The 69,268-nt window shown below is 33.3% G+C and overlaps 3 protein-coding genes and 1 long non-coding RNA gene across 5 annotated transcripts; 1 reads left to right on the top strand and 3 right to left on the bottom strand.

Moving 5' to 3' along the window:
• Window positions 1-20,085: 20,085 nt before the first annotated feature.
• On the bottom strand, window positions 20,086-32,934 carry LOC111701941 (uncharacterized). Its single transcript, XM_023473418.1, has 4 exons — window positions 32,437-32,934; window positions 27,224-27,443; window positions 22,795-23,002; window positions 20,086-22,249 (listed from the first exon to the last, which is right to left on the bottom strand). Exons 1-4 carry the CDS (start codon window positions 32,455-32,457, stop codon window positions 21,082-21,084), a joined length of 1,617 nt encoding a protein of 538 aa, XP_023329186.1. The 5' UTR covers window positions 32,458-32,934; the 3' UTR covers window positions 20,086-21,081.
• Window positions 32,935-40,515: 7,581 nt separating this feature from the next.
• LOC111701922 (uncharacterized) lies at window positions 40,516-42,640 on the bottom strand. 2 transcript variants are annotated; one of them, XR_002765306.1, is made up of 3 exons: window positions 42,305-42,640; window positions 40,786-42,024; window positions 40,516-40,729 (listed from the first exon to the last, which is right to left on the bottom strand). It is a non-coding gene; the product is annotated as an uncharacterized LOC111701922 (long non-coding RNA). The 2 variants fall into 2 exon arrangements; XR_002765305.1 differs by lacking the exon at window positions 42,305-42,640 and having other exon boundaries at window positions 40,786-42,065.
• Window positions 42,641-47,893: 5,253 nt separating this feature from the next.
• On the top strand, window positions 47,894-54,403 carry LOC111701923 (B9 domain-containing protein 1). Its single transcript, XM_023473397.1, has 6 exons — window positions 47,894-48,086; window positions 49,310-49,425; window positions 50,609-50,704; window positions 50,771-50,865; window positions 52,902-52,997; window positions 53,964-54,403. The coding sequence occupies exons 1-6, from the start codon at window positions 48,041-48,043 to the stop codon at window positions 54,256-54,258; spliced, it is 744 nt and encodes a 247-aa protein (XP_023329165.1). The 5' UTR covers window positions 47,894-48,040; the 3' UTR covers window positions 54,259-54,403.
• A 10,817-nt stretch (window positions 54,404-65,220) lies between these two features.
• LOC111701921 (hemocytin) lies at window positions 65,221-68,166 on the bottom strand (the record flags this gene model as incomplete). Its single annotated transcript, XM_023473396.1, is given in 5 exon segments — window positions 65,221-65,728; window positions 66,084-66,138; window positions 66,296-66,404; window positions 66,686-66,829; window positions 68,055-68,166. Coding segments are annotated over 5 exon segments (690 nt in total), but the record flags the coding sequence as incomplete, so codon positions are not given.
• Window positions 68,167-69,268: the final 1,102 nt, after the last annotated feature.

Here is a 69,268-nt window from a genome sequence, read left to right as displayed (position 1 = left end):
TTAAACCAGACCAGACACTGCAAATCCAGACATTTTCTAGAGATGTTAAACCAGACCAGACACTGCAAATCCAGACATCTTCTAGAGATATTTACTCCAGTATACTAGAATATATCATGGTGCTCCAGTTTACTAGAGTATATCCCAGTGCTCCAGTATACTAGAATATATCCTGGTGCTCCAGTATACCGGAAGATATTGTCTTGTCAAGTATGTATGCCCATATATAGAATCAGAAAGACATGAGCTCGACGCTATTAGCTCGGGGCAAATTGTACATCATACATATTGTAAAGGAAGACACAAAAAATATGGAAAGGTATCATATTGACATATAACTTGTTTTATACATCGATGGATTAATAAATGTCACAGGGTCCATATATATCATTCTTATCAAACGATAATTTAAAAATTTCAGTCTTTTTTATCAATATTTAACTATCATGCATACACACACTTATTCAGCTTCCATCACCCCCCCCCCCCCATTTACTAAACTTCCCTTTCCTTCTATTTCTTTGTTAAAACATTTATTTGAATTTCCGAGATTAAATAAATTGAATAATTATAATTACACTGCTCTACAGATTGTCGTATTTAAGGAATTTCCGGTAATTTTCAAGTGTCATTCTTTCTGGTAGAAATGCGTTTAGCTGATTCCCTGTTTATGATGAGATTATCCGAGTATTCATAAGTAAAATCCTCGGATCAGAACAATGCGTTTAGTTGATTCCCTGTTTATGATGAGATTATCCGAGTATTCATAAGTAAAATCCTCGGATCAGACCAATGCGTTTAGATGATTCCCTGTTTATGATGAGATTATCCGAGTATTCATAAGTAAAATCCTCGGATCAGAACAATGCGTTTAGTTGATTCCCTGTTTATGATGAGATTATCCGAGTATTCATAAGTAAAATCCTCGGATCAGAACAATGCGTTTAGTTGATTCCCTGTTTATGATGAGATTATCCGAGTATTCATAAGTAAAATCCTCGGATCAGACCAATGCGTTTAGCTGATTCCCTGTTTATGATGAGATTATCCGAGTATTCATAAGTAAAATCCTCGGATCAGACCAATGCGTTTAGCTGATTCCCTGTTTATGATGAGATTATCCTAGTATTCATAAGTAAAATCCTCGGATCAGAACAATGAGTTCTACTTGTTAAAACACTGATTTTTCATAGTTTGAAATAATCCTTTAAAATATTTTGTTAAAATATGATTAATATTTACAATAGATGTATGAAAATTACACAACTTTAAGGTTATATAACATGAGTGACGAAACAAGAAGTTTGATGGTGACTTCAAACATGAGTAAATCAGCAAAAAATCTCCATTTTGGAAAGCTCGGGCATGTTTAAGGGCCATTGAACATGCCAACACAACGTGAACAGTTTTTAACTTTCTTTGATCTGGATACTTTTACAATTTTTACACTCGTACTTTCTTTCTTTCGGGGCTTGTTTGTATCCTTTACAGAGTTTTTTCTGAACTTCAGACTTTTCTGTATTCCCTTCAGAAAGCAACCAACAAACACATGGCAAATGTATATTTCTCTATATATTTGGCTTGTCTTTCTGTCTTTTTTTTGTTTCCAATAAACTTCAGAACGGCTGAACCGATTGGGCCCAAAATTTTGATGACAACTTGCATGACTCTAGGGAAGAGTTATGGACGTTTGAAATGTTTACATTTATTATTTTTGAAAATGTACTTAAATGAATTTAAACATAAAATCTGCGAAAATCTACGTTGAAAAATGGAGACTTGAATAGCAACAGTTAAAAGCTAAGAAAAAAATCTAGAAAATCAAATTCTTAAATCCTTCACTCTATTATAAATCGATGTTTGATCAATAAAATACAATTCATTTTGATATTTAACAAACGTTCCACAATAAACAGACTCAAATTAAAAAGCTAACTATTTAATTATTTTCATGATCAGCAAGAACATATTTTATACAGACCTTGTTCACAACAGTAATTTAAAATTACATGATTCATTCGTTATTTGAGATTCCGAAACTACAAAACATTAGTTTATTTTAAACAGGTTTCCAACTTGATTGTTTAAGGTTAATAGATCAATAAAATTCTATATTTCTCTCATTTTAGCATAAAGAACTTGCAAACATTTATAGTAGTTTTGCAATAATTTAAACCAGACCAGACACTGCAAATCCAGACATCTTCTAGAGATATTTAACCAGACCAGACACTGCAAATCCATTCATTTTCTAGAGATGTTAAACCAGACCAGACACTGCAAATCCAGACATTTTCTAGAGATGTTAAACCAGACCAGACACTGCAAATCCAGATATTTTCTAGAGATGTTAAACCAGACCAGACACCGCAAATCCAGACATTTTCTAGAGATATTAGACCAGACCAGACACCGCAAATCCAGACATCTTCTAGAGATATTAAACCAGACCAGACACTGCAAATCCAGACATCTCCTAGAGATGATAAGCCAGACCAGACACTGCAAATCCAGACATCTTCTAGAGATATTTAACCAGACCAGACACTGCAAAATTCAGACATCTTCTAGAGATATTGAACCAGACCAGACACTGCAAAATCCAGACATCTTCTAGAGATTTAAAACCAGACCAGACACTGCAAATCCAGACATCTTCTAGAGATATTAAACCAAACCAGACAATGCAAATCCAGACATCTTCTAGAGATATTAAACCAAACCAGACACTGCAAATCCAGACATCTTCTAAAGATATTAAACCAGACCAGACACTGCAAATCTAGACATTTTCTAGAGATGTTAAACCAGACCAGACACTGCAAATCCAGACATCTTCTAGAGATATTAAACCTCTTACGTTGCCAAGACCTAACACTTAAACTCGAAATTTTTAAATTAACTAAACTTCTAAACCTGAACTCGATAAATACAAACTCTATTGTTCTGAACCTAAACCCTGAGAATATATAAACTCTATAGTTCTAAACCTAAACTCTAAGAATACATAAACTATACAGTTCTAAACCTAAACTCTAAGAATATATAACTCTATAGTTCTAAACCTAAACTCTGAGAATATATAAACTCTATTGTTCTAAACCTAAACTCTGAGAATATATAAACTCTATTGTTCTTAACCTATACTCTGAGAATATATAAACTCTTTTGTTCTAAACCTAAACTCTGAGAATATATAAACTTTATAGAATATATGAACTCCGGTAGTTCGAAACCTAAACTCTGAGAATATATAAACTCTATAGTTCTAAACCTAAACTCTGAGAATATATAAACTATACAGTTCTAAACCTAAACTCTGAGAATATATAAACTCTATAGTTCTAAACTTAATCTCTGAGAATATATAAACTCTATAATTCTAAACCTAAATCTTGAGAATATATAAACTCTATAGTTCTAAACCTAAATCTTGAGAATACATGAACTCCGGTAGTCTAAACCTAAACTCTGAGAATACATGAACTCCGGTAGTCTAAACCTAAACACTGAGAATATATAAACTCTGAGAATACATGAACTCCGGTAGTCTAAACCTAAACTCTGAGAATATATAAACTCTATAGAATATATGAACTCCGGTAGTTCGAAACCTAAACTCTGAGAATATGAACTCCGGTAGTTCGAAACCTAAACTCTGAAAATATATAAACTCTATAGAATACATGAACTCCGGTAGTTCGAAACCTAAACAATGAGAATATATGAACTCCGGTAGTTCGAAACCTAAACTCTGAGAATATATGAACTCCGGTAGTTCGAAACCTAAACTCTGAGAATATATGAACTCCGGTAGTTCGAAACCTAAACTCTGAGAATATATGAACTCCGGTAGTCTAAACCTAAACTCTGAGAATATATGAACTCCGGTAGTTCGAAACCTTAACTCTGAGAATATATGAACTCCGGTAGTCTAAACCTAAACTCTGAGAATATATAAACTCTATAGAATACATGAACTCCGGTAGTTCGAAACCTAAACTCTGAGAATATATAAACTCTATTGTTCTAAACCTAAACTCTGAGAATACATGAACTCCGGTAGTCTAAATCTAAACTCTGAGAATATATGAACTCCGGTAGTCTAAACCTAAACTCTGAGAATATATGAACTCCGGTAGTTCGAAACCTAAACACTGAGAAGGCTATTTAGATATATTAAGAAGTAATCTGTGTTTGTTTCTTTGATTTCCCGATTATAGCTCGTAAACCGATTTGCCTCAAATTTTGATTGGGGAGCCTGTTATAACCACGGGTATGTTCTGATGTTCTGAGCTTGTTTTAAAATTTTTACAGTTTAGAAGATTGACTTTTACTGGGAAACTTAGTTTCCAGGCAGAGCTGGGTTCTCAAGATTGTACAACTTAAAAGTTTTTATCTAAATTCTAAGTATGCATTTATAAAAACTCAAAAGTCTATAACTGTGAACGCTGTTAATTTCTATTTTTATATAGAAATATCTCGTTCTCCTTCGAATGATAAAATTTCATGACTGAATTACACATGTTTCGTGTCCAAATTAGTCCTTAGCAGGTCCAGGGTATTTTTAGAAACATTTTTATAGTTTGAAAGGTTATTCAATAAGTGTATTTGTATATCATATCAATCAACTTTAGGTTTTCTGTTGTGATGTAACGTAAAGGTTCTACAAAAAATTACTTGTTTAAAATTACTTTGTCTATTTGAACTTGTAACAGAATTCATAGTTAAAAATACCTATAAGATCTACTGAATCTGGTTGCAAAGATAGAAAGATTAGAGGGGAGTAAATAATGTTTTTGGAGCATCTAAAATGAAAAATCTTGAAACTAGAGCTTTCTATTTCTCCAGGTTTAGTTTGACATGTTGGGCCTGAAAACATCTTTTTAAATTCTCATCTGATGCATTTTCAGATAAACCGGCTAAGCCGGTCCTGGTCGGTAACTGCAAACAGCTGACCGTACTTTACACGTGGTACAGGTAAGTAACTTATAACAGCTGACTGTACTTTATACGTGGTACAGGTAGGGAACTATATAACAGCTGACTGTACTTTATACGTGGTACAGGTAGGGAACTTCTAACAGCTGACTGTATTCTACACGTTGTACAGGTATGGAACTTCTAACAGCTGACTGTATTCTACACGTTGTACAGGTAGGGAACTTCTAACAGCTGACTGTATTCTACACGTTGTACAGGTATGGAACTTCTAACAGCTGACTGTATTCTACACGTGGTACAGGTATGGAACTGCAAACAGCTGACCGTACTTTACACGTGGTACAGGTATGGAACTATATAACAGCTGACTGTATTTATACGTGGTACAGGAACTACTCAGCTGTGGTATGTTTTGTGTATTTATTAATTCGTTTTTTCATCATTTAACACTTTTTAGACATTAATTAGAATTAAATAAAATAAAACGAAAAAGAGATTGAGGCATAGAATAAAAATTGAGTACAAGAATAAGAGAATGAAAACAAAGATAATAATTAAAAATGAGGGTGAGAATGAGGATGAGAATGAGGATAAGAATAAGGATGAGGAAAAGAATGAGGATGAGGGAAAGAATGAGGATGAGGATAAGAATGAGAATGAGGATAAGAATGAGAATTAGGATAAGAATGAGAATGAGAATAAGAATGAGAATGAGGATAAGAATGAGAAAGAGGATAAGTATGAGAATGAGGATAAGATTGAGAATGAGAAAAAGAATGAGAATGGGGATAAAAATGAGAATGAGGATAAGAATGAGAATGAGGATAAGAATGAGTATGAGGATAAGTATGAGAATAAGGATAAGAATGAGAATGAGGATAATAATGAGAATGAGGATGACAATGAGAATGAGGATAAGGATGAGAATGAACAGGATTAGGCATAGTCTGGAACTGCTGGGGAACAAGGAACAGGGTTAGGTCTAGTTAGGAACTGCCTGGGGAACAAGGAACATGGTTAGGCATAGTCTGGGACTGTCTGGGGAACAAGGAACAGGGTTAGGTCTAGTCAGGAACTGCCTGGGGAACAAGAAACATGGTTAGGTCTTGTCAGGAACTGCCTAGGGAACAAGGAACAGGGTTAGGTCTAGTCAGGAACTGGATGGGGAACAAGAAACATGGTTAGGTCTAGTCAGGAACTGGATGGGGAACAAGGAACCTGGTTAGATATAGTTAGGAACTGGCTGGGAAAACAAGGAACAGGAAGAAAGATTAATCATTGAAACTGCATCCAAAGGGTTTCATGATTCAGCCATATATATACAATATAATATATATATATATATATATATATATGTATACAATATAAAATATATATATATATACAAAATAACTAATGTATATATTAATATATATATTCTGCTGCCTAGCATACCTCCACGCTCTCTACGCTATAAGCTATGCACGCTCTTTACGCTATTTACGCTCTGTCCGCTCGTAAAATCATACTGGAAACCAGGTGCAGCAGTTTCAAGGTTCTCTGGACTGTACACACTTATACTAACAAAACATCAAGATATCAGATTATCAAGCTAGTAGAAAGAAAATAAATATAATGGAAAGACAACCCTTCCCCGTCCATTTTCACACCAAACAATATCAGAGAAAAATAAAAGTAAAAGTAAAGATCAAAATAAAATTTTGATTTAGGAAATCAAATAAAGAATTAATATTTAACAGAATATTATAAATTGAATGTAACGAAGGGAACTAATTGATCACACTAAACAATATATTTCTAATCACTATATCTTTGCAACCTGATATTGAGCGTGAATCTTTGATATTTAAAACTTTTACTGTTAAATCGAGTAGAATTCATAGTTTGAAATGTCACAAGGTTACAAATATATAAGAATTCATTTCAGTTTGTGGCGATTAATCAGTTTCTTTGACCAGTAAAAAATGAAAAAGGGATAAACTGTTAACAAGACAAAATCAAAATGCTTAAAGAACTATAAATTACTAGGCTTTCAGGGCACATTAACTTTGTAAATCGTATTTTCGGATTATCCCCTGTGGTCATGTGAGTGGTCACAAAAAATTGGACCCGATCGTTCAGCCGTCCTGATGTTTATTGAATACAAACAGACAGACAAACAAGTCAAATAAATTTGTTTGTCTAAAAAAAGATGAAAAGAGAAAAAAGGATAAGTAAAGGGGAAAATAACCGGGTTAAAAATTGAAAATAAAATCTTGAATATTTTGAGTACAACGATTCATAGCAGGCGACCTCTATGCAATAAACGTGATTTGAATGAATCTAAGATATAAAAGGAAGTATAAGAGAGATTTAAATTATCTAGAGAATGCAAGGTATTTATGTCCTTGCAAAGTTAGTTTCCAACCGGTCAAATTCAGGTTTAGGTTCGGGCAACTGCTCTTAGCAACATTTAAGGTTTCAATATGCAGTATATTCTTGAACCTAGCTCTTCTATTTTCAGTGTTAAAACTCAAGATTGTGATGCATTTGCCCAAGGTTTAGGTTCTATATATTTCAGTTTTTCTCCTGTAAAAAGTTTGGATTCCAAAATACTTTATTTCAGCTTTTTATCAGGTCTCAGGTCAACTCAGGTCAAGTTTACTATTTTTCACCAGAATTTAGGGGTTAATTATACTTTTTCAATCATGGATCAGGGTTGGGTTTGCTTTTTATAGATCTCACATTTCAGCTTTATGGTCCATGTTCATACACCTTTTCAGGTTTTGCTTTTCCTTACATAGTTTACATAGTTCTTCTACAATAGTTTATAGGTTTATTAGACTAGGTTTAGGTTCTCCTATTAGACTAGGTTTAGGTTCTCCTACTAGACTAGGTTTAGGTTCTCCTATTAGACTAGGTTTAGGTTCTCCTATTAGACTAGGTTTAGGTTCTCCTATTAGACTAGCTAGACTAGGTTTAGGTTCTCCTACTAGACTAGGTTTAGGTTCTCCTATTAGACTAAGATTATGGTTCTCCTACTAAACTGGGTATGGGTTTTTCTAATAAAAAGGTTCTATTTCCATTCTATCGATCCCAGTGTATTTTTACTTTCTTTGTTAATGGTTCCAGGCTTTGTCCTGAATGGATATAAACAGGTAATCAGTTCTATTTATAGTTAGTCCCTGTTTGTATTGTTTATGCAATATAACGGGTATTTTTATATTTAAATAATTACATATTTCTTACTCTTTTAACGATTGGGGAAGTAATATTGATTTATTTTAAACCATTTTGATAAAGGAATTGAGTCTTTGCAACAAATCCCAATTTTCTAATACCTATATATCTACAACCAAATTATGTAAACCTTTGACATTTCAAACTTTGATTATTTGATATAACAGAAGTCATAGTTTGAAATATCTTAGGTCTACAACATTGGGATTTAAAAATCAGAGTTTGTGACCAAGACACAATTCCTTTATAACTAAATCAATATACTGTAGGTTTAAACACAATTGACTAACAATGTAAAAGTGGTAGGATCTTTTATGCTGCTCGTTCCTATTAAACCCAAGGAAAAATTTTAATTTTAAAAATTATGCGTCAAATGCAAATTTTAATATAAAAATAATTCTGTTCTCCTTATAAATTTATGATGATATTAAAAGGTTTTGTAAATATTGATACCAATAACATTGAAAATGGCTTAAAATTTTAATTCAAAGCTTGATAAATACTCGTTAATCATAAAATTTTAAATTCTATTTTTTCAAATTGATATTTTTTAAGTTTAAGAAACATTCAAATTGACAACATTTGAAGGTCTCAACAGAGATTATTTTTTCAAGTGTATAATTGAAATATCAAAAATACATATGTACACTCTGCAGGGTGTCCAAAATAATCTTTCTAGCTCTTAAACATTTTTGGTGGCTAACATATTTTCATAAGGCCCCTTTGAAACATGCCTAAGGTAAAAATACAAAGTTTTTTTCCTTCTATTTTGGAGGTGTAGTGTGAAATTTAGTTTTCTCATACAATCTCATTTATATGATCACATTCATAACACTTTCTAATAAAACCTATACAAATCCTGGTTTTGATTGACATTTAAAACTCTAGATTTTTTAACAACTAAACTTGTTTTGAAACTAATTGTTCTGAGAAATTTGATATAAATGTAAACAACTTAGAACTTCATGAAAACTTAAAACTTCATGAAAACTTAAAACTTCACAATAAAAAGCACTTATTCATGTTTGTGTTAATGAGAAGCCTATGTTATCTTACACAGCCGTGCATGTAACACACGCCTTCTTCTCAAAACATAAAAACTCCCTGTCCGGTCTTAAACACGTCTCCTAATAAACCAACCCGATGATGAAGCAGAAAACTCGTGTTGAGCCTCGCCCTCGCATATATTTCTCCAGGTTTATTATTTGATTTCACCGTTATTACGCATAGTTTTCTGCCTAGATTAACTCAACTACGCAAAATATAAAAAGCATGGTATACAGGGTGTCCCACATAATCAATTTGATCGTGTATAGCTTTGAAATTTGGATTACCGGGAGTAAACAAATTGAATAATTTTTCAAAATTATACCAAACTTTTATGAAAATTACCATCGATAAAATATATGGTTCTTGGAGTATTCTGTGCGTATTTTGGCGTCCAATTTCTAGGAGAGATAATCCAATATGATTTGGGACGTTCTGTATATTGTTTTAAGGCCGTTAAAAAATTATAATCCAAAATTACAATTTGTTTTATGTTTATTGAAAGATTTTTTGTCACGTTTTGTTTTACTTTTGATTATTCCATTTACTTAATTAAATTCTCTAATTTCTCTCCCTTTTGATGACTTTAATTGAGTTCTGCTTTTCTTCAACGTTTTCTTTAATTAAATCTAAAAATAAAGTTTTCAGTTTACAGTCTTTCTTTACTTTGTAACTTTTATATAAGAAAGGAATTCTAAAGATTTTTATTGGATTAAGATGGAAATATTTCAAGGCCTCGGAGCCTAAAATTTCAAACATTACATAATGATTGAGAAATTGTAAAACTGCAACGAGAAGAACTTTAGCCTATCGAAACTTATCAAGGACAGTTAGAACTATCCCAAAAATAAGTTTACACAAATAACTTAAAGACTTTGATAGAATCTATAAATGTTGATAAAATCTTTTAAAAACTTTTACAGAATCTTGTAAAACTATGATCGAAGATGGAATTCAATAGAATTCTAGAATCAAGAACAAATAATATTTTCCGGGACGAATCAAAAATAAACATTTTTTTCAATGTTAAGCTTCTGAGTTTTGTTGTTGTCTATTTTCAATAATTTTAAGACACTTTTTACATACATTTTTACATACATTTTTACATACATTTTTACATACATTTTTTACATAATTTTTTACATAAAATTTTTTTTGTTTAACTAGTTCTTTTCCAGTTCCTAATGTTTTTAATAAAACTTAAGAATTACGAAACTGTATTTTTTAATCAAAATTTCGAAAATGCATTTTTGAAGAAACTGTTTTCTACTTTAATAGTCTGTATTTTCGATGTAACACATAACAAAATATAGATTTTCTGTCATAAAAATATAAAAAGTCTATGTAGCGTGAATAATAAAAGAAGAAATTTTTCGGGTTGTTACTACCAAATCTCTGAATTATTTCTATTGTGAAGATTTGTTGAAATAATCTTGGGTTTAGTAAAACAAGGAGTTTAAACATTAATCTTGATATCCACAAATCTAAAGTTTTCAGCTCAGAAGTCGGCTTCAGATGTTTTTTAAAACCACAGAATTGTGTGGAGTACGGGAATCGAACCCGTGAACACCAGTCTGGAGGAGGGAGGGAAGGCAACCCCCCCCCCCTCCCCACAGCTTCCGAACCTCATTTTACCTATTTGCGGCAGTGTGTGTCCCCAGAGGTTTTCCGAACCTCTCCCAAAGAGCCTTCTGGGAAGGATCTTCCATTTATAATCGTCAATTTCTACTTAAAACGGGACTAATTTGATTATTTAAACACGGAAATATTCATTATTTGTCTATAAATTACTTACCAGTGTCTAATACAGTGTCTAATAAACAGATTCTAATATTCATTATTTGTCTATAAATTGTTTACCAGTGTTTAATACAGTAACAGATTCTAATATTCATTATTTGCATAGAGAATAGAATATATAGAGAGGAATTTAATGGAAAAAAGTGTAAAACGGCCATTTTGTTGTACTGTTTCCATACTGCAGGTGTACTTCNGTCTATAAACTGTTTATCAATATCTAATACAGTGTCTAGTAAACCGAGTTTAATATTCATTATTTGTCTATAAACTATTTACCAGTGTTTAATACATGAACAGATTCTAATATTCATTATTCGTCTATAAACTGTTTATCAATATCTAATACAGTGTCTAGTAAACCGAGTTTAATATTCATTATTTGTCTATAAACTGTTTACCAGTGTCTGATATCAAGGAATGAAATATTTAATGTCTGACTTGACGTTGAAAAGATTCTAAGTAAATAAACATATATCCTTGTTTTTAAACTTTGTTTACAAATTCTCACATTACAAGTTTAGTTAGTTGCTGAGACAACAGCTTATAAGGTCAGGGTATTAATCCTTATTCATCAACTACAGGGTGATTCCAAGAAAACTGGAATTAATCCAATCTGGTAAAATTAAAAACATATTTATCTAAATGATGCTTAATTAGAAAAATCTTTAAGAAAGGGTACCGTTGTGATACAGGCATTGCCATCAATGCATCACATGGAATCACATGTAATTACGGTAATAGCTTCTATAAGTTTAAGATTACTTTAGAAACTAATCCCAGCTTTGTGAAAATCTTTATTATTAGAGAATTTCGTAAATTATGAAAACTATGTGTACTGGGAGTAGAAACTATGTGTACTGTGAGTAGAAACTATGTGTACTGGGAGTAGAAATTAGGTGTACTGGGAGTAGAAACTATGTGTACTGGGAGTAGAAACTATGCGTACTGGGAGTAGAAACTATGTATACTGGGAGTAGAAACTATGTGTAATGGGAATAGAAACTATGTGTACTGGGAGTAGAAACTAGGTGTACTGGGAGTAGAAACTAGTTATACTGGGAGTAGAAACTATGTGTACTGGGAGTAGAAACTATGTGTACTGGGAGTAGAAACTATGTGTACTGAGAGTAGAAACTATGTGTACTGGGAGTAGAAAATTTTAAATACAGTAACGGCAGAGAAACTTCTTTATTGTTATAGGGTCTGGGCCACTTCAATGGAGCAAAAAATCCTTGCGAATTTCTCATGCAAAATTTTACCAAATTCAAGAATTCTTTGTATTTAAGTGCTTTGGAGTAGGAGGGGAGGGGGAGGGCCTATGGTGGGGGGGGGGTGCTGGATATGGGTTGTTAAAGTGAAAATATAAAAATATATAAGAGTGACTAGTTACTTTGTATTTTTATATGATAAATTTCTAAAATATGAAATATCAGCTAATTTATGAAACTGAAGTTATATGAATGCTGTACGTTTTGAAAATTAACTTATCAAAATCAAATTAAAAATTAACAAGTTCCACGAATAGAAGTTTAAACTTTGAACTGATTCATCTCTCAACACTGCCACCGGCGCGCCCAACCTTTTTCAGTAGGTGGAACAAACAACCTTTACAATGTACAGTGTACACTACATATATCCGTTAAGTGGGAAGGTTAAGTACCGTGTGCATTATTGTACAGCACAGCAATTGTAAGGTAGGTACATAAAGGAATTGGTTTAATACATGTTTGTAAGTATGTATGAAGACGAAGTAATGAAGTAATGTCACTAGCGATACAAGAAAATCAATGAAAAAGGAAAGAAAAAAAATGAGAAAGAAGGCATTAAATATATAAGATAAAGATTTAGAGAAATTAAAACACAGTTGAAGATAAAAAGAAATTAGAAAAAAGGAAAAGAGAGGGGGAAAAGGACAATCCAGAACTTTCTTTTATCTTCAAGTTTTACAAAGAATCAGAAAAGGTTTTTCTTGGCAAAGTTTTATCAAGTTCTATTATCTGTTTATCTATTTCCGATGAATGCCGATTGGAGAAAATATTGAAAAACAAAAATATTTTCAGTTCAAGATATTATTTGAATTCCTTTTCGTGTACTATGAGTTTTAGACAAAGCTAAAGGAAACAAGAAGGACTTATATCTTATTGGTGCAAATGTAGTCATCACAATGTAGTCATCCACAATGTAGTCATCCACAATGTAGTCATCCACAATGTAGTCATCCACAATGTAGTCATCCACAATGTAGTCATCCACAATGTAGTCATTTACACAGCAGAACAATTTATATCACCTTACATTTTATCTTACACGGGAGGTCCTGTATTGTATCAAATACTCTATTTGAAGCAATAAGAAAAGTGTTGAGTTTAACAAATTTATTAGTATTAGAAAAAAACCAGGATTTTCATTTCGTTTCTTTATTGTGCAGTTCTCTGCTGTTTTCTTTCTCTATGATTTCTTGATGTGTGAACTTCGTGCAGTTACTCTCTTATTCATTCTTAGAAATCTGTTTCCTGTAAATTGTTTTCTTATATCTTTCATCATCTCCAATTGTATGGGCATCATAAAACCTGAAAATGAACATGGTTAAAATTATGTTTAAAAACATCTATAGCAAATTTAAATTTTTTTCTGAAAACTTATTAAAATTAATTTGAAAGGAATGCCCTCCCCCACTCCTCCCTAGTCGCGTGAAAGGAATGCCCTCCCCCTCTCCTCCCTAGTCGCGTGAAACATACCCCCATACTTCACTGCTTTTCAAAATGCGTAAAATAAAAAGTAAATAAAGATGTTTTAGGTTCAGAACATCAGACATTCTACAGCACAAAAGTTGGGTTTGTTGATCTATTGCCCCATCCCATCCGGCCTCAAATCTCAATTCTAATATGATGAACAATTCTGCACAACAATTACATGGAGTCCAGCGCTGATGCAAAATACTTATTCAATTCGAAAAATTCTTAAATGTAAATATTTTAGAAAAATTAATTATATCCGAGCTATAACTGCTAAATTTTTGAGATCTAAACCTTTTAAAAAACAATGAAATAATCTTCGAGAAAGTTTGATATTATATTTTGTTTTCACCTTTTATTCGGGGAGANGCAAACTTTCAAATATTTGTCTTAACTTTTTTTCCAATAGCAGCACAAGAGATTAAATTTTATGGTTTTCTAGAAAAGGAAAATACAAAACACGTGAAAAAAACGGATGAGAATAAAGAGAAATTGACTCGGATGCTGAGAATAAACGAGAATGTGGCTCGGATGAGAGCAAAGGAGAATGTGGCTCGGATAAGAAAAAAATTTAAGAGTTGTATGCTTCTTATGTGTCTGCTGCCAAGTTGCGATTAAAAGAGAAACCACAATTGAAATTATCAATTTTCTGATAGAAAACTAAAGATTTATTTTTACTCAGGCTGTGGTTTACAAGGAGGAGCACATAGAATTAAATAGACAGTTCCTTTAAATTAGAATAACTCCCCTCCCCTGCCCTCTATGTATTAATAAAAGATTTCCGTATAAACAACATTAACCCGTTCTTCTGGAAAATCCCAAATCTTAAAAAATTATTAGAACGCAGTTTATTTCGTGATGTAACACTTCCCGATGGGGTGGAGCAGATGGGACGGAAAACTTATACAACAAAATATTAAATTACTTATAATTCTGTTGTCAACATTGACGAATTATGATTCAATTTAATTTGATTCAACAAACTTGGATACTTACTTGACTGTTTTGACGTGAGAATTAAAATTTAATTTGATTTATTTAGATATTCTTTTAAAAACTGATATCCAATGATAAATCTGGAACACGGACAGTAAAAATTATATATATGTTAAGTTGCAATAAAGTTTGCAGAATATCATGTTTGCTAGAAAAATTTAAAAATTAAGAATTTTTATGTTAAAAAAAAAATTGAAATCAGTGTTGGGAATTTATAGATAAAAGAGTTAGTTAAACTAGATGCGGTTTCTCAGCTACCTCTGATGTGCCGATGGTCTTAACTAGGTGTTAAATTTATTAACCGATTTGAATTCCGACCTCAATTTGAAACTTGACGCGCGCGGATCATGGATTAGAAAATTTTAGCCAGAATATTTTTCCAATTGCTAGTTCGCTTATTTTTTGTACTCTTTGTGACATCACTGAAGCAAAGTATTCTTGACCATTTTGTTTCGTTTTTTATGTAAAAAATCAATCAAAACTCCCAGGACCGAATAAGTTAGACCAATTTATCTTGAGTTTTTAATTAAACCCATTTTTTCATGAAAATCTGAGATCTTTCTAAAAATATTGCAGACTGTTTTTCTGGTTACTTGAAATACAAGTAAACCCTCATCTTGTCCATGGTTATTTTCCGTTTAAAAGTTAATCTCTATAATAAATATATTAAAGAAAAGTTAAACTTTTCCATCAAGTCGTTTCAGAAGAAATTATGTCATAAGAATTATTCAAATATTAATTATTTTAAAGATCTTGTTTCCTTGAGTTACCATGCAGATTATGCACTCTAGCATTACAAGTATAAAAATACTAGAAATTCAAGGCGCTTCGCGCCCATCTCCTAAATTAATTGTGAACATGTTCTCTTTGTACATCGTAAAACAAAACAAAAATAATTCAAGGATTTTCACAAAAAATTTCGCGGATTTTCAAAATTTTTAAAAATTTAATGACGATCGAATTTTGATGGAGACAAATATTTGAAATTTTGATGATTCATAAACCTTCCCTGGAGTCCCTAGATGTCCCACAAAAAATTTGGGCCCGATCGGTTCAGCCGTTTTGACGTTTATTGGATACAAACAGACAGACAAACAGACAAACAGACAAGCCAAATTTATATTCTATATATAAATTTGGCTTGTCTGTCTGTTTGTCTGTTTGTTTGTTTGTTTGTATCCAATAAACGTCAAAACGGCTGAACCGATCGGGCCCAAATTTTTTGTGGGACATCTAGGGACCCCAGGGAAGGTTTATGAAAAATCAAAATTTCGAATATTTGTCTCCATCAAAATTCGATCGTCATTAAATTTTTAAAAATTTTGAAAATCCGCGAAATTTTTGTGAAAATCCGCGAATTATTTTTGTTTTGTTTTACGATGTACACAAAGAGAACATGTTCACAACTAATTTAGAAGATGGGCGCGAAGCGCCCTCTAAGGCTAGAAAGAAGGGCGCGAAGCGCCTTGAATTTCTAGTATAGATATACTTGCTTGGAAACCAAGCCTTGCTTGGAAACTATTTTTCCCTGTAAATGTCAACCCAGTCATTTCAAACAAAGCTAAGAACATTCCCGTGGTTCAACCGAGTTAACCAATCAAAGTTTGAGGCAAATCGGTCTAGGTGTTTACGAGTTATATGATCGGACATTAAAAGTTTAATTATGAGTTTATTTTCTACTGTTTTCTCTTTTTCATCAAAGATTAACAGCTCTCTTTATAAAATGCAAGCATTTTCATTTTAGATAAAGGATTATATATTCTTAAATTAAATAAACAGATAGAAAGATAGAAATAGATGGGAATCTCTATTTAATTAATTTGACATTTATTATAGTAACTTTCAACCCTACTTTAATAAATTTTAAAGGAAAAAAATAAGGGAAAACTATTTTATCATATTCTTAATCATGTTTTTAGCATAAAAATATAAATATAAAAACATACTTTATTTATTTTTTATTTTTGAAAATACATTCTGTTGAGTTTATCATTATTCTGAGCATTATGCAAAATCTCCAGAAAATAGTTTTAAATATAAATAGATTTTTGATGATATGAAACCGATGAAATTCTTCAAAAGTTTAAAAACGTGTCAACAGACTTTTCCGTGAAAGCTTGAGGAAATTGTTAAAGGATTTTCTAGAATACGGCTCGTCGGCCTGCAACACTTATTTTTATACTTTTACCTTGGGCTTTATTACTTTTGGCAAAATTTTCAAATACAGTGAAAACTTGACTTGATAAATTATTGAAAGAAAAGTATAAGCTGGCTGTCCTTGAACTTGATTTGATAAATTATTGAAAGACAAGTATAAGCTGGTTTGATAAATTATTGAAAGACAAGTATAAGCTGGCTGTCCTTGAACTTGATTTGATAAATTATTGAAAGACAAGTATAAGCTGGGCTGTCCTTGAACTTGATTTGATAAATTATTGAAAGACAAGTATAAGCTGGGCTGTCCTTGAACTTGATTTGATAAATTATTGAAAGACAAGTATAAGCTGGGCTGTCCTTGAACTTGATTTGATAAATTATTGAAAGACAAGTATAAGCTGGCTTTCCTTGAACTGAGCGTAAGCATGTAACGAGACTATCTAGGCGCTTAGAGTCCATCTTTTTATCAATGATTTTAGCTCGTTCTTGCAAAAAAAAACCCAGCAAATCTGAAGAAATTAGTCAAATTTTGCAATGTCAGTTTTACGTCGCTCTCTCTGTGAAAACCCATCAACGCTGTTATTCAATCGAAGTTTAGAACAGGGAAACTTAAACATGGGACCTTATTTTATTTCTTTAAAGGAATTGAGTTTTTGCCACAAACTCAAATTTTCTAATCCTTATATCTTGGCAACCTAATGGTGGAAACCCTTGATATTTTAAACTTAGGTTATTTGATCTAACAGAATTCATAGTTTGAAATATCTAACGTCAACGAAATTGGATTGCAAAGATAAAGGTATTAGAAAATCAGAGTTTGTGACAAATACTCAATTCCTTTATCTTTCAATATCTACACTAAATATACTCATGCAATAAGTTTTGTATCGCATCTGTTTTTGACTAATCTCATGAATCATTAAATGCAATATTGAGATGAAGAAGAAAATGTATACTTTTAAAACTTTTTAATGCAATTCAGCTTTTGAGCCAAATATAAACAAAGGAATTGTGTCTGTGTCACAAACTAAAATTTTCTAATCTTTGCAACCTGATGCTGATATTTTCATAACGAAGATTATTTGATCTAACAGAATTCATAGTTTGAAATATTTACGGTTTACGTTATTGCGTTGCAAAGATATAGGGATTCATAAAATTTAGTTTGTGGCTAAGACTCAAAACTCTACACTCATTCAACTTTTATATCACACTCTACACTCATTTAACTTTTATATCACACTCTACACTCTTCCAACTTTTATATCACACTCTACACTCTTCCAACTTTTATATCACACTCTACACTCTTCCAACTTTTATATCGCTCTACACTCTTCCAGCTTTTATATCACACACTACACTCTTCCAACTTTTATATCACACACTACACTCTTCCAACTTTTATATCACACACTACACTCTTCCAACTTTTATATCACACACTACTGTCTTCCAACTTTTATATCACACACTACACCCTTCCAACTTTTATATCACACACTAAACTCTTCCAACTTTTATATCACACACTAAACTCTTCCAACTTTTATATCACACACTACACTCTTCCAACTTTTATATCACAGACTACACTCATCCAACTTTTATATCACACTCTACACTCTTTCAAATTTTATATCACACGATACACTCTTCCAACTTTTATATCACACTCTACACTCTTTCAACTTTTATATCACACTCTACACTCTTTCAACTTTTATATTACAAACTACACTCTTCCAATTTTTATATCACACACTACACTCTTCCAACTTTTATATCACACTCTACACTCTTCCAACTTTTATATCACGCTCTACACTCTTCCAACTTTTATATAACACTCTACACTCTTCCCACTTTTATATCACACTCTACGCTCTTCCAACTTTTATATCACACACTACACTCTTCCAACTTTTATATCACACACTACACTCTTCCAACTTTATATCACACACTACACTCTTCCAACTTTTATATCACACTCTACACTCTTTCAACTTTTATATCACACACTACACTCTTTCAACTTTTATATCACACACTTCTCTCTTTCAACTTTTATATCACACACTACTGTCTTCCAACTTTTATATCACTCACTACACTCTTCCAACTTTTATATCACACACTACTGTCTTCCAACTTTTATATCACACACTACACTCTTCCAACTTTTATATCACACTCTACACTCTTTCAACTTTTATATCACACACTACACTACTCCAACTTTTATATCACACCCTACACTCTTCCAACTTTTATATCACACACTACACTCTTCAAACTTTTATATCACACACTACACTCTTCAAACTTTAATATCACACACTACACACGTCCAAAATTTTCACTTACTTTATTTATGTATGAAACATTCACAAGTCGTATTTCAAAATAAAAACAAAAAGAACTCCGACATAAACAAAAAGAACTCCGACATAAACAAAAAATACGACAAAACCATCTCACACCATATTTCAACCAACAAGGACAAAAACTAGTTAATTATAAATACAAACTATTTCTCACAAAAAGCACACACACATTTCATAATTGAATAATTAGAAATTTCATTCTTTAATTTTAATTTATTATCAATCATTAACAATATAATTACTTTATTGCACTTTGGCACTAGTTGAGAGTATTATATTTTATCTCTCATAAATATATATTATATATATATTATCAAACCATTATATAATTATATATAAAAACATATATAATTACATTTAGGATTTAAATTATTTGAGAATTATCTAGGTTTAAGATACTCCAGGATAACTTTAAATAATTCTAAGAATTTAGAAAACTAAAAATAAATTTTGATGCAGAGTTTTCAACTAGCTCTGGAAGACTGGTCAAGTATGAATCTTGTAATAATTATAATAATTAAGCCTAGATATAATTCACGGAGAACTTATCTAACCCTGTGCACAGTATGTTCTAAATAATCAGAACTTGATATTAGAGAAAGGTTTAAAGGTCTTCAAGGTTTCATTGGTATTTAGATCTGTATCTTTAGATTATGAAGATATATATACTTAAACATTAGTCAATGTAATTAGAAGTTAGTGTGCCTGTCAAATAATTGTGTCTATTAAATCAATGTCTATGATGCCTGTTAAATATATGTCTGTGTTGCCTTTTACGTATATTTCTATGTTGTCTGTTATATGTGTGTGTCTGTGTTTTTTGATAAATATATGTCATGTTGTCTGTCAAATGGTGTCTGTGCTGATACAAATCAAAAGTTTGTCTGTTAAAGTGTCTGTAATTGCGTCTGCTAAGTAAATTTTTTAAAAATATTGTCTATGGTCCATGAATAACTTTGTGTGAATGTATATATTTACATGTTCTCTGAATTTGATTGAATGTACTTTGTATGCAATGCCTTTTAATTCATGCCTTTGATCAAAAGATTAGATGATTTAAAGGTAAAAATAAAAATTTAAAAAAAAACTGTGAAAGTTTATTTAAAAAAAGAGAGCTGGTGTCAAATAATAGAAGATTTTACTTCCAAGAACAGATTTGAAATGAAGACGAAGAGATAAACTATCTTTTAACTAGAATAAATGTTTAATGTGTTTATAAAGAAAGATGTTTAATGTGTATGAAGGATATGTGCTGACATATGGGTAAGAAAGATGTTTAATGTGTATGAAGGATATGTGCGGAGATATGGATAAGAAAGATGTTTAATGTGTATGAAGGATATGTGAAGAGATATGGATAAGAAAAATGTTTAATGTGTATGAAGGATATGTGCTGAGATATGAATAAGAAAGATGTTTAATCATAAAGGATATGTGCTGAGATAAGAAAGCAAGTCCTAAGTTTGCCAAATGACCTTGTATAAATACTGTTATAAGACACAGGGTTAGCGGTGGGTAATATTAAAGGTCAGTTGACTAGATAACATGGGGGAGGGGGGGGGGTCTTATTGCAAAAAAGTGAAAGTATCAAACGTGTTACACAGCAATAAATAATTTTGGACCTTTACAAAAATTAATGAAAGAATAACTTATCAAAGAAGAAAGAATGAATCCTGGAGTTAATTAAATTCTGGTCCAGGTTTATGCAAAAACAGGAGAAAATGAGAGGAATTCCTGCAAATGAAGCGGTCTGTTTACATTAATTAGGGATAAATTATATCCTAGGAACTAGTTTAAATGTTTATACAGAATTCTTGTCTCTTGAGAACCAAACTTGGTTTTACAGGTTTAACATTACTTCTCTCAATATACTTCAACTTCTCACTCGTGCTAAACTCAGATAAAAGAACACTTTTAACAGAGAGATCTGTCACGCGGGGAGAGAGGGTTTTGATCAACGGTGGGCTGGGTGGACTAAGGGACCTAGGAGAACCCGATGACGGAGATGAATCTGCAGAGTCCCGAGGTGAGGATCCTGTAGAGTCGGAGCTAGATCTTCTCACTAGCTGACTCACAGGTATAGATTGGGTGGTTATTCTAAACCCGATATCCTCGTCGTTTAGTGTAATACTAAGTTTATGCTCATTGTTTACTGACTCACTGTTTAGATCTGGGTTATCACTAAGATCTGGTTCTCCGGATACCTGAACTACGGTAACATCTCTACAAGAGATTGGTTCCTCGGAGTAACCACTCTCATCACTAATAGTATCTTGATCTGAGACCTTCATTTTACCGAGACTTTGAGGCAATCCTTCCCCCTGGTCGGAGTCGAATTGGTCGGATAATGAGTTTGAATCAGATTCTCTGGTAGGACTGGATTTCTGAGTGGAGCAGACCGAACCTGACCTGCCCTGGCTGGCTGGACTAGAGCTCTGGGCGGAGTCAACCTGAGTTCCGCCCAGGTAGTCCGTTATCATATCCTCCTCATCACTCTCCTCCTGGAGGTAGACGGAGGAGTAATCAAGCTTAGAGTTGGGTAGAGGAGGTACACGAGGTTCCTCTCCTAGTCGCAGACTCAACGGATCAACATGAACCTCAGCAACATGACTCTCTACACACTCATATTCATACTCATAATCGTCCTCCTCCTCCTCCTCTAGGTCCACCTCCTCTATAGAGGTGAGCTTAGGAGCACTTTTACTCCGCTCAATCGGAGGTTTATAGTTGTTGGTTCCTGCCTGTAGGAGAAGTTTCCTATACGGCATACTTGGATTTTCATGAATAGAATTAGCTAAACTTAATCTAGCGTTCTGTCTTGAGATCTTGTCCTTTTTAAAGTCCACGAGGGCCTGATGTAACCGGTTTTGTAAGTTGGTTCCCATTTGCCGCGCCTTGTCCTCTTTAGGACAGAGGACAGCGTGGCAGCGGAGTTCCTGCTTCATTTTCCGACCTTCGTGCCTGAAATACAAGATGCATCTTAAATCTGACAGTTCAAATTAAACATATTTTGACTTTCTTAATTGATCACCGGAACTCCAAACCAAAACTAGAACCAACACCAAACCAAACCAGAACGAAGTTGCCAAGTTTTGAGATGATAGAGAGTAAAATACGCGCTAACACCCAACCAGACGGAACGGAAACATCATGTAGTCATTTTAACAACTTGTATTTCGGAGTAAAAGTCTTATTTTCTATCGAAAGATTTAAAACATGGAAAACTCGTAAAGCGACATTTTACTGATAAATGGGACACGTAGGTTAGGAACATGATGAGTTTGCATAAAGATACTTAGAAAGAAAGAAGTCTTAATCAACCTATGCTCTAACTTATGTCCCCCCTCCCCCTCCTTCCTCCCCCCTACACGCCTACACACTGATTTAGATTAACAAGGAGTATGAAGAGAAGGTTGTTAAAACAAGAAACTAGAAACTAAATGCATTTATCCTTTCAAAATGGCGGGGCGGGGGGGGGTGGTGGTATTTGCCCCCTAGTTATCTACCTGTATATCCAACAGAAAACCCTGGGATAGGATGGATGAGCTACACTGTAGGTAATCCTGTTCGCCCAGTATTCTGTGAGTCCGTGCTCCTTGGTAACAGCTCTGAGCCCACTGTTGACCACGGTAACCTTCATGATGATATCCTGCTTGTCGGAGCTGATGTGGTTCCTCCACAGGGTGGAGAGAGGTTTATCAACACATCCATCTCCTGAAAATACTCAGGGTTAGAACACTACCAGGAGTAATTGTAAAAGAGTGATAAATCAATCAAAACAAACGTAAAAAATGAAACAGTCAACACACACAAAGAATAGAGAAACAAAGGATGAATTGTATCCATGACGAGGTAGATACTGGAACAGATGGAACTCTTGTTTCTAACCATGGTTTTCAAGTGTAAAGATAAAAGTTGTTTACAAGGAAACAAGATTTCATCTCACTTCTACTAAATGTATTCTATTTAGACTTAAAAATTCTGATTTTGGATTTTTTTATTTACTTTCATGCTTTTATTTTTAAGATGGAGAAAACCAAAGAATTGAAAGAAAGGTAGGATAAAGTAGGATATATGAAATAGGAAAGAACTGAATGGGTAAAAATGAAATAGGAAAGACCGGAATGGGTAAAAATGAAATAGGAAAGAACGGAATGGGTAAAAATGAAATAGGAAAGAACTGAATGGGTAAAAATGAAATAGGAAAGAACGGAATGGGTAAAAATGAAATAGGAAAGAACTGAATGGGTAAAAATGAAATAGGAAAGAACGGAATGGGTAAAAATGAAATAGGAAAGAACTGAATGGGATAAATGGAATAAGAAAGAACGGAATGGGTAAAAATGAAATAGGAAAGAACGCAATGGGAAAAAATAGTAAAGGAAAGAACGGAATGAGAATTATCGGAATTGATAAGAATGACATGGGTACGAAAGTGGTAAGAACTGAACAAAGCTGAAGGTTTGATGAGAAAAAAGAGAAAGAAGAATAAAGAGGAAATTTTATAAAATAAGTTCAAGTGTACTTCATAAATTTAACAATGATAAATATGAATACATAATGATGTATTACTTATACACACATGTACATGTATATATATATACACATGTATATATATATATACACAATGAACATATATGTATGTATATACATATCTATATATAGATGTCTGGCTAGAATATATACTACAAAGTTCAATAGATAGATAGAATCCTAACTATCTCATATCTTGTTGAAGTCATAGATATCATAATTCTCAGTCAAAATATAAATCTTCAGTTAATTTAGAATATGTTCTACTCTCCTTTGATAAAATTAATATAAAATTGATTAGTTACAGTATTTAGTTTATTCAAGCTAATATACATTTACATTTGAATTATTAACAAAAATTGTTCACGAAGAGATTTAAGTAGATACTACTGATAATTTTCTAAAGCGTCCAATACCCATTAAATTGTCGCCACACCCTAGAACAGGGAATAAAAAGTTCTGAAAACACAGATTTTTTTATCATTGAAATCATGATTTTGTTTCTTTATTTTTTCTTAGCTCGCGGGTAATGTTTCATTGAGTATATAATTCTTGGACCCCCAAGCACTAGAGGCAGTGTAAACCCCTACGCGCGCCCAGGCAGTGTGCGCCCCTACATGCACCCAGGCAGAGTGCGCCCCTACATGCACCCAGGCAGTGTGCGCCCCTACCTGCACCAATGTGCGTGCATGTGTGCTTGACCTCGGAATTCTTAAGGCCTACTGCTGCCTGTCACACACAAACACTACACACACACAGACATTCAGGCATAGACGTGTAGATCGGAAAGAATCTGACCATGTTACATGCGAGTACAAAAGCAATATTTATTTTTAAACACGAGGTACTTAAAGTTAAAAAAAAATGTCCCCACAACACTTGAAATCTATGCAAAGAACGATGAAGAATAAAAAGCAATAAATTAAAGAGATTAAACTACATGAAAGAGGCCAAGAAGGTCAAATATTGCAGTACATTACAAATATTGCAATACATTACAAATATTGCAGTACATTACAAATATTGCAGTACATTTTATATTTATTCTATACAGGGGTGTTTACATTATACTCCTAGTTTACTATTTACTGCAGTACATTACAAATATTGCAATACATTACAAATATTGCAGTACATTACAAATATTGCAGTACATTACAAATATTGCAGTACATTACAAATATCGCGGATTTCTACAAAAATCAAATTAATAAAATTTCCAATCAAAATAAAACGTAGAACATATTAAAAAAGGAGAAGGCGAGATGGAGGATGAAAAGAATATCGTAGAAAGAAATTCTTTAAAGTCATTCTTGTACATTTGTTTAAGGAAGAAAGTTTGTTTATTCTTTCCTGTTGTATCTCAATACCTCCTTCCCCCCTGCCCCTGCCCATCCCACCCTTCCCATCCCGGTACGCAGGAAGAATAATTTACAATTTATGAATCATCCTTATACGCAGAACCTAGCAATCTTTGTGTAAACTTGTATATTTGTAAACAAACACTAGAAGTGTACATGAGAGGTTTATTCTGCTGGGGTTCCAGTGTTTACGGTAAACTAGTGCGGTGTTTACGATAAACTAGTGTTTACAGTAAACTAGTGTTTACGATAAGCTAGTGTTTACGGTAAACTTGTGTTTACGGTAAACTTGTGTTTACGGTAAACTAGTGTTTACGGTAAACTAGTGTTTACGGTAAACTAGTGTTTACGGTAAACTTGTGTTTACGGTAAACTAGAGTTTGATAAACTGGGTTTAAGAGGATTGTCCCGTTAAATATTGGGCGGGAACTATATACAGGAGAAGAATTATTATATTCTGGAGAAATCTGAATTCTTTACACTTAGCACTCAGGCATTTCTGCAACATATGTCCAGTCTGGCCTGTAGGTATATACAGATACCTCATCCAGGTTTACAGGATACTTGGAGCAGGTTCAGGAGTAGGATACAGTTCTTACAGGATACTTGGACCAGGTACAGGAGGAGGATACAGTTCATACATGATACTTGCACCAGGTTCAGGAGGAGGATACAGTTCTTACAGGATACTTGGAACAGGTTCAGAAGGAAGATACAGTTCTTACAAGATACTTGGATCATGTTTAGAAGAAGGATACAGTTCTAACAGAATACTTGGACCAGGTTCAGGAGTAGGATACAGTTCTTACAGAATACTTGGAACAGGTTCAGAAGGAGGATACAGTTCTTACAAGATACTTGGATCATGTTTAGAAGAAGGATACAGTTCTAACAGAATACTTGGACCAGGTTCAGGAGGAGGATACAGTTCTTACAGGATACTTGCACCAGGTTAAAGAGGAGGATACTAAGAGTAAGTTTAGGAAATGTGCAATACTTAAAGCAGATTTAAAAGGTTAAAAGTATAGAGCAGGTTTATTTTCTTTAAATTATATAATTGGTGTTAAATTATAAAGTTGTTTCAATAATTGTTCAGTAATATGACCGGGGTCTATAAATACAAGGTTAGGATTCGTAATCTTGAAGGATATTTCTCTAGTCTGAGTAATAATATCAAGTTCTTAATTTCATTGCAATTTACTAAATTAGTGAAAACGTGAAGTGTAATGTATGAAGTTAAAGATATATAATTGTTGGAATTGTATGAGGTTATTTATTTCTAATCTGCGCTCACAAATTTAAGAAAATAAAATGTCTTTTTCATGTTTTACCACCCACCTAGAAACGGTATAAGAAGGTTGACCAATTTTAAAGGATGTGTAGTGTATACTGTAAAAGGAAAATGTGGATAGGTAAGGGGACATGAAATATGGGAATTGAGCAGTGGGTAAGGGTTGGAAAGGTGGGAGGGGGTGACGTGGGGGTTGATGGGGGTTTTCAGATAGGGTTTACTGACTCTCCGAAGGGGAAACCAATATTATTTTTATTTACTTTATATTTTATAATCCTGCTTACTAATCCCACTTGTCTATTTAACCATAAATAAACAATTAAAATATCTAAATAAAACGATCTCTAAAAATTCTAACCCAAAAAATTTGTAAATACTCTTTTGTTCAGCTGGAAAAAGACAAGGAACACTGTTGCAAAACATGTCATAAGGTCAAAAACTTGTTAAAGAAAAAATTGCGACGAAGAATCAGTAAACTACGCAGTTGAAAGTCAAGGTTTGTTTCATGTCAAAACTATGATGACGTCATCAAATGGTTTTCTAGAAACTTAAAAACTTTTTTCTAGATTATTGGGAGTAATTGTGTTTTGAAAACTTTGAAGGTTAGCAGTTGTTATCAAAATTCTTGAAGGAGCAATATAAAATCTAACCTAACCTACATCGAATTTCTAGTAAAGTAAAAATCAGGAGAACTGAGCAATACTTGAGCAAATGTGCAACAAAACCAAAAATGCTTAATGTTTCTTTTACCTTTCGCCCATCCGGTGAGTACATTCCCCAAATATATGACTCGATAAGTTGGATCATAATCAGTGATATTCGCGGATTTCCTCTTCCAAAAACTTAATTTTGCCGGTAGCCGCTCTTTAATCGTCCCATGGTCTCCGTCCTTGCTATCCGTACTCCGGCTCCGGACAAAGGACGGAATACTCAACCCTCTCATATGCCAGCGAGATCGCCGTCTTGGCTCCTGAAAACAAAAATAGATTAATTTCCTCGTCATAGTTGAATAGAGTCTGATCTTTTATTTTTATACAGATAAATAGAAAGTATTATGATATATTAAGATCACGCAACATTTGAATTATCTGATTTTCATGAAGTATCCCGAGTACAGGGTTAAAGAAAGGAATTTTGCACCTCACAGATTTAAACCTTTTCACTGGGTTCTCAGAAATATATTTCGATAATTCTTAGAACCAGGCGCTCAGATGAAAGCGTTAAATTCCAAAGGTTTTTACGCCATTAAACCGATCGTAAAATGTCAGGCCGGACCATATAGTTCTCCAGGTCCTCCTCTGGGTAGTATATAAATGCTCATATGTTTAGATCAACATTTGACAATATTTTCATCAATACAATGAAAAATGGTTCCCGCCTCTCAAAACCACGAATTGGTTTATTTATCGTGATCCAGCGAAGCGACCGGATGCGCTTTATCAGTTCATTTCCGGTTTGGAAATCATGCACGGTTACATTGTTTTAATTTTATGCCGAGCAAAAACATTTTCAAAGAATAAGATATAAAAAGGGTTGGGTTGGAAAAAGAGAAATCTTCTAAATCTTTTATTGTCTTATCATTTATATATATATATATCTTATCAGAACGTTAAATTAGAGATGAATACAGATTGTAGGGAACCAATGAGAGGGGATTGGATAGAAATCACGAGAAGGTTGGAATAAAACTTGGATTGAGATAAATCAAGACATGGAGAAGGTTCGATTTTAACGATGAGAAGGTTGGAGTAGAACTAGGAGAAGATAGGATTGAAACTGCAGAAAGTAGTTTAAAAACGTAGTAAGTATTTAAACTCTGAGAATTTAAGATTCAAAATGAAGAAAAAGGATGAAAATGTAGGATTTAAACCTGGATAAGTTGGGATTCAAGCCTGGAGAAGTATGCTAAACATTTGGAGAATACAGGATTAAAACCATGAGAAGTTAGGATTTAAACCTGTAAAGGACAGGTAGGATTAAAACCCGAACATTGTAGGATTTAAATATGGAGAAGTTGGATTTAATTCAGGTTAAGGAAAGATTAAAAAACGGGCAAACATAGTTTTTGCATTGTCTCGTTTGCATGAAAACCCGGCCAGGATTTAAGGCCGTGAAGAAAAATCATAAAATATTCTATACAATGCCTCTGGATCCCCCCCTTCCCTTCTTCCTTCATTCATTATGAATAATAAGGTTAAAACATGTTATAATTTAATCTACTTTGTCCTTGAAGGCACTGAAATACAAGTTCATAGTTTTAATAATTGATTTATTCTAAACATTTCATGTTATACTTATACATTCTAAGCAAAAAAATAAAATAGAATTCATTAATGCCTGATTTTTTCGAAATGTGAAAATGTTCATTATCAATTACTTTTTTTGTAATTATTGTAATTATTTTCTTAAGGTTTCTTAAATTTTTTAATAATTGCCATCTAGAATAATCAATGTTTTCAAGAACAGGTCAGTGCTGATTAAACGAAAAAGTATAAAAATTGAAAAGATAAATTAAATCCTTTTATCCGATTTTAAGATTAATTTTTTTTTTAATCTTTTGGTTCAAGACCAAGATGGGTTTATTTTTCATAACTTTTTATGAATGTAAAATGGCAATCCATGTAACAGAAATTAGATAGAAGGATAAATTTAATTTAAACATGCAATTTTTAGATATATGAACAAAAATGTGTTAGAAGATAAGAGGTTAATAAATTCAAATACAATTTTAGAAAACACGATTGTAAAAATAAGCAAGGGAAAGGGGAAGCACCACATTAACATCAAACTGATAAGACCTATTTTTAGATTTGAGTTTGTTGATAACCTAATCTTTTTCATATTTTTTGTTGATAAAAAAATTCATCAAAAAATCACAGATAAAATGCAGTTTAGGAAGCATCGGAAGGAGAAAACTAAAAATAAATTTAAAGATTATAAATTTATTTTAATAGATTTTCTCTGGCATTTAAATCTGCTAATATGGATGACGTAGTTACCACGGCTCTTTATTATGTTTAAATATTTACATATATGGTAAGATGGCGTAGATGTAAGTCAAGTTGACCAAAGCAAAGGAGGGGCCTCACCTTCATTTACATTTTTAAAGATTTATTACAGAGCCTCAAATATCAGGGTTTAATTCATATTTCATGATCCCAAACTAGGGTTTATATTTAGAAAAACCAGTTGCATAGATTAAACAACTGAAAATGTTAAACAAGGGATTCAAAACAGGTTTCATATTATCTAGAGCAGTTTTACACTTCACGTTAGCGACTCATAATTAAAAATCGAAATAAAGTTTTTTTTTGCGTTTTACACTGCAGTTTGCTGTACAAAGGTCGTTGCCAAAAATATGAATATTTTAGAATAGAATAAATATTATATTGTTCGTCTAAAACGTAGAAAAACTTCGATGTTCATAAATGCGTAGCAAATTCTGTACATAAACTTATCTGTACAAAAAGTTGTATATGTACAAAAACTTATGTATCTGCACAAAAGCTTGAATCTGTACAAAAGCTTGTATCTGAACAAAAACTTATTTGTACAGAAACTTTTATCTGTGCAAAAACTCTGTACAAAAACTTATCTGTACAAAAACTTTTCTGTAAAAAAACTTATCTGTAAAAAAACTTATCTGTACAAAAACTTATCTGTACAAAAACTTATCTGTACAAAAACTTATCTGTACAAAAACTTATCTGTACAAAAACTTTTATCTGTACAAAACCTTTTATTGGTAAATAAACTCTGTACACAAACTAATATAGGTACAAAATCTTGCATCTTAACAAAAACTAGTATCTGTAAAAAATTTATATCTGTACAAAATCTTGTATCTGTACAAAAACTCTTCTGTACAAAAACTTGTATCTGTACAAAACCTTGAAGTTGAATCTGTACAAAAACTTGTATCTGTACAAAACCTTGAAGTTGAATCTGTACAAAACCTTGTATCTGTACAAAACCTTGAAGTTCAATCCGTACAAAATCTTATCTATGGGAAGCTGTACAAATTAGACTGTAAAATACTATATCGTACAATGAACTTTTTTGCAGTGCTTTTTCTAGTGCATGGGCAAATTTATCTAACTTTAAAAAGTTAAACGAAAAAGTGCAAGTTTAAAATATATTTAAAGACAATTTAAATTGATTTGAATTAAATTGACAGAGCAAGTGTGAAACGTCTAATGCACACAGAAAATTATGAAAAATATCAACTAGCAAGGAAGAACAATCAGCGTGAGCGAAAAGAGAGCCGATTTATGAATGTATTATATATTTTTTAAAAATCCGGAAATAAGTGGAGAGAAGAAATTTTTCCATTTTGAAACTTTATCAACATGAGATATATTTATCTAGAAATATTTAGAAACTTTATCAACATGAAATATTATTATCTAGAAATATCTAGAAACTTTATCAACATGAAATATTATTATCTAGAAATATCTAGAAACTTTATCAACATGAAATATAATTATCAAGAAATATCTAGAAACTTTATCAACATGAAATATAATTATCAAGAAATATCTAGAAACTTTATCAACATAAAATATAATTATCTAGAAATATCTAGAAACTTTATATACATAAAATATAATTATCTAGAAATATCTAGAAACATTTTTCCTCCAATAAATATCAAGTGTGCAAAGTGGAAAATAAAGATATAGCTTCTTACCCACATCAGTAGATGATTTATATTATTTAGAAATAAGAAGAAAAATCTTTCTTTCAAACTTATCAAAACTTGGAAAAAATAGAAATAAAAACTATTTTTAAATACGCAGAAAAGCTTGCCAGTTCTTAGGTGGGGGTATCTGGAAGTGTATATAGGGGGGGGGGCAAGGCGGGGGTTCAATGAGATTGTCAAAATCACTATGGGGTGGCGTTTTAAAAATAAATTTCTCACCATGGGGTAATTTTTGAAATGCGTAGTTTTAATTCAAAACCACACAATTCTCCCAAAGGAATTGAGTCTTTGCCACAAACTATGATTTTCTAATCCCACTATCTTTGAAACCCAATGTCGTAAACCTTTGATATTTCAAACTTATATTTCTTGATCTAACAAACCTAGTTTGAAATGTCAAAGGTTTACGACGTTGGAATCCAAAGATATACGGATTAGAACATCAGAGTTTGTGGCAAAGACTCAATTCCTTTGAAAAATTGTGTAATTTTCTTTAGACGTTCATAGAAGATGTAAAGACGGCATCTATATTAAAAGATTTAACATATTTCAGAGACTGTAAGCGTAATATAAAGTGACCCTCCGGGGAAAGATGGCAATGCCGGATTCACAACAGTACCCTTGAAACCTATTTGAAGATCTGAAGATAGTATGTTCGAGGATCACTTGAAATTACACTTAAAGTCCCTAAATAAGCGTTAATTCACGAAGAGAAATTATCTGATATCAAATCTTTTAAAGAGATTTCTATATACAAAATTAGTAGATGGACTTGTATAACAACAATGTCATTATTTTACTTCTAGACGTCATTTCTTAGAAAGATTTTTTTTTCTTTATACATTTTAAACATAAACTTGTTATAACCATGATCGATCAAAACAACAAGATTTGCTTCATTTGTAAATTAGTTTTATAATCTTTTTCATTATAATATTCAGAACAATTTAAAAATTATAAACATAATAAAACTTGAACTTGAACATATGGTGAAGAGTACTAAAGTTCTAGTTTTCTTTAGTTTCAAGGATAAAAAGAAGACATATGTAATATGTTTAATTAACATAGGAAACGTTTAGTTGACCTAAATGTGTATACAGATATATATAGATATATATATTATATCCCTGACAAGTGCATCCATTAGAAAGCAAAGCTAAAACTTTGTAGACATACTATTAGATCATTTAATCTCATTTTATATATATATATATATATATATGAATGATGGAAGGATAAAATTATGCAAATATTTCACCTTTTCCTTCTCTTGGTTCATTAGGGAGTTGGTGCGTATCCGAGTATCCGATATAACAGGTAGATTATACTAGCTCCAGGCTACATCATTCAATACAAAACTAACCATTTCTTCTACACCCTGCCTTAACTTAGATCTGATTTAAAGGATATATGGTAGAATCGTCCTGGTTATATTAAACCAGTGTTTAGGTTTTATAACTGCACAGGGTTGTATACATGTTTTAAGTTAACTCCATGTTGATGGTTGTTCAGTATCTGTCACTTTTAATGTTAGATCTAGGATGATATTCTCCAGTAGTACCCGGATATACTGATTTAGTTTATTTGTTGATTTATTAACAGAGAATAACTGGATTGATGTTTTTTTCTCCGAGTACTGATGGTAACTAGAGAAAATATTTAAGATTTTGTTTTGTTTAGCTCTCTTCGCTCCGGTGTATTCTAACCAACTGATTCACACTGAGAGTTGAGAACGGAGGAGACTGAACTGAAGTAGAGTGTAGAGGGTAGACCGAACCTACCTGATCCGTCCTACCTGCCTCCCCCCTCCCCCCACCCCTAGACAACACTTGTTGGGGGAGTCGGGTTGAGAATTGGGTGGGTAGCAGCTAACTCGTTGTTGGGCCCCGCACTAATACATTCTTAGGCACGTATTCTCATCTGAACCAATCTATCCCCCCCCCCTCCCCCTTCATCCCATCAGACCCTCCCACCCGTTCAACATATCATCCACTTTCTCATTCCATTCCAGTTTAGCAATTATACATTTACAGGAGGATTAATGGTAAAACTAGGGAGCAAGGGGAAAGATAAAATTTTTTAGTTCCCTGATGAATTTATGAAAGCTGCAAAAAATAAAAAGTTTATAAGTAAAACAGAAAATTAGTGGTTTTTAAACAATTGAAAAGAAAATTTTTTTCATCAAACGGAGATTTTATAATCCATATATCTTTGCAACCCGCTGTTGTAGACATGAGATATTTCACATATTTCATGAATTTTGCTAGATTAATTATTATTAGTTTGATATATTCAAGGTTTTCACTATCAGGTTGCAAATTTATAGTGATTGGAAAATTTGAGTTTGTAGCAACATCTCAGTTCCTTAAATAAATCAGTTTGAAAGAGAAAAAAAATGATTACCGTAAACTGCTAAAAAAAAATCCCAGAAAGAAGGAAGGGTCGACTCTGATTATTTCTTCAGAAGCACAAAGCTTTGTTATCTAATATCTACCCAACAATGTCTACCCATATTTAGTTTATAAAAAGGTGTGTCAGGTCAGGTGTGCGTTGTTTGATTACACGTCAATATCAGGACTATATTCATATTCAGAATATTAACCAGTTCACAAACTACGTAATTCTATTTTCAGATTAAATTTTTTAAAATTCATGCTGAACTTAATTTTGAAATACATGCTGAACTTAATTTTGAAATACATGCTGAACTTAATTTTGAAATACATGCTGAACTTAATTTTGAAATACATGCTAAACTTAATTTTAAAATACATGCTCAACTTAATTTTGAAATACATGCTAAACTTAATTTTGAAATACATGCTAAACTTAATTTTAAAATACATGCTGAACTTAATTTTAAAATTCATGCTGAACTTAATTTTGAAATACATGCTGAACTTAATTTTAAAATACATGCTGAACTTAATTTTAAAATACATGTTCAACTTAATTTTAAAATACATGCTGAACTTAATTTTAAAATACATGTTCAACTTAATTTTAAAATACATGCTGAACTTAATTTTAAAATTCATGCTGAACTTAATTTTAAAATACATGTTCAACTTAATTTTAAAATACATGCTCAACTTAATTTTAAAATACATGTTCAACTTAATATAAAAAATACATGCTCAACTTAATTTTAAACTGAATTATATGATCTTCATTGTTTTCTTCGAAATGAAACGCCTTTGGGCTAAATTAGATGACAAAAAAATTTATTCTTCAAAGTAACTGATTAAGTTAGACTGAATTATATTTTCTAATTCTTATATATTTAAAACCTAATTTGATGTTTTAAATTTTGACTTCATAAAACAGAATTCAAAGTATTAAATATCAAAGGTTTCCGACATCAGTTTGCAAATATATAAGAATTAAAAAATTACAGTTTTATTAGAGTAATAGTTATTTAGCGTGATAACCAAACAAAATGGAAAGAGAAGAAAGCATTCTGGGATTTCATATTAGCGGTTCATCTGACAAATATTCAATTTGAAATTTTTTTATGAATAATATTGCCTAAATCAGGTTTTCAAGCTTGGAAACACCAAGTCTGCAAATTCTAATTGAATTAAAATGTTAGAAAACCCGAATTCAGATGATAAATAGAAATATTGGCAAAATGAAGTTGTTTTTTTTGGAAAATGTTAGAATGTCTTTTTTTCGACAAAAAACATTGTAAACCAGTTCCTGCACTTTCTTCATTTTAATCCATATATTGATGATAGTAAAGATTAGGACTGAACAAAGGTATTCTCATTAAATAAAATCCAAAAATGTGCCTGAATCTTTAACGAAACAATATTTGTTGTAAGTTTAAAACATAAGTTGCAAGAAACTATTTTTTTACGGGCTTAAGTCATTCATAAAATATTTAATTATTTGTGTACAATAACCCCTCTCATATGCCAGCGAGATCGCCGTCTTGGCTCCTGAAAACAAAAATAGATTAGATTCCTCGTCATAGTTGAATAGAGTCTGATCTTTTATTTTTATACAGATAAATAGAAAGTATTATGATATATATTGCAGTACATTACAAATATTGCAGTACATTACAAATATCGCGGATTTCTACAAAAATCAAATTAATAAAATTTCCAATCAAAATAAAACGTTCTATTAGATCATTTAATCTCATTTTATATATATATATATATATATGTATGTATACTTTGGTTCCAATTGGGCCAAACATTCTCATAGAGAAGGGTATGGATCCTCAAAATTACAAAAATTTGTCTCCAAAAAAATCGATTTTTTGTCAAATTTTGAAAAACCACGAAAAATATTATTAAATCCGCGAACTTTTTGTTATTGTTTTATATTGAACAAGGAGCAGATGCTCACAAATAGAGTCATAATTAAAAATTGAATTACAAGATGGACGCAAAGCGCCCTGAAAGCCTAGTAATATAGTATTAATTTTTTTTATGAAACAGCCACGCTACATATTTATGTGCATTGAACAGAGGAATTAAAAAAATGAGAAGAACCATCATATTTAATATGTACAGATGGTCAAATATTAAAAAAGATTGATCAATATAAGAAGTAAGTCCTGAATCTTCAAATGTTTTGGAATAAATGCGTCATCAGAAGTGTCCGGCGTTGACCGGGGGTATCTCGAAAATTTTCAAAGACGACAGAAAAGAAAAATCTACTTTATGCAATATTAAAGTATGCTGTATGCTATAAAATTATAGAAAATAAGCTACGAAGGTAAACTGTTAAAGAATGCAGAATGTTTAAGACAATGCCATGAATTTAAACTGTAATTGAAGGAATACACAGAAGTTTAATGTCGGACACGACATTTGTGAGAATTATTTTGTCGGTATTGTTCAGCTGTAGTAGGGTGCAGCAATTATTTTATATTAAAGGTCCCTCGAATTTATCCTTTGCATAGATAAATAAAATAATATTACTCTAGTTACAACGTTAAAAATAAGATTATTTTTTAAATTCACGTTTTTCTGGAATGTTTTATTGAAAGCATAATCATGAAGTTTTTGTGTTTTTAAAGTTGTAAAAGTGAATGTACTCTGTAGAAATAGTAGCTTTTATTTTCAATAAAAAAATTGATAAGGCAACCATTTACAGCGAAGTTTATCTCCCCAACTCTTAAAAAAAGTATATGTTTTACTCACCCTAGTGGTTGCATGGCGTCGTAAGTTGACACATTTTTGTCATTTTTAATAATAGCGCATTTTTTGGTTGCAAAGTTTAAGATTATGCCATCTATTTACATTAATTCAAGAAGCCAAGTATTACCGAATAATAAAAAAAATCAAGTTTTTTTTTACGCATTTGTCAAGTTTTAAGTATTTTTCCGTGACACTGAATCAAATGTTCTTTAAAATGGGAAAATTCCGCACTACGACTCAATTTCAGCGTTTTTTTATAAAATGTTTATGTAAAAATGTTATTAGGGTTCAATGTTCAAGTATAAACGGTTAAACTGCAGTCTAAGATCCTGGGGTTTACTCCTTGTAGTTTTCCATTCAGACCATATGGCAAATATATCTTTACAAATCAAAGGAGAGAAAAGAGTTACATTTTTTTAATTGGAAAGAAAAAGGACTGTGATAGAATTTTAGCGGTCCTTTTATTTAACAGGACCAGCAACAATTCATGACATTAGTTCGTTATTTTATCTATAATGGGAAAATTAATATAATTTCTATCCTCTTTATCCTTCCTATCCTTCCTTTCCTTCCTATCCTTCCTATCCTTTCTATACTTCCTATCCTTCCTGTTCTTCCTATGCCACCTTTCCTTTTCTATCCTTCCTATCCTTCCTATCCTTTTTATTCTTCCTATCCTTTCTATCCTTCCTATCCTTTCTATCCTTCCTATCCTTCCTATCCTTTCTATCCTTCCTATCCTAAATTTCCTTTTCTATCCTTTCTATCCTTTCTATCCTTCCTATCCTTCCTATCCTTCCTATCCTTCCTATCCTTCCTATCCTTTCTATCCTTCCTATCCTATTCTTCCTATTCTTTCTATTCTTCCTATTCTTCCTATTCTTCCTATCCTTCCTATCCTTCCAATTCTTCCTATCCTTCCTATTCTTCATATCCTTCCTATCCTTCCTATCCTTTCTGGCCTTTCTTCCTATTCTTCCTGTCCATCCTATTCTTCTATTCTTCCTATCCTTCTATCCTTTCTGTCCTATCCATCTATACATCTTGTGATCAGTTTTGCTAAGAAGTACCATCTGACGTTGCCAACATTTTTGTCTTGTATCAGAGACGGAACCTTAATTAGGCTGTCATACTCGAGTCAAACCCACCATGTTTTAGAATTTACAGGGTGTTTAAATAAAAACAAAAATATTTTTCTTTCTATTTCGTCTCAAAGCAAAGTATTAACTGTCTTTATTACTGGGACTCCCGGCCAGGATATTTGAAATATCTACCCCCCCCCCCTGACCCTATCCGGATCGAAGTTCTCTTTTGTGAGGATAAAATACCCGTTTTTAAAACACTTAGTAATTCCGATTAATTCAAATATCCACACGTAGCTGGAAAAATACTATTTGCAAGAAATGCAGCCGATAGCGGTAGGTCCTTATAAATGCATTCATTTACGAATATATCCCAGGCCGGGGAAAAACTGGTTTCCTTGAGAAGGTTTTGCTGGAGGGTTAAAGAATATATATCTTGGACTGAATATACAATATACATCCCTGAGGAACACCCTAGTTCTCCAACTACTCTTGCTACTCCTGGATCCATGGGAACAATCTTCGGCAGATCGCTCCGGGGCTCTCCTAGATTAATATCTAAACACGCCAGACCCTAAAATATATTATATATTTATATATATATATATTCTATAATAATAACTGCATTCTCCACGTTATGAGATTGTTTAATTGTTTTATTAATATTAGAAGTAAATAATAGAAGACTCTGCACCATTTTTACCGTTCTCATTGAAAGCATACATAAATGCGTTCTCATGCATTTATGGTTTATAATTTGTTTAAAATTTTTAGATTGAAATTTTAAAGATGCAAGCCCTTACACAAGTCTACGGTTTAAAGATTTATCAAAAAAAATTTAGATTTTTTTCCCCTTTAAATGAAACCTGGCAAGGATGATATTACATCCATACGAGGCTTCAATGCATGTATAACAGAGATTATATAGTTCTAACAATTAAGTAGGTCTTTGTTTTTAGGTTCCGATAACTTCTACACATTATACCTTTTAACTTATTTACCTCACAAGGTTGACCAATGCCGGCAGACTGATTTAACCATGTAAAACGAGGAATTACTTATTCTTATCCTATCTGCGTAATCTTTAATTGATATATAACAGGGTAAGGAGCTCAACTTATGAGACGTAGGGCTATATACGTCTCAGATACTTTCAGGCTACAGTTGGGCTTCTATACTTCTACTTGTTTCCCTTCTTTTATGGTTATCTACTAGTGCTTTCCTAATTCTAAAGTTATTTTTACAGTTCCTTAGTTCTTAGATTCTCCCGGAGTTCCCTAATGCTTACGTCCTAGGTTCCCTGCTCTTTTATTCTCCAGAGATACATAGAGGGTTCTCATCCCCTTTAGTTCTCCTTGGATATATGTAGGTTTTCCTTATCCTTGTTTCTCCAGAGAAACATGTAGGGTTCCCTTTTCCTTTGATCTCCAAGGATACATGTGCGGTTCTCTTCTCCTTGGTTCTCAGAATACATGTAGGGTTCCCTTCTCCTTGGTTCTCGGAATACATGTAGGATTCCCTTTTCCTTTGATCTCCAAGGATACATGTGCGGTTCTCTTCTCCTTGGTTCTCAGAATACATGTAAGGTTCCCTTCTCCTTGGCTCTCGGAATACATGTAGGGTTCCCTTCTCCTTGGTTCTCAGAATACATGTAGGGTTCCCTTCTCCTTGGTTATACATGTAGGGTTCCCTTCTCCTTGGTTCTCGGAATACATGTAGGGTTCCCTTCTCCTTGGTTCTCGGAATACATGTAGGGTTCCCTTCTCCTTGGTTCTCAGAATACATGTAGGGTTCCCTTCTCCTTGGTTTTCAGAATACATGTAGGGTTCCCTTCTCCTTGGTTCTCGGAATACATGTAGGGTTCCCTTCTCCTTGGTTCTTCAGGGATACATGCAGGGTTCCCTTCTCCTTGGCTCTTCAGGAACACATTTATGGTTTCTTTCTCCTTGGTTCTCCAGGGATGCATGTAGGGGTCCCTTCTCCTTGTTTCTCCAGGGATACATGCAGGGTTCCCTTCTCTTTGGTTTCCAGGAATGCATGAAGGGTTCCCTTCTCCTTGTTTCTCCAGGGAAACATGCAGGGTTCCCTTCTTCTTGGTTTCCAGGGATACATGTATGGTTCCCTTCTTCTTGGTTCTCCAGGGATACATGAAGGGTTCCCTTCTTCTTGGTTCTCCAGGGATACATGTAGGGTTCCTTTCTTCTTGGTTCTCCAGGTATACATGTAGGGCTCCCTTCTCCTTGTTTCTCCAGGGATACATGCAGTGTTCTCTTCTCCTTGGTTCTCCAGGGATACAAGTAGGGTTCCTTTCTCCTTGGTTCTTCAAGAATATATGTAGGATTTCCTTTTCTTAAAGTTCTTTAGGGTTCTTTTTCTGTGGTTCTAGGTTCAAATATCATTTGGTTCTCACGGGGTACATGTAGGACTTCCTTTGCTTTGGGTCTCCAAGGATAAATGTAGGTTCTCTTATCCTTTGGTTCTCTATAGAGATGATTGCAGGGATCTTTTATCATGGGATTCTCCAAGAGTACAGGTAGGGTTCCAATTTCCTTAGTTTCTCAGAGGTTCTCTAAAAAAAAGATTCTTCACGACTCTATGCAGGGTCACTATCTTAAGGTTCTCCAAGGATACGTGTTGGGTTCCTTTCTTCTTTAAAGTTTAAAGATCGAAGGTTGGGATAGAAAACGGTTGAGAGGCAAGGTAAGCGTCTTAGATTTATCTTTAGGGTTCATTGAGTGGAGTGGACGTAATTTATCAGAAGACAATGGGTTGCTAATGATGTAATTTGATGCAGTTTCTGGACTTCACTCTCATTATAAGATCATTTCAAAGCAGAGCAAGCGCACAAGATTTCACAATGCACAGTTTTCCCCCAACCAAGGGATAATCACGTTTTCCGGCTGGTTCTTTAGCTTTACAAGTATAATGTACAATATATGCAAAGTGTATCCGTGTGTCAAATAAAACCTAACAATGCATTTCTGAAAGTAATTTCGGGCATTACACATTCTGACTTTTTGACTGACCTTTTTAAGAATTCGTAAAATAAGTTTTGATTTAATAATTCGTCTGGAAATTCAATAATAAAAGATTTCGGGAGAAAGTTATTTGTTTATTTTTAAATAATGAAATATTTCTTTTGAAAGTATAAATATAGCTAGAAAAGCACATTTCAAAGAATATGCTTTGAAAAATATATAAAGATATCATGATACCCAAGATCATTGTGCTGGATGGATTGCAAATCTCCCACTGTATCCGAGTATCTCTGAACGGTTGGGTTGATCCCCTGAATTATCCTGGAACCTTGCTCCTGTAATTATAGAAAAATGTGTAGAGAAGGAACCTGATGACTGATATTAAATGTACCTGAAGCAGGATGATTGGATTAAAGGGACTTTTGTTCTAATTTTCACAGAGGCATTCACGATTCACAATGGTACAACAAGGGTTTCTAGTCCCTTTAATATATTCTAACTGAGGTTGAAGGAAGGGTTTCCAGTCTCTTTAATATATTCTAACTGAGGTTGAAGGAAGGGTTTCCAGTCCCTTTAATTTATTCTAACTGAGGTTGAAGGAAGGGTTTCTAGTTCCTTTAATTTATTCTAACTGAGGTTGAAGGAAGGGTTTCCAGTCCCTTTAATTTATTCTAACTGAGGTTGAAGGAAGGGTTTCCAGTCCCTTTAATATATTCTAACTGAGGTTGAAGGAAGGGTTTCCAGTCCCTTTAATATATTCTAACTGAGGTTGAAGGAAGGGTTTCCAGTCCCTTTAATTTATTCTAACTGAGGTTGAAGGAAGGGTTTCCAGTCCCTTTAATATATTCTAACTGAGGTTGAAGGAAAGGTTTCCTTCCCATTCTATATTATTACATTGTAAGTTTCTTGGCTTGCTCAGGAGTATTCTTTTTATGCAGACCTAGTGAAACCACTGTTAGATCTTTTAAAACATGTTTCTTTTTTAATTTAATTTAAATTCATTGAAAAAGGATTAAGATATAAGAGCGGCGGGTTAATATAACGTTTGCTATTCTGTGAATCATTCTTCTGTTTGGTGTCTAAAAACTTAGCGAATTTAGAGACGATTAAACATTGATTCGATATTAATGAATGGTAAAGTGTCAAAGTATCAAAATATCAAAATATTTTCTGTTCTGATATTCAAACAAGTTATGATGCATCAACATCTAAGTAAATTCTAACGAAAAAAAACGACAATACGCATATTGAAAATTCCGTGACAAAATCGTTGAAAACATGGTGTTATAAAAGTCGTAATTAGATTGATATTTTGTCAGAATTTTACCTGTTACTCCTTTTAAACTAAGATTAGAAACAAGATGTAAATATATAAGAGAACAAAGTTTAAAGCTACTAATATGAAATTTAAGAACCGGTTCCGAATTTAAAGAATTTGAGCCGCGGTTTAAAGTTTGAAATATCAAAGGTTTACACCATCAGGTGGGAAAAATATATGTATGTGAGCCGAACAAAAGGAATAACACTCGAAATAGGGAAATAAGGCGAATTCGTGATGGAAACACTCTTTCCAACCATACACAGATAGATGAGAACTTCTTGAAAATGTATATTTCAGTAACGAGGTTTCCTACAAAATACAAATTGTTATTGGCGTACATGCATATAAATAATAATTGTGAATAAAGATTAAACAGTTGAAGGTTTTTATCAATAAATGAGTATTGGAATTCTAGGTTTTGTAGGTTTAGCAGGATTGGAGATTTTAGGTTTAGTAGGTTTAGCAGGATTTGGGGATCATATTTTATTGCTGTTGTGAATCGATAAATAAAGTGTTTAAAGGCACTGTTGTGAACTGATAAATAAAAGGTTTAAAAGGTACTGTTGTGAATTAGGTATATGGAACTTACAATCTAGAAAACTGTGTTAGGCCGAAAAGTTGTTTGAACTGAAGTCTAAAGCAATTTAATTCTTCTGAAAATAAATATTCGTCTGGTTAAATAAGTTCACTGTTTGATTGCAAATGATTCACTGAAAATTATGTTTAAATGGGTTCTTTTAATGCACTTAAAGTTTTATTAGCTCCATGAGGTTATTGTTTATGTTTATGCAAAATCCTTGGCAATGTTTGGTTTGGTGGGTGGACGGAGGGTTCAACGGAGATACAGTTTGTCGGAGACGACCTTACAACAGGGGAAATTTGAGTGATATGGTTCACAATGTATTAGAAAATCAGAATTTGTTACAATAACTCAATTCCTTTGTATTAAATTTTTCAAGATTTAAGCCGGCGGTCAATTAAAACCGGTTTTTTGGGGGATTTGAGACGTGGCTTAAATTCATTAAATTCGGACACTGGTCTAGCAAATTATTCCATTATTTCTTTAGTTCTCTGGATCTCTCCTATAGAAGGGGTAGGCCAAGGGGCTTGAGACACTTCAAAGTTGACCCGGTCTAAAAAATTAATGCATTTATTTTACAGTTCTCCGGATGAATGTGTAGAGAGGTGAACTGTGGAGATGTAAATAATATTCCTCTCTATAGTATTGAATAGTATTGAAAGAAAAATCTGAAACCTGTATTTTTAAAACCATTAAATCATCCCAGCCAAGTCACCTTTTCACCAGTTTTATCAAAGTTAAGTCGACGGTTCCCTTTATATCTTCGACTTAACTTTTACATGAAGTACGCATTATTTTTTAATTATATAACCCCAACTTTATGATATTGCTTACTATTTTTTATAATTGTACTTTTGATATCATATCACTTGCAACAATGATACGTGATTTTATCAAATATCATCAAGATAAGATTTTTAATTATTTAGCTGAAACAATTTCTTACATTGTACAAGAATTAACTATGAAGTGACATGTACAATTTACACCCTTTAAACTATGACTATAAAGTGGCATGTTCAGTTTACACCCTTTAAAATTTAACTATAAAGTGTCATGTACAGTTTACACCCTTTAAACTTTAACTATTATGTGATATGTACAGTTGATACCCTTTAAACTTTAAATATAAAGTGACATGCACAGTTTACACCCTTAAAACTTTAATTTTAAAGTGATATGTACAGTTGACACCCTTTAAACTTTAACTAAAAAGTAACATGTACAGTTTTACTATAAAGTGGCATGTTCAGTTTACACCCTTTAAACTTTAACTATAAAGTGACATTGTACAGTTTACACCCTTTAAACTTTAACTATTTTGTGATATGTATAGTGATACCCTTTAAACTTTAACTATAAAGTGACATGTACAGTTTACACCCTTTAAACTTTAACTATAAAGTGACATGTACAGTTTACACCCTTCAAACTTTAACTATAAAGTGACATTGTACAGTTTACACCCTTTAAACTTTAACTTTAAAGTGATATGTACAGTTTACACCCTTTAAACTTTAACTTTAAATTGATATGTACAGTTGATACCCTTTAAACTTTATTTTTAAAGTGACATTGTGCAGTTTACACCCTTTAAACTCTAACTATAAAGTGACATGTACAGTTTAAACCCTTAAAACTTTTCAAAACCAAAGAATGTATAACTTATCCTAATATTTTTAGTCTCAGATCGGGTGTACGACTTTTCACTAGTTCCATAAGTTTATTTTAAACCCCTGCACTGCAACATGGAAACGAATAAGTTTTCTATTTTACGTTTGAATTACGGGGTTGCATTATCTTTGCATTATTTTTTTTATCTTTGAACGTATGGTGAATTTTAATTATTAACTTTTTATATATGTATCTTATGCAATCTGCATACTAACTCAAAGTAAAAAAACGATATCACAATAGAAAATTGCATAATATATTTAGGCTAAAAGAAAAGAATCCATTGTTCCGGCAACTTCGAGTTGCATTATAAGTTCAGTGGAGTTTTTCATTAATAATATTATAATATTGTTGAAAACATTGTCAGTATTTTCAAATATTTTCTTCTAATGCCAGTAAATTATCTAAAAGTTTTGATCTAAGATGAAATAAAATACTAAACCCTGTTGTTTTTATATTTCTCTTGAACTGCAGATACAAATCTGTAGGACTCGTTCTTCAACTCTCTCTCTCCCCCCCCCCCCCGATCTGTCTTAATGCAGTTTTAGTAAATATCTTTTATCCTGCGGCAATGATGCTCATAAAGTAGAAGATTAAGATAACATAGACCTTTAATGTCGTTATCAGTAGAAAAACAATGTTAGATAAGTCATCTCAAAGTATTTTTCCCGTGGGCAAAAGCTTCAGATGCAATATTACACTTTTTCCTAATGTTCTAACCGCAGTGGTTGTCCCTTAAGCCGGCTTTTGAAATATTTATTTAGAATGGGAGAGGGTTTGGGTGTATAATAAGCTTGGGGAATGCCAGTTTAAAAATCTCTCAGTCTCAGAACTGTTTTAAAAAATAAAAAATTTATTTTAGTTTTTATCTAATGAATTTACAAATCCCATATTTATTTAATGATTTTATTAATGATTTTCCCATATTTATCTAAAAATATCCTTATTACTACTATATATCCTTATTACTGCTATATATCCTTATTACTACTATATATCCCATAATTTGTCTAAACATAAAGAGAGTATGATTTTCTTAGTGATAATATCAATTATATCATTTTTATTTTGCATTTACTAAAAAATGCTTTTCTGATCCCACCTCCCACCTCCCCCTCCCCAATATTATCCCATGATTGCAGATGTATCCCATCCCATAATTCCCACCGATATTTATTTTAGAAATTTCTAAGAAAATCAAATCATTGTTTACAGATGAAGTTCTGAACAATATTTACATTCCTGTCAGTATTTTAGAAAGTTTTAAGTTTTATGAACTAAACTTTATTTGCTAATCTTCTTTTGTTCTCCTTAACTAAGCCTAAACCTGTTCGTAATCCTGTTAATCATGGTTTTTGTTTTACTTGGTACTAAATTCATGAATCATGAATAGCGGACTGGATGGTCCAGCTCCTGTCCAGTTATCTACAAATTGAATAAGATAAGAGAAAGAAAGGGTTGCCAGGTTGTGTTAAGGAGGTGTGAGAGAGAGGGGGGGGGGGGGGTAACATAGGACCCTTTAACTAGAGTATGTAAATTATATCTTGCTGTCTAGTTGGGATGGATTGTATTGTGTACCTGTTCTAAGATATGATCAGATCAAGGTATTAATGAATGAAGGACTAGAAAGGAATGAAGGAATGAAAAGGATGAATTGAAAAAGAATTAATATTTCAACTGATTACTATTGAACCGTGCAGTGCAAACTTTCTGGAATCCGGCTCAAGTTAGCAATCCAGTTTTATATACGAGAGGGATCTATGTATAAATTGCATATATCAAACAAGAGAAACAGGACCCTTTGGAGAGATCTGTGGTTTAGAGGAGAACAAGGGATACAGGTGAAACAGGGTATATACAGGAGAACCAGAGATATACAGGAGAACCAGGGATATACAGGAGAACCAGGGATACAGGAGAACCAGGGATACAGGAGAACCAGGGATATACAGGAGAACCAGGGATATACATGAGAACCAGGGATAAACAGGAGAACCAAAGATACAGGAGAACCAGGGATACAAGATAACCAGGGATACAGGTAAACCATGGAATATGCAGAAGAATCAGAGATATACAGGAGAACCAGAGATACAGGAGAACCAGTAATACAGGAGAACCAGGGATATACAGGAGAACCAGTAATACAGGAGAACCAGGGATATACAGGAGAACCAGGGATACAGATGAACCATGGTATATACAGGAGAACCAGAGATATACAGGAGAACCAGAGATAGAGAAAAACCACTAATACAGGAGAACCGGGGATATACAGGAGAACCAGAAATACAGGAGAACCAGGGTTACAAGTGAACCAGGGTATATACAGGAGAACCAGGAATAAACAGGAGAACCAGGGATACAGAAGAACCAGGGATATACAGGAGAACAAGAGATTGGGAAAAATATTTTTTTATCCATTTTGTCCAATTAAAGTTTTACCCAAGTTAAGCAGTTTTGACACATGTACTCTAGTTTTTGCCCAAAAATCTACCTGAATATTAAGTTATGGGTTCTAGCTTCTGCAATATGTCCTTGATAGAACGTTTTTACTCTCTCAGTGACCTTTCTATCACTGTTTCTTTCATCAATACGCAGAGAATCTTTTTCCGGAAATCAACTCTTATCCGGGCCAACTTTTTAAGGCTGCTATCTCTTCAAAGAGGTTTCCCACGAACACTCTTTTTTACGAAATTTTACTACAAAGTATACAGAATATAGGTATTTTTTTATGCATGAAGTTAGACATTAAAAAATGAAATGAATGGTTAAACCAAAGATTAACGGTACAGTATATAAGTTCTATCAAGGTCTGTACAGTGAACAGTTATCTACATTTCCTGTACTCTAAACAGAGATGTCGGGACGGGTTGGTTTTTTATCCCTTAGATGAATTGCTGTTCTCTAGAGTAATCAAACCTTCAATAGTACTAAGTACAACGGGGGCTGGGATGCATCTTGCATCAGGACATTCATGGTGGAACACAAGGAGGAGGTTTAAGCTTCCGGATGAAAAAGGTTTAAGAAGGAGAGGGAAAGGTTTGGGAAGGAGAGAGAAAGGTTCAGGAAGGAGAAAAAAGGTTTAGGAAGAAGAGGGACAAGGTTTAGAAAGAAGAAGGAAAAGGTTTAGGAAGGAGATGTGAAAGGTTTAGGAAGGAGATATAGGTTTCGAAAGGAGAGGGAAAAGGTTTGGGGAGAAGAGGGAAAAGGATAAGAAAAGAGAGGGATAAGGTTTGGGAAGGAGGGATAGGTTCCGGAAGGAGAGGGAAAAGGTTTTGGAAGGAGTAGGGAAAGGTTTAGGATGGAGAGGGAAATGGCTTAGAATGGAATAAGGAAAGGTTTAGGAAGGAGAAGTGACAGGTTTAGGAAGGAGAGGAAAAAGGTTTAGGAAGGTGAGAAAAATGTTTAGGATGGAGAGAGAAAAGGTTTAGGATGGAGAGGGTTAGGTAGGAGAAAGATAAAGGTTTAAGTAGGAGAGGGAAAAGGTTTAGAATATGAAAGAAGGAAGGGAAAAGAGTTTGAGATAAGAAGAGAGAAAAAGAAAAATAAAGAAATGAAGAATTGCATAAAAGGAATGTGGGATGAAAATGAGGACGGGATTATTAAGGAATTGTTTCGTAAGGACAAGAGAAAGGGTTTAAAAAAGAATAATATAATTAGAAGAAACAGGAAGTTTTCCTTGAACCCTCTTAACCAAACTTTTGAAGCAACTCTAGGCAAATCAAAGTTTTTACATATTTCAGAATAGAATTTGATAGAGTTAAATAAAAAATCTTTTATTCGATAGTTTTCAAACTCAATTATATAAGAGTCAATCTAATTCTTGTTTTCTCTTAAATAAATCCACAGGTATAAATACGGACGGAGGAAAGCAGGAACCTACAACTTCTAAGCGGGAGAGGGAAAGGAATAGTATTTTCTCCGGGTACTGTAAACACCACAGACCATCGTAGAAAGCAAATACATTCCTGGAGAATAGGAACTGTATAAAACTACTAAACAATGTTTAACTAGTGTGTAATATGAACAAATGTAGATATTAGTTCACACAAGTATTATCTGATAAACATGATTGGAGGAGACTTTACTTCTGTTTTTCTGGTTAATATTACAGGTGAAATATATATTTTCTGGTTAATATTACAGGTGAAATATATATTTTCAGGTTAATATTACAGGTGAAATATATAATTTCAGGTTAATTTTAAAGGTGAAAGATATTTTTAAAATTCTAAATAAGTTTTTTGGGTTGACTTTTATAGCGAAAGATAATCAAGAAAATCTGGGTTTCCATCGATCCATGTAAGAAAATCGAAATTGAAAATCTTTGCAACCCAAAAATGTAGACCTGAGATATCTAAAACTATGAATTTTGTTAGATCAAATAAGCAAAGTATGGAATATCAAAGGTTTACTCCATTAGGTTACAAAGATATAAAGATTAGAAAAATTTAGTTTACGACAGCAGTGAAATTGAAAAATAATCTGTGCTTTACTTATCAGATATATAAATATATATATGTGTATGTAGTAAATGCCCAACTCCATAGGGGTTTCTCGAATCCATATCTATCCAGGTACAATTCAGTTTCACTTTGCTATTAATGGCTAAAAACGGACACAATCTCGTCAGGTATCGATGTCTGCACCGACACTAGCTTAGCTATCGATGTCAACCAGGACACGAGCTCTTAATCGATCAATGCCAGACCACTTAGCATGATCAGCTATCAATGTCTCTAGGGACACAAGCAAATAATCGATCAATCCCAAACCAATGGGCACGATCAGCTATCAATGTCTCTAAGGACACAAGCACTCAATCAATCAGTGCCAAACCAATGGGCACGATCAGCTATCAATGTCTCCACGGACACAAGCACTTAATCGACCGATGCCAAACAAATGGGCACAACCAGCAATCAATGTCTCCGGGGACACAATCAATGCCAAACCAATGGACAAGATCAGCTATCAATGTCAACACAGACACAAGCACGCAACTATCAATGCCAAGCCAATGGGCACGATTTTTAACTCATTTGTTTAGAACAAAGATACAATTACTCTCTCGCATTAAGCAAAGCGGAGTCTCTATATCAAAGATTAGGTATTAACAGACGTAATTACAAGTTATGTGTCAATATGTATATAACGTAGTTAAGCTAATCACAATATGGATTTGACGGAGTTATATATATGTATATAGGTTGGTTAATCGCAACACATGATTTGTGTATTTACTAATGAGTGCATTTAGATCTGTGGACAATGTACAACGTAATTTATCTTGATTACTATGGACCTCTGTATTTATTACATGCATATGTTCTCCAGGAAGTATAGATGAGGGTGATTTCCCTGGATTAAATGACTCCTTATATTGTCGTGTCTGCTGGGTGTATGGTCAGGACTGGAGTGTAACAGCAGGACAAGAAGAGGGACTATCTCAGGTCTAACATTTAATGCAAAGAAACTAAAAACTCGCCACGAAAAATCATTTTTATATCTTTGCAACCTCATGTAGCAGACCTATGAAACTTCAAACTATGAATTTTATAAAATTGAATAGTCAGAATTTTAAATATAAAAGGTTTACACCACAAAATTGCAAGATATAGAGATTTAAAAAGTTTGAGCCGAGTGTTCAGATTTATGATGTTAGATCTAGGTTCAATAAACAAGAAGACTAGAGAACCCCTGTCATTTTATCAAAGTATATATCCTGATAAAATATGTTTACAGATATTCAACGCTTAAAGAGGATATATAGGCGTAAATTCAAGTGATGTGTAGAGTAGGAAGTCTAATTCATTACTATACCCTTAAAACCTTTAACTAATCAAGAATGATATTTACAGCAACCCTTGTAATTGTAGATAACTTGGTTCTTAAACTGTTATAAATGATAGATAAATTAATATTTACTTTCCTTATTTCACTTTGTATTACACAGCTGGAGTACTAATGCCGCCAAATAACAAAGGATTAAAGGGCATTGTTGTGAATCATATACACCTCTCTACGAATGTAGTGCCCTAAACTACGCATATAGTCTCTTTAACAAATGCGTGATATTTATAAATTTATGTTCTTTAGGTCTAGGTTCAAGAAACAAGAAGTCATTTTATTAAAGTTCATGTTTAGATAAAACATGTTCACAGAATTGATATTGAAAACTTAATTGAGCTGTAGAGACGTTGTTTCAAATACTCTTTATACATTGTAATTGTAATTGTGATAACTTTGTAGGCAAGCCGCATCTATAAATATTTTTCGGGAGTCAGAGAAAATGAATATTTTCAAACGTGTTTTTAAAATCGCGTTTGACATTCAATATTCTGGATTTTCAGAAATATTTGAGTCATTTGGGTAAAGTGCAGAAAATCACGAAGTTTACAAGGGTACCGTAGTAAGTTGGACATGCCACTCTATACATAAAGAGTCACCTAAACTTACGTTCACAACTTGGATTTACGCTAAAAATTCTTTATTTTTGAGAACTCTCTGTTTGTACATTCTTATCAGTTTGTAATATGTGAACACATCAATCTGAACCTGGAGGGGGTGCTTTATTGTTTTTATCAATAATTAATCAAAGAAATAATCCTCAAATTACGATATTTGATTAATCAGATTGCTGGACAGAGCCATGATAGATTAGCGAGGATGGTTTGGAACTTCCCTCTAGATATAACCTTCAAATCTACAAGTCCTCATGGATGGCCCCAGGTCTAAATATACAACCTTGAAACTAAGTAAATATACTTTTATTGTTGATAAAATAATTGAATTTAGGTGGTTTTAGCAGTTTATGGCCCGGACACTCTAGGAAATGATGTAGTAAGAGGATATGGGGCGGTTCATGCTCCTCTAGCTCCGGGTAGACATAGGTACATCAAACAGGATAGAAAGATTAGTACAGGAGATGGATAAAAGAATAGAAAGATTAGTACAGGAGAAGGATAAAAGGATAGAAAGATTAGTACAGGAGAGAAAGATTAGTACAGGAGATGGATAAAGGATAGAAAGATTAGTACAGGAGAAGGATAAAAGGATAGAAAGATTAGAACAGGAGAAGGATGAAAGGATAGAAAGATTAGTACAGGAGAAGGATAAAAGGATAGAAAGTTTAGTACAGGAGAAGGATAAAAGGATAGGCACCGAAGAAAGATAGAAGGATAGGTACAGGAGAAGGATAGAAGGATAGGTAGTACGATAAGAAGAGAAGGATAGGTATAGGAGAAGGATAGAAACAGGAGAAGAATAGTGCAGGAGAGGTATAGAGTACTAAAAAAGAATGTGCATAGGAGAAGGATAGTCTGGAAAGGATAGGTTACTTATAGAGAAGGATGGGTACAAGAGTAGGATGGTGCATGAGAGGATAGGGTATTAGGTAAGGATGGTTACAGAAGAAGGATAGTGCATGAGTGGATAGGGCACTAGAGAAGGATGGGTATAGGAGAAGGATAGTGAATGAGTGGATAGGGCACTAGAGAAGGATGGGTACAGGAGAAGGATAGTGAATGAGAGGATAGGGTATTAGAGAAGGATGGGTACAGGAGAAGGATGATGCAGAAGAGGATAGGGTACTAGAGAAGGATGGTTACAGGAGAAGGATAGTGCATGAGAGGATAGGATACTAGAGATGGATGGGTACAGGAGACGGATGGTGCATGAGAGGATAGGGTATTAGAGAAGGATGGGTACAGGAGAAGGATGGTGCAGAAGAGGATCGGGTACTAGAGAAAGAAAGGAACAGGAGAAGAATAGTGAAGAAGAAGGATTGTTATTGCTAGGCTGACTTCCGAAAAAGGAAGCGGTCTAAAACCTTCGTTTTATAACATAAAACAACAAAAATTGTTGTGTATGCATATTGTATATTGTATAAACCTGACACCTGTTTTGTTAAGGGTTTTAGCCTTCAAGGATTACTGCCCGGGTTTTTGTCGCTAAATAGTTATGAATGTTTTTACTCCCTGATCAGCCCTGATATAATCAAAAAACCAGAAAGAAAACATTCAAACTATGTTTCTTCATTTAACTAACATATTTTTCATTACAATAGAAATCTTTAAACACCCACATTCAAATATATACAGGGTGTCCCGAAAAAACTTTTATAAAATGTAAAACTTTTATTTTAAGTTTCGAAGAAAACTTATTATCCAACAGCTAAGAAAGTGACCTAATTATTGTTATGGTTGACCGTCTCTATTTAAACTCTGGAATAAGTGTAATTAAAAACATGAAAAGAAAACATTCTGTGATATTCTACTCTGCTATTTTCTATTATATTCTACTTTGCTTCAAGGTGCTTCGCGCCCCCTTTCTAATGAGCAATTTTAGGTTATAAGTGTTGCTCTGAAAGCGGTAATTTTTAATAATTCTCCAATTTAAATTGGCACATTTCAAAAATAGTAACTGTTGACATTTTATCGGGCGCTAATAATTTCAATGTTAACTATCCATAAACTTTTGCTTGGGGTATGTTAGTTGCCAAAAATAAAATGGAGCCTGATCTGTTTTAGGCCGTTCTGACGTTTATCATGGGTACTAACACCTAATCACACGTACAGACAGACAAGCAAAGTACATACATAGAGATTCGTTTTTTTCTTCTTCCATTCAATTCTATTTTCTTCTATTATATTCTATTCAATTCTAATATATTTCTCCTTTTATATTTTACACTAGCTGAAAGGCCCGGCGTTGCCCGTGGGGAAAAAATTGAAAAAGAAAATTGGAAAGAAAAAAAAATGGTGAAAAAAATTTCGATTTTTTTAGCCTATAACACCCCCTTGCTACCCATAAGTGTCCACACCAAATTTTAGCCAAATCGGTCCAGCCGTTTGGCCGGCTATACGCAACATATATACGAATGTTTTTTTTATAATTTTTATATTTTACATATTATATTCTATTAAAGAGCTCGAGTTCCGATGTTTGTACCTGAGTCGACCAGCCGGCTACAGAAGTTGGCCGGCTGGTTTCTAGGACGGAGACCAGAGTTTGTAGATCCCAGGTTTGTGTATTCCTAATCATTTAATACAATACATTCATCTTGTGGTTAGACTAGGGAAATTTTTACCCTTGGATAGTAATTGAAACAAAGATTAAAGACGGGAAAATATATTTCAAGAAATGGTTAAAAATATCACATTCAAGGTTAGAGAACGATTATCTAGGCTTGCTCCGGACTAGTATGGGAACGTGGTTCACCACTCTTTGAATTTCTTCTCAGCTTGAATACAACTAGGATTATTAGAACGGAGAGAAGGAGCATGATAGGAACACTGATCCCTGCAATCAAGATGATATTACTTTTCTCAGGAAGGTTTGGTTCTCTCTGCTGAATTATTTCAACTAGTTCCTCCCCAAACTCTTCATCTATTAAATCCTGAACCAGGTTCTCATCGGGACTGTAATCCCATTCCGTTGAATCTTCATACTCATCTTCTTTTATTAGACCAGGACGGACTGTAATAATCTCCGTGTCTGATCCTTTCTCAATATCAAGTTCCAGTATTAGATCTTGGAGAATCTCAAATTCTTCATCATCTGATAAGGTTTCATCAACATTGAGAGCAGCCACTAGGTTTCCTTGTATAAGACAAACTAAGATTAACAACAAATAATTCATGTTTTATAATTTTTGAAATTATTCTCTGCTCCGGGATAAGTTTAGAACTGGTTGAATTCTTGATGAGGAACTAGATTGTAGGGTTTGACCGACACAACCTTTGCTCTTATCTCAACACCCGCTAATCTTACGGTCATCGCGGTCGTAGATTAGACAGGGGGTTAGGGGAGGGGGTTAGTCCGGTCATATAGGTTTCCAGATTGCAATGTAACATTATCATTAATCGATGCTAAAAAGTTTAAATGATCCTGAGAATTTTATCCAAAATCTCAACATTAGTCCGAAGTATGAAGTTTCCGGATCGTTAAGTAAAATCTAATGAGCTTTAAATTGAATTCCTTGTTTCAGGGTTGTAGCCAGTGGTCAGGGGAGGGATGTAACTAGAGTTCGGAGTCAGGGGCACATAACCATATCATTCAATATGATTTGTAAAGACCTGAGCAAGCTAGGGTATACAAGCAGTACCAAGGATTTAGGAGTACTTAGAGCTCCTTTTGCGGAGGGGAGGGGTGAGCTGACCATCCCAGGAGGAGGAGGAGGAGGAGAAGGAGGAGGAGGAGGAGGAGCAGCAGGACTAGAGGATATACAGGAGGAAAGGGAGGAGGTGGTAACTGCAGGACTGGAGAATCTCTCTATTTCCTGATCAAACATAAACCATTCATTTATCCGTCATGCATCCATGCATGGGAATTCTTCTATGCATGCACAGTTTTGCATTTCTTAAATTAAAAATAAAAGTATTTGAATGAAATACGAAATTGTATTGTTAAATAAAAATTAACATGTTATTCATACAAATATATTTCTTCGTTAATGTTGAATTGTGTTTCTAAAGGTCGTAAAAATATTTGATATTTAAAGATTTGAATAGAGGTAATTCCTGTAGATTTTATTTTAACTATTGTTTAATATCAGTTGTCCCCCTACCTTGAAGTTTAAAGAACCAGATGCTTCTTAATTTATCATTGAATTCTTGAAATAAATGTCAATACTAGCATTGGAGCATAAAGATTGTTCTTTCATCTCTTCCGGGACACCCTGACTTTTAATCTATTTATTTCTAGACAACCTGGCTTATGCACTATGTGTTTCTGGACACCTTGGCTTATTCAATATGTGTTTCTGGACACCCTGGCTTAAAGTCGGTGTGTTTTTGGACACCCTGTATTAAAATCAGTGTGTTTATGGACACCCTGTATTAAAGTAAGTTTGTTTCTGGACACCCTGTATTAAAGTCAGTGTGTTTATGGACACCCTGTATTAAATTCAGTGTGTTCCTGGACACCCTGCATTAAAGTCAGTGTGGTTATGGACACCGTGGATTAAAGTCAGTGTGCTTCTGGACACCCGGCCTGGATTAAAGTCAGTGTGCTTCTGGACACCCTGGATTAAAGTCAGTGTTTTTATGGACACCTTGGATTAATGTCAGTGTGCTTCTGGACACCCTTGATTAAAGTTAGTATGTTTCTGGACATCCTTGATTAAAGTCAGTGTGTTTCTGGACACCCTGAATTAAAAACTGTGTTTCCTGGACACCCAGGTATGCGTTTCCAGGGACAACCTGGTTTATAAAATGTGTGTTCTGGGACACAATGCCATTTAAATTGTGTTTTCTGGGACACATTGTCATACTAACTTTCCGGTTTGAGACTCTGTGTTTTGGGACACTCTCCAAAATATATTTCTTCTGTTTATTGTGTTTCTTCTGTTTATGTTCCCTAGGACATTCTGACATAAAAAACAGTATGCTCTGCATGGAACACCCTGCCGACTATAATACTTTTGCCATAATTTTCTTATTTTTACAAAGATATAAATTTTACTATTTTTTATAATTGCGCCAAAGGAATTGAGTCTTTGTCACAAACTCTGAATTTCTAATCTCTATATCTTTGCAATCCAATTTCGTAGACGTTAGATATTTCAAACTATGAATTCTGTTAGATGAAATAGCCTAAGTTTGAAATATCAAGGGTTTCCACCATAAGGTTGCCAAGATATAAGGATTAGAAAATCTGAGTTTGTGGCAAAACTCAATTCCTTTCTCATGAACATTCTTAACTTTAGTTACACAGTAACACAACAGAATTTTCAAATTTGTTGCGATAGGATAAGGAAATACAATCCCTTGATTATTCTCATGTGAGTAAGTGAGCACAGTATTTCAGTATTTAACGCTGGTCTTCCTTCTTGAGGACATAATTATTACCAACTAGTCTGAGTAGTTCTATGTGATTATAACATACCCATTACTCAAATGAATTAGTAAGTTTTAGTAGTTTTTAACTACTGTAAAATTGAAAAACACAAAAATAACAAAAAAAACCTTAATAAAACCCAATAAACCCAATAAAACCCAAAAAAAAAACAATAAAACCCAATAAAACCCAATAAACCCCAATAAAACCCAATAAACCCAATAAACCCACTGGGCGGGGTTTAAAGAAAAAACCCGGTTTTTTTCCAACCCTGATTGTAATTATGGTAAATGTAACCATTATGGCAAGTGTAATTTATGGCAAATGTTACTTATGGCAAAGATATTTTGGCAAGTGTAATTATGGCAAATAAAACTGAGCCACCCTGACATATGAACAGTAAGTTCTTGGACATGGAAATTCTTTCATTTGAACTTAATGAACAGGTCTGTGGCACCGATTAAAATTTCTTGGATACCCTGTCTAATATGTTAATTATGTGTATTGCATAATGCATGGTTCCTGGTACGGTCTGCATAGGACACCCTGTCATATGAACAGTAATTACTTGGATACCCTGTGTAATATGTTAATTATATATATTGTATGATGCATGGTTCCTGGTACGGTCTGCACAGGACACCCTGTCATATGAACAGTAATTACTTGGATACCCTGTGTAATATGTTAATTATATATATTGTATGATGCATGGTTCCTGGTACGGTCTGCAGAGGACACCCTGTCATATGAACAGTAATTACTTGGATACACTGTGTAATATGTTAATTATGAATATTGTATGATGCATGGTTCCTGGTACGGTCTGCACAGGACACCCTGTTATATGCACAGTAATTACTTGGATACCCTGTGTAATATGTTAATTATGTATATCGTATAATGCATGGTTCCTGGTACGGTCTGCACAGGACACCCTGTCATATGAACAGTAATAACTTGGACACCCTGTGCACACACATAATGTTATGGTTTGCTAAGTACTCTAACCTTCACGGCTGAATGAGGAAGCTGTAATTCAATTTCTAAAATATTGTAAATATCTGACTCTCAAGGTTTAATACTCCCTGTCACAGGGACTGCAGACGTATGTCATGTGACCCTGCGTTGATTAAGTTGCATGTTCGATTAACAACGGTACCTTTAAAGAATGAATGATTTATCCATTCTTTTTCTCTTTGAGAATTTAGTATTTTCAATTGTGGTTTCTCCATTACGGAGTTTCATTTTGCAAATTAAGTGGAGGAAGGTGAAGGTTATATTTTTGCAACATTGGTTACAACCTTGTGACCTCGTAGCTTCTCTAATTTTGATTTTAAGCACAGGCATAAAAGTAAAATTTATCCGATTAAAATTAGAAATTCAAAACATTTTTGTTTATCTCATTAGCTTCTCAATAATGCGTCGAAAAATAATCGATGACTTTATATTGTAATATTTGAATGATTTGTTTAAAATTAAATTGATCATTTTACGATAGGAGTTGTATATTGCAACTTTCTGAATTTGATTGGACGCTATGTTCTTCAGTATGAGTAGTTTTTAACAATTTTCTCCATATAGACGCAACAGACTATTTTTCGCCGTAAGCCTATACCCCCTTTAATTTTCGCGAACATTCCCTTTAAAATTTAGTTAAATTACATCAACATTGACTTTGAAATGAAGAATTCAAAATCCCGGTAGTTTTTCCATCCAAAATTTTTTTGAATAATATTCCTAATATGAATAAAGTTCCTCCTTAATATTCTCTTTCATTTTCACGAAATGTACCGGACTCCCCTTTCATGTTTAAAAATCATGATATGTCATGATTGTAGAGAAAGATTGCTCTGAAGTCAGTGTGGCAGAAATTATGAAGCATTAAGAAAAATAATACTTTCTTTAATTTCAAACCTTTTCCTAGTTTTCCTTGAAATAACGAAATTTTAAATAAAGATGACATTTGGGAGTTTTATCAGGACCATATTCTACACTCTACACTCTACACTCTACACTCTACACTCTACACTCTACACTCTACACTCTACACTACTCTACACTCTACACTCTACACTCTACACTCTACACTCTACACTCTACACTCTACACTCTACACTCTACACTCTACACTCTACACTCTAAACTCACCGAAGAAAGCAAGTAAGTAATTACAAGCTAGATGATTGACTTATTTACTCCCTGCGTAGATTCATTCTTTACAAACAAACCCAACCTTGACATTCTAGAGAAGTATTACGTTTTATAAAAAATATGACCTGTTGTAAACATCTTTATTTGTTATGAAAAGAAAAATATTTTTCTTCATTTTCCGTTCTAAAGTTGAGAAGGAATATAAGGATACTCCGTCCCGAAGAAGATTGTTGAATGTTGATGTCAGGATTATTGCTTCTAAAAGTCGACTAAGACTAAAAACGAAAAACTAACGAAGGGTTTTATTAATTAAAAAATATGCAAAGGAACTGAACATTCGTCTCAAACATCCATATATCTTCATTTCATTTGACTATTTGATCTAGCAGTAATCATAGAGTGAAATATCTATATATCTTAGGACGCAAAGATATAAAGTTAAATCGTGAGAAAAGTTTCTTTCTTTGCAACATCCCTTTATTTATTAAGAAAAAATATCTTTGTAAATCGTTTATAAATATATTTTCTCGGATATTATTAAGTTAAGGTTTGTTAATTGACAGGTTTGTACAGATAATTGATGAGTTGGCTCGGCATAGGATTTATGTTTTCAGATCTTTGGAAAATTGAATTATCAAGATCTTTTATCTTTCCAGACGTACTTTTATTCAGAAAGAAAATAAACGATAAATAAAAATCCATAAACTTAATATCCTTCACTATTCTTGTAAAATAACCAACCCTGAATTAATCGGTGTCATAAATTGGAATTCAATAGTTTTTTCATCAACAATTTAACAATCTTTAAATTTATTGAGTTGTCTTTTTATATTTTACATTAAACACTCATTTGCCGACAAAAAAGAAAAGAGAGAAGAATCTAAAATTTTATGTTTATTTTGTCAAATTGTGATCGAAAAGCACAGTTAAATCCGCGCGTAATTATAAACGCTAAATATCCTGCATGCTTTTCACGCTTGCAAAAATTTTAAATAAAATCATCTGACTGAGCTTGAAGCAAACATGGTCAGAATTGATAATATTTCTTAATTTTATTTCAAAAATATTTTTTAAGCTATAAAGTCCTGAATATGGATCAAGGATGAATCCTTAGATAATTTTTAAAGGGAGCGGTCGCGAAATAAGGTGAAAATATATTCTATTAAAAAATTAATTGACATAATTTCTATCAGTTTGATGCATGTTTGATAAAATCCCCACTCCCACCTTTTACAATTCGTGACGTCCCCCTTTATCCCATTCTCCAGGTTTCAAGTTTTCCTAATTCAGGCAAATATTTTGCTTACTCAGCCAGGAGGATTGCCAAAAAGATAAGATATCCCCCTTGGAGAGAGGGAGGGGTGAGGGGGGGGAGGGAGGGAGGGCAGTATGACCTACTGAAAATAAGATCGTAAGTTTACTTTTAAACCCTAAATTTGTTTTTATAAATGGAAATGATCTTACCCAAAGTATTTCTCACAATCTAGACAATACAAATGATAACAAATAAAAAACGCTAGATATTTCGTGAATGAATTAAATTGTATATGAATGAATTATGCTAAATGAAAGAGGAACTGTTAAATGAATGAAGGAATTGAGAATGACTGAATAAAATGAAACATATGACTTTTGCTAGAACAAACCCGTACACAATAGAGAAGTACTCCAACGATCCGTACAAAGTTTAACTACTCAACGATCCGTACCAAGTTTAACTACTTGAACGATCCGTTCCAAGTTTAACTAATTCAACGATCCGCACCAAGTTTACTCCAACGATCCGTACCAAGTTTATCTACTCCAACGATTCGTACTAAGTTTAACTACTCCAACGATCCGCACCAAGTTTAACTACTTACCAAGTTTAACTAATTCAACGATCCGCACCAAGTTTAACTAATTCAACGATCCTTACCAAGTTTAACTACTTCAACGATCCGCACCAAGTTTAACTACTCCAACGATCCTCACCAAGTTTAACTACTTTAACGATCCGTACCAATTTTAACTACTCCAACGATCCGTACCAAGTTTAACTACTCCAACTATCCGCACCAAGTTTAACTACTCTAACGATCCGCACCAAGTTTAACTAATTCAACGATCCGCACCAAGTTTAACTAATTCAACGATCCGCACCAAGTTTAACTAATTCAACGATCCGTACCAAGTTTAACTACTTAAACGATCCGCACAAAGTTTAACTACTCCAACGATCCGCACCAAGTTTAACTACTTTAACGATCCGTACCAAGTTTAACTACTCCAACGATCCGCACCAAGTTTAACTACTCCAACGATCCTTACCAAGTTTAACTAATCCAACGATCCGTACCAAGTTTAACTACTCCAACGATCCGCACCAAGTTTAACTACTCCAACGATCCGTACCAAGTTTAACTACTCCAACGATCCGCACCAAGTTTAACTACTCCAACGATCCGCACCAAGTTTAACTAATTCAACGATCCGCACCAAGTTTAACTAATTCAACGATCCGTACCAAGTTTAACTACTTCAACGATCCGCACCAAGTTTAACTACTCCAACGATCCGCACCAAGTTTAACTACTTTAACGATCCGTACCAAGTTTAACTACTCCAACGATCCGTACCAAGTTTAACTACTCCAACGATCCGTACCAAGTTTAAGTACTCCAACGATCCGTACCAAGTTTAACTACTTATTGACATTTATTAACTGCGACCACACTTTGGGTTTCATGTACATATGAACAATGTTTAATTTCGATCAGCAAATGTAAATGAGTTATGATTGAATGAAAAATGTTAAATGAAACTATAAAACAATAAAATGAATGCATGAATGAGTTATTATTGTTCTAAAAATATAAAAAATAGAATTGCGCAGCTCACACAAGCAGTGAGGCTTAATAAAACCGGTAAATCTACATTTTCTAAATATTTGGCCAGTTTGCGTAGTGACGCAATCCGCTGGTTGCATGATTTGCGTCCAACATTGGAATTCAAATATTTTCCCAGCCTTTCCATCCCATTGAATATACAATATACATTTACAATATATACAATATATACCTTGGACATACTATACTGTACAATTCATACAATACTTCCTTGGACATTAGTCATATATATACACATTGGATATACAATATACATATACAATATATACAATATCTACCTTGGACATACTATACTATACCATTTATACAATACTACCTTGGACATTAGTCATATAAATACACATTGGAATTCAAATATTTTCCCAGCCTTTCCATCCCATTGGATATACAATATAAATATACAATATATACAATATCTACCTTGGACATACTATACTATACAATTCATACAATACTTCCTTGGACACACTATACTATACAATATATACAATATCTAGCTTGGATATACAGTATACATATACAATATATACAATATATACCTTGGACATACTATACTATACAATTCATACAATACTTCCTTGGACATTAGTCATATATATACACTACTATCTTGGAAATACTCTACTGTACAGTGTACAATGAATACAATATATCCTAGGACATGTTGTACGTACTGTACAATAAATATATAACTCCTTGAGCCCAAAACTTAAAACAGGGTATCGTTATGAAAACCAGTTTTGAAACCCGGGTTTCGCGAATGGGGTAAGGCAGTTTTGTGGATATTAATATTTTTGTTTTGAACTATTATTTTATTTAGTTTCTTCATATCCTTCATTTTTTTAATCTCTTAAATCAAAATCTACACAAATGTTAAGACCCCAAAAAGGAAACTCGGGAGTTTCGTTCAACGATACTCTTTTAAATTTTGGGCCTTGGATAACAATACAAAATGTGAGTTTGCGGCAAAAAAATAATCCTTTTTTAATACTTAACATCCATATACCTTTCCTAGGAACTTGTGAGGTCCAACAAAAAAATTAGGCCCGTGATCGGTTAAGCCGTTTTTTCGTCTATTGGATGCAAACAAACAAGGATAAATAGATTTAAAATACTTCCTATGATATGTTGTACCACATTGTACTGTACTGTATAATAATACTGAATATGTGGAATGTATTGAATGTATCAAATAAAATTAATACATCAAATGTACTGAATGTAATGAATGTATTGAATGAATAAATATGTGAATGTTTCTAGTTGGCATGATGCTAGATCGGAGACTTTTCTTTTGTGGTTTCTACCCAGCTCTCCAGTAAATATAATTGGGATCAAAAACAGACAAAACCAAACTAGGACTAGAACACCAGGAGAATCAAGAGAACTAGGACTAGGTATCCAGGTGAATTAAGAGAACCGGGAGTAGATATCCAGGAGAATTAAGAGAACCGGGACTAGATAATCAGAAGAATCAAGAGAACTAGGACTAGAAAACCAGAAGAATCATGAGAAGTAGGACTAGATATCCAGGAGAATTAAGAGAACTAGGACTAGATATCCAGGAGAATTAAAAGAACTAGGACTAGAAAACCAGAGAATTAAGAGAACTAGGACTAGAAAACCAGGAGAATTAAGAGAACTAGGACTTGAAAGCCAGGAGAATTAAGAGGACTAGGACTAGAAAACAAGGAGAATTAAGAGAAATAGGACTAGATATCCAGGAGAATTAAGAGGACTAGGACTAGATATCCAGGAGAATCAAGAGAACCGGTGCTAGAAAATCGGGAGAATTGAGAGGAATAGGACTTGTTTCGCTACTTAGCGATTTCCCTAAAGACCTAATATATATACCGTGTGGTATTTCTCAGGACCGGATCGTAATACTTCTTTCTCTCGACGCTCTTCATAATAAAAGGATGATAGTAAGGTTCCGAACGTTTATTTCTCTGAGCCTTCAATCTAAATAAGTTTAATAAACCCACAGAAAAAGCTTTGAGTGATGAATCATACAAATACAACAAATAATTCACTCAGGCATTAAAAAACTGTGGCTAGGAACCAACAAACACATATATAAATATCAATCATACTGTAATCAAAACGATAAGCATAAATGTATATGAAAATAGTTACCACAGTGATCCCAGAATTCTGGACACGGTTAAAACTTGCAAGACGAATAAACATATACTGATATAAATAATTCACTACTCCGCGAGAAATCTTGCGCCTGCGTAGTCGGTCTGTAAACAGTTCCTAAACTAGTTCTTTCACAATACATTCCGTACAGAACTTCAGGGAGAACTCAGAAATACACAGGGGTGACAAGCAGACTTTATACACGCAGCATGGCTCGCGTAACAGGACTATAAGACTAGTTCTACAATTTCTCCAATTTCTACTTGTTCTTCTAATTCTTCCAATCTTCCTGGGTGTTCAAGCAGTTCTAAGTTCTATTAGTTCTCATAGTTTTCCTTGTTCACCTTGTTCTCCTAATACTTCTGGCTCTCTTAAATATTCTAGCACTCTAAATTAAAAAGTCGTAATTGGGTGAAAACGTTGGATGGTACCCGATCAACATAAATATTATTTCTACTAGTTTTCCTAGTTCCACTAATTCTTCATGATCTGCTATTTCTCCTAAATCTACTAGTTCTCTGAGATCTACTAGTTCAACTTTTTCTATTATGCATCTGGGAGAACTAGAGCAAGCGGACTAGGAGAACCAGAAGAACTAGATAGGATAGCAGAACCAGAAGAACTAGATAGACTAGCAGAACCAAGAGAACTAGATAGACTAGCAGAACCAGGAGAACTAGATAGACTAGCAGAACCAGGAGAACTAGATAGACTAGCAGAACCAGGAGAACTAGATAGACTAGCAGAACCAGGAGAACTAGATAAACTAGCAGAACCAGGAGAACTAGATAGACTAGCAGAACCAGGAGAACTAGATAAACTAGCAGAACCAGGAGAACTAGATAGACTTACAGAAACACGAGAACTAGATAGACTAGCAGAAACAGGAGAACTAGAGCAAGCGGACTAAGAGAACCAGTCGAACTAGATAGACTAGGAGTACCAGGAGAACTAGATGGCCTAGAAGAACCAGGAGAACTAGATAGACTAGCAGAAACAGGAGAACTAGTAGAGCTAGAGAATTATGAGAAATTGGCGAACTAAGGGGGGGTCAATTTGACCCCCCCTGTAGTTTTTTTTTACATAACTCAAAAAATATTGGTCTGAGGCTGTTGAAATTTTCTGACTTTTCTTACATACCCAAAGCCCTCCCTTTAGGCCTAAAACCGGGCTTTAATACTAACTGCCTGAGTCCTCAGGCACACTGCCTGAAAGACTGCTTTTGCCTGTAACAAACTAAATCTTTGTTTTGACCCACTTTCACTTGTCAGATTTTGATAAAATTTAGCATATCCTGGTTTTCAAGTACCCCAGCAGGGATAGGGTTAAAACCCAGAAAAATAGATAAACTAAAACTTGGAGAACTAAAACTTAATACTTTGCGTTGGGTTAAAAATTCTCTGGCTCATTTGTTTGTACAGATTTCAAGGATTTCAAATGACTCATTGGTAATTCTGGATTTCAATATTTGACTGACTATCCCCCTCTCTCTGATACTGATGAACTTTCAGATAAGAAAGAACGGTCTGTGTTGAGTTCGAGAATAAATTCCTAGAAATCAGTCAGCTATGATGCAAAAATTAAATTATGTTTCACAATTTCAAGCCAAAAATAAAAAAAAAAAGATTATGGATCTAGATTTTAGTAAAACGAAGAAAGAAGTTAAAAATCGATGAAGTGTAAAGCATTATTTTAGCCTTTTTCTAAAATATATTACAAGCAGAAGTACTGTCATGCTTGAAGTTTTCTTAACTCTTTGTATAACAGTCTCACATTTTTTTTGTTAAAATGTGTTTATTTTTCTTTTTTCTTAAAATATTCTGCTTTCCTACAATTAGATTCAAGTAATTTTTTAACATAAGGTTTAAAGTCTGATATGAAAAAGCATTGAATTAATTTTATATATAGCTTAGGAAATATCATATTTATATAAATATAAACTTTCAATGACGCACAAAAATGTCGATAAAGAAATATAATTCTGATTATTTCTGACGTCAGTTAAAAACTTACCAAGAACTTGTAAAGATAACAGTCAAGTATTAAACTTTTTTATACATTTAATGTTGCACGACATTATATTCTGAAAGATTTGAGTAAGCATTTACTTTTAATTTTATGAACGGACCAAAGTGAAAACAAAACCTAACGTTTTACCTATTTTTTCTTTTAAATTACAGGCTTTTATTTAAAATAGTTTTAGAAAATAATAATTAAAAAAAATAAATTCATATTCTATTTATAAAGTGATTTTTTATTACAAACATATTATATAATGAAGGATTTAATATCCTTCGTTATAATTAGTTAAAGGTTCTGGTTCTTGATTATATCCTTAGTTCTGATTGGGTAAAGGTTCTTGCTCTTGAATATATCCTTGGTTCTGATTGGGTAAAGGTTCTTGTTCTTGAATGTATCCTTGGTTCTGATTGGGTGAAGGTTCTGGTTCTTGAATATATCCTTAGTTCTGATTGGGTAAAGGTTCTTGCTCTTGAATATATCCTTGGTTCTGATTGGGTAAAGGTTCTTGTTCTTGAATGTATCCTTGGTTCTGATTGGGTAAAGGTTCTTGTTCTTGAATATATCCTTGGTTCTGATTGGGTAAAGGTTCTTGTTCTTGAACAAATCCTTGAATTTCATTTCTTTTGCCATCTTTCTCTTTAAAGTTGACAGCATCAGCTGTATTAATATTGCCCAGGGAAGAACTAGAGTATGCAGTATTGGAATGTATCTGAAACATGAACTTTATCGATATCTTTATTGTGAATAATATATAAAAACTATTCTAAACGTTATTAAGAACACTTTAAGGGACAGCTCTCAATAATGATTAATCCCCAAATGTAGTTTCAAAAAAGTACATTTATACAATTAAATTTTTTTCTAATATAACCTTTCCAATTCATTGTCTCACGTAAACTTTTCGCCAAGTAAATAATTTTCATACGTAAAAAATGTGTAGATTTAATAATCGAAATAATATTCTTAAGCGTTCGTGGGTTTGGAATCTTTGGGAAATTACCGTTTGAGAAATTGTCTTTAAGGAAAGCATCTAACACTAGATTAGAAAATATTGTTAAAGTAACCTGATCTTCTCCCTTGGATTCAACACATGCCTGACAACTACATTCAGAAGGAATCCTTAAACAAATCAGAATTAAAAATTAAAACAAACAATTTTCTAAGTTAAAACATTGATATCTCATTCATTTTTGATCATACCAAGCTTTTGTGAACCGGACATGCCATATTTTACAGTGACTGTCCTTTTTGTTGGATTTATATTTAAAAAACTTACGTGATTTCTACTGTTAGAGTATATCCGTCCTGGCATAAAGTGTTGACGGAGAGAGATTTGATAGCAGTAGTTTGACAACAGGTACAGTAGGAGATATGATCACCTAATCCTGAAAGAAACTTTAATTAAAGATATTTCAAAACCTATAAATTCTGATTAAGTTACACTGAGCTCTTCCTCAGACGATAAACCTCCAACTGTATGATTTAGAAATTATGTCGTACAATAAGATCAGGGTTTGTTTTTAAGACGGTAATGTTGGTTTGACAAATCCCGTCATTAAAAGTTATGTTTAAAAAGCAACAACTATATAAAATTATGTGCTTTAGTGAAATATATCTATCTATAAGTTAATAACATCAATCTATCATAAGCTAAATATCTCCTTACTTGAATTAAACCTGGAGCCGGACGAACAGGCTCCTCCGCACTCTGACCAGCCTGGGACGGGTTCAGGGTTGGAGCAGTTTCCATGCTCCGGGTCGTAGAAGGCTATTTCTCCTCTGCTCTCTGAACTAGGCTTCAAACTACAAACTGCAAACAAATAATTTGTTTATATGATAGGCATAGAATCAAGGAATTTAAAGGGAGCTTCTATAAAATAATATGTACTGCAGTTTCTCGTACAAATGTAAACAAAGCTTAGCTGGGCAGCACTGCGTATGTTTACATTCCTTCCAGTACACTTGTCTGTGAGAGTTCCTGTTATATATATTTCTTAGATAGAATGAAGTGTCAAGGAAATAAAATTTTATAAACAATTTTCACAAACTTTGTCATACATATTTTTTCAAAACTGATCAATGTTTAACGTAAAATGAATTGAGTTTTTGCAACAAAATCTGATTTTCTAATAACTATATCTTTCCATTCCGATGTTTTAGACCCTGATATTTCAAATTATGAATTCTATTAGATCAAATAATCTTAGTTTGAAATATCAAAGGTTTACATCATCAGATTGGAAAGATATAGGGATGAGAAAATTTCTGTGTGAGGCAAAAACTCAATTTCTTTAGCAAAACATTGCATTTTTCAGAAAATACCCAATTCTCTTTATTGTGAAGTTTTAAAACTTTGGTGAAAGACAGCGCGCAGGATTATGTACAGTACAGAATAAGAATATTCCAGGAGAACAAATAAATCTGATAAATATGCAAGAGTTCAGTGTACAACAACCAAACCTAAAACCAATCTTTCACAATGCATTTATCAACCCTTCAAACATTCACTATTCATCAATTTCCAACCAAACTTAAAAAATACTAACCCCAACCAATCTTTACAAACCCGATAAAAATCTGGAATTTTCTTAAATAAACCTTTTCTGAGAGAAAATTAGATAGCTTCTAATATTTTCCAATAACAAGTGATTAGATAAATTGTTGTTAAAAAAGTATTAACTATTATCATTCGTTCACAAAATGAGATACTATGTAGAGCTTGATAAAATCATTTTGATATTTTTTTTCAATAAAAAAGATAATTATAAGATTAAGATGAATATTATACACTGATACACATAGAATAATGGAAAAGGAAGACGACATTCAAACAACCTTATGTGTATTTTATGTGTTTGTAAAGCATATAATTTTAGATTTAAAATCAATGTATTAAATTTAAAATTCAGTATATGTTCACTACACTGCAAACTTGATGTGTTTCATGTTTATTGGAATATATATCTAAAATCAAAACTTGAGTCTGACAGTCGTCTTCCTTGTCCAACGTAGGATGGGTCTAACTGTACTATCACCTTGATTACTGGAGCAGATACTACAACAGCCCGCATCGTCCAAATATATATGAGAAGGCGGACAGTCCGGCGGTAGGGGCGGACACACAGCAGATACCTCACGTAGTGTTACCTTCAACACAAATTCAAATTATTGTGAATGTAAAAAATATAATTAAAAAGTACGTCTTTTATCCTCTACAGTTTTTAAACATTAAATATATATGGGGGGGGGGTGCCGTTGGGCCAAAGCCCCCTTCTATAAAAGTTAAAAATACGATATCCAGAGGGGGATGTGCCCACCCGGAAAAATTCCTGTCACGCCGCCACTTTAAAATAATATATTTTGCAAAATGTAAATATATTTTATGTTGATGACATTTTTTTGTGATATTTCTTTCAAAGAAAGGAAACTGGTGCACGGTAAGCTAGTCATATGTCCGGGTAAATCAAGTTTGTTTATGTCGCGGTATGGTTCATTAGCAATTAAACTTTTGCTTTTGGACCTTCTATTACTTTTTAAAAAGAAAAGTCCACAAAAATGGAAAACTGATAGAAAAACAAAAAGTGTAAACATTCAAAGAAAATTATGTAAAAAGGGAACCACTAATAATTTAAATTACTGTGCCGTTAATAAATCAAATTATTTAATGCATTTAATGCATGAAAATATTGCACAAATTCAAGAATTGCACAGAAATTAAATGAATTTTTTGTCTTAGATTTTTTCTTAGAATATGCAGAAAACTTCACAGGCGCGTACGAGGGGGGGGGCCGCGCCCCCCCGCCCCCCCCTACGCGTGCCCCCCCTAAGAGGCTGACGGGGGGCACCCATAGGAGGGGGTCTTTTAATATTACATCTGCTTGCATTTAACCCTTCCTCAGGCTAGGCAGTATACATTCTACATTGCATTGCATCGTTTAGCACTCTCCGCAGGCTAATGACCTGGCTGAGGATGACTATGGGGGCTACAAGGCTTTGCAACCTTGCCCGTTTAAATATTCATTCAGATATATTAGATAGTATTTCAAACGAAAAACTATTGAAAAGATTTGTAGAAAAAAGTCCAAGAATTCTTGACTTTGGAGGCAGTATTTTTAAAGCTTTTCATTATCTTTTTTTAAAATCATTTTGTGAAAATCTTTTTTTCATTTCTTCAAAGTTCACTAACTAACAAAGCAGTTTAATTAATATAGAATCAATTGAGAGGTTTAAAGTGACTGCAGAGATAATT

The sequence above is a fragment of the Eurytemora carolleeae genome, unplaced genomic scaffold (genome assembly GCF_000591075.1).
Source record: "Eurytemora carolleeae unplaced genomic scaffold, Eaff_2.0 scaffold289, whole genome shotgun sequence".
In the NCBI taxonomy this organism is placed as follows: Eukaryota; Metazoa; Arthropoda; class Copepoda; order Calanoida; family Temoridae; genus Eurytemora; species Eurytemora carolleeae.
The sequence above is the reverse complement of the archived record's forward strand: the minus strand, read 5'-3'. Positions and strand labels throughout refer to the sequence as shown.

Coding starts and splice junctions, on each gene's coding strand:
- LOC111701941 (XM_023473418.1), bottom strand. CDS start 32,457: ATGAACCAAGAGAAGGAAAAG. Junction 23,003..27,223: donor ACTCACCGGATGGGCGAAAG/GTAAAAGAAACA, acceptor GAGTATTTTCAG/GAGATGGATGTGTTGATAAA. Junction 22,250..22,794: donor GTTTTCTGTTGGATATACAG/GTAGATAACTAG, acceptor CTTGTATTTCAG/GCACGAAGGTCGGAAAATGA.
- LOC111701923 (XM_023473397.1), top strand. CDS start 48,041: ATGATTGGAGGAGACTTTACTTCTGTTTTTCTGGTTAATATTACAG. Junction 49,426..50,608: donor AAGAAGAGGGACTATCTCAG/GTCTAACATTTA, acceptor TTGATTAATCAG/ATTGCTGGACAGAGCCATGA. Junction 50,705..50,770: donor GTCCTCATGGATGGCCCCAG/GTCTAAATATAC, acceptor AATTGAATTTAG/GTGGTTTTAGCAGTTTATGG.